This window comes from Triticum urartu, chromosome 2A, assembly GCF_056163025.1.
Source record: "Triticum urartu cultivar PI428250 chromosome 2A, HENAU_Tu73, whole genome shotgun sequence".
In the NCBI taxonomy this organism is placed as follows: domain Eukaryota; kingdom Viridiplantae; phylum Streptophyta; class Magnoliopsida; order Poales; family Poaceae; genus Triticum; species Triticum urartu.
Genome location: NC_141874.1, coordinates 588,847,750 through 588,919,838, shown reverse-complemented (window position 1 = coordinate 588,919,838; position 72,089 = coordinate 588,847,750). Strand labels below are relative to the sequence as shown.

Genomic DNA, 72,089 nt, shown 5'->3' with positions numbered 1-72,089 from the left:
TGTCCCTTCTCTCTTTTTCTCTCATTATTTTTTTATTTGGGCCTTTTCTATTTTTTGGCCTCTTTTTTTTATTTGGGCTTCTTTGGCCTCTTTTTTTATTTTTATTTTATTTTATTTTTCGTCCGGAGTCTCATCCCGACTTATGGGGGAATCATAGTCTCCATCATTCTTTCCACACTAGGACAATGCTCTAATAATGATGATCATCACACTTTTATTTTTCTTATAACTCAACAATTACAACTCGATACTTAGAACAAAATATGACTCCATGTGAATGCATCCGGCGGTGTATCGGGATATGCAATATGAAAATGATGGAGTGTGTCATGAACGGAATGGTGGAAAGTTGCATGGCAATATATCTCAGAATGGCTATGGAAATGCCATAATAGGTAGGTATGGTGGCTGTTTTGAGGAAGGTATATGGTAGGTGTATGATACCGGCGAAAGGTGCGCGGTATTAGAGAGGCTAGCAAAGGTGGAAGGGTGAGAGTGCGTATAATCCATGGACTCAACATTAGTCATAAAGAACTCATATACTTATTGCAAAAATATAGAAGTTATCAAAGCAAAGTATTATGCGCATGCTCCTAGGGGGATAGATTGGTAGGAAAAGACCATCGCTCATCCCCGACCGCCACTCATAAGGAAGACAATCAATAAATAAATCATGCTCCAACTTCATCACATAACGGTTCACCATACGTGCATGCTACGGGAATCACAAGTATTCTTTAAATTCACAACTACTCAACTAGCATGACTTTAATATTATCACCTCCATATCTCAAAACAATTATCATGCTTCAATCTTTTCTTAGTATTCAACACACTCAAAAGAAAGTTTCACAAATCTTGAATACCAAGCATATTATTATTAAGAAAATTACCATGCTATTAAGAGACTCTCAAAATAATTTAAGTGAAGCATGAGAGATCAATAGTTTATTTAAAACAAATCCACCACCGTGCTCTAAAAGATCTAAGTAAAGCACATAGAGAAAAATTATAACGCTCAAAAGACATAAGTGAAGCACACAGAGCAAAACTACTTAGCTCAAAAGATATAAGTGAAGCACATAGAGTATTCTATCAAATTTTAATTCATGTATGGCTCTCTCAAAAGGTGTGTACAGCAAGGATGATTGTGGCATACTAAGACACAAAGACACAAATAATACAAGACGCTCTGAGGGAGTCCTGGATTAGGGTGTCTCCAGATAGCCGGACTATCTCCATTGGCCGGACTGTTAGACTATGAAGATACAAGATTGAAGACTTCGTCTCGTGTCCGGATGGGACTCTACTTGGCGTGGAAGGCAAGCTAGGCAATACGGATATGGATATCTCCTCCTTTGTAACCGACCTTGTGTAACCCTAACCCTCTCCGGTGTCTATATAAACCGAAGGGTTTTAGTCCGTAGGACAACGATCACAACATACAATCATACCATAGGCTAGCTTCTAGGGTTTAGCCTCTCTGATCTCATGGTAGATCTACTCTTGTACTACACATATCTTCAATATTAATCAAGCAGGACATAGGGTTTTACCTCCATCAAGAGGGCCCGAACCTGGGTAAAACATCGTGTCCCCTGCCTCCTGTTACCATCCGGCCTAGACGCACAGTTCGGGACCCCCTACCCGAGATCCGCAGGTTTTGACACCGACATTGGTGCTTTCATTGAGAGTTCCACTGTGCTGTCGCCACCAGGAAGGATGTCTCGTCCCGTCTTTAAAGACGTCACTATCGCTAGGGGAGCTCTAGCTATCGGCCAAACTCTCCGGCTAGGTGGTTTTCTTATGATCGCATGTTTGGCCGCTGCGCCGATGATGACTTCTCGGGTCATCGAAAGCAATCTTCACATCAACTCGGAACTCGCCGAGCAGTTAGATCCAATGGAGCTCTCTTCCCTGAACGAGCTCTTGGATCGCATCGTCGCCCTGGGAGTCGCTACGGACTATGATCATATTGGGCCTAAACCCGATCTGGGAGAAATTAACTCTCCCCAGGTCACCCATCACGTTGCAGTGGTGGAAGAACAATGCGACAACCCTTCATCCATCTTAAGGACTAGCTACGTCCGGATTCCCAATACCTCCAAGCCCGATACCCGTGGAGGGGAGGATGTCACTCAAAGCCTGAACCCAGAATCAGGCAACGGGCTAGATTTACCGGAAAACATCCAAGAATCCAAACTTTCGAGTTCGGAAACTCCTTGGCCACTGAGCCTCAGATTGGGTGAGGATTCGGATTCAATTCCACCCACCCACCCAAACATACGCGATCTATCCCAAATTAGGCAAGAGCCCGAAGAAATAGTACACCATTACTGGGCCAGATTCCTCCTGGTCAAGAACAGGATAAAGGACCGCCACGAGGAAGACGCGATTTCATTCTTCTGCAATAATTGCACGGACAAGGGAATCCTCAACGTCATAAGTCGTCGCGAAATTACACGCTTTGCCGACTTGGTGTCCATAGTACGAAAGTACTGTGCGATGGAAAGCGCCTGGAAAACCGAAATAAAATTTTGGGATAATCCGGCCCTGAATACAAACCCAGTCCAAAATAAAAGGGTGCATTATCACAATACACCTGGGTTAACTACCAAAAAGCAAAAGCCCTCTACGGGGCAAGGAACCGTACTGGAGGGATGGCTCAATGGACCCTGCAAAATTCATAGTATAGCAGATATGGTACCAACGCACAGCCTTAGAGCATGCTGGATACTCCGGCAGGTGGCCAAAAGTGGTGAGGATCTACTCCTCCCAAAAACCATAGAGCACCACCCCGAGGACAACAATACGGTCTTAACGGTCTTTAAGACCTTCGCGTTAAATAATAGATGGAAGCAAACACTCCGCAGCATGTTTGAAATCTGCCACATAGCAGAAATAAATCCTTGCAGCGACAGGGCTGTTACCTTCAATGCCAGTGACGAACCTAAATTCCGAGCAGCCCGAGTACCAGCCGCACTGGTCCTCAGTCCAATCGTGGACGGCTTTCAACTCACCAAGGTACTCATGGACGGTGGCAGCGGATTAAACCTCATCTATGAGGAAACTCTTCAAAAGATGGAAATAGACTGGAGCCGCATTAAGCAAAGCAGCACAACCTTTAGAGGAATCATCCCTAGTCGGGAAGCACGCTGCGCTGGAAAAATCACACTAGACGTAGTATTCGGCACGCTGGATAATTACAGGTCCGAAGAAATTACATTCCAAGTGGCCCCGTTTAGCAGCGGATACCACACTCCATTAGGGCGGGAGGCGTTTACAATCTTCCAAGCCATACCCCATTACGGGTACATGAAGCTCAAAATGCCCGGGCCCAATGGAATCATCACTCTTGTTAGTGATCCGGACATAGCACTCCGCGCCGAAAATAAGACAGCTGCACTGGCCCTTGAGGCACTATCCGAAGCCCTAGCGGCCGAAGAACTAACTGCGCTATGCTCCATGGTGAACAGGGACGACGTGATACTCGATAAAAGATCCAAGTCCACCTCCTTTAAGCCGGCGGACAAAATAGTCAAATTCCAAGTCCATCCAACGGACCCTACAAAAACAGCTTCCATCGGGGCACAATTAAACCCTGATGTCGACGCCGCACTGCGAGAGTTCCTACGCGAGAATTGGGACATTTTTGCCTGGCACCCTTCAGACATGCCAGGAATCCCACGCAGGCTGGCAGAACACAGCCTAAATATCCTAAAAGGATTCAAGCCAGTCAAGCAGGCTCTTCGATGTTTCTCCGAGCCTAAAAGACAAGCCATGGGAGAGGAACTAGCCAAGCTATTGGAGGCCGGATTCATCAGAGACATAAAACATCCGGACTGGCTAGCAAACCTGGTGATGGTACCAAAGAAGGACAAATCATGGCGCTTGTGCGTCGATTTTAAGGACCTTAACAAGGCCTGCCCAAAGGATCCCTTCCCCCTCCCCCGCATCGATCCAATCATCGATGCTACCGCAGGACACGATTCATTGTTGTTCCTCGACACATACTCCGGCTACCATCAAATCAAAATGGCAGAGCCAGACCAAGCCGCAACGGCATTCATCACATCATACGGCCCATTCTGCTTCAACACAATGCCCTTCGGGCTAAAAAACGCTGGTGCAACATATCAGCACATGATTCAGACATGCCTGGCAAACCAGATCGGCAAAACAGTGGAGGCATACGTGGATGACGTGTTCGTTAAAACCAAGCATGTCGAAACTCTAGTAGACGACTTGAGGCTCACATTCGACAACCTCCGAACACATGACATCAAGCTCAATCCGGAAAAATGCGTTTTCGGCATACCAGCAGGAAAGCTCCTGGGATTCATTGTCTCCAGTAGAGGTATTGAAGCTAATCCGGCCAAAATCCGAGCGTTGTCACAGTTGGCTACCCCAACAGACCTCAAACAAATACAAAAATATAACTGGATGCGTGGCGGCTCTAAGCCACTTTATCTCCCGCTTGGGAGAAAAGGCATTACCCCTTTATCGCCTCGTCCGACGCACCGAACACTTCGAGTGGACGGATGTCGCCACGGCCGGACTCAACGAAATAAAAGCCATATTGGCAACAAACCCAGTCCTGGCCGCGCCAAACATTGGCGAACCAATGCTATTATACATTGCGGCAACTCATCAAGTAGTAAGCGCAGTGCTTGTCGTCGAGCGAGAAGTGGACGGACACAAATTTCCCCTTCAAAAGCCGGTTTACTACGTGTCCATTGTCCTTAATCCATGCAAATCACGGTACCCGCATTATCAAAAGATAGCATACGCGGTATTTATGGCATCCCGGAAGGTGCGACACTACTTTCAAGAGTGTTCAATAATGGTAGCCTCGGAAGTACCACTTAACGATATTATAAACAACCGCGACACGACGGGCCAGATTACCAAATGGGCCATTGAGCTCCTCCCGTTCGACATAACTTACAAGCCACGGCGAGCTATTAAATCGCAAGTTTTGGCTGACTTCGTCGCTGAATGGACGGAAGCCGAACTCCCTAAAGAGTACGGCACATATTCAAACTGGATCATGCACTTCGACGGCTCCAAAATGTTGGCTGGTCTGGGGGCTGGCGTCGTTTTGACATCCCCAACAGGAGACACTGTTCAATACGTACTGCAGATAAGGTATACAGACTCCAACAACGTAGCCGAATATGAGGCCCTTCTACATGGTCTCCGGATGGCAGTATCCATGTGCATTCAACGCCTAGAGGTGCGCGGGGATTCAAACCTCGCAATATCCCAAATAAATGGAGACTTTGATGCCAAGGATCCAAAAATGTCCGCTTATCGCAATGCCGTCCTAAAAATGTCAGCTCGGTTCGAGGGGCTCGAATTTCACCATGTGGCTCGAGAAAACAATCAGGCGGCGGTTGTCCTCGCCCGCATTGGCGCAAAACGCGACGCGGTCCCTCCCAACATTTTTCTGGAAAGGCTTTTCAAGCCATCCGTAGCATGGGAAGGGGATACCGGTAACAACAGTGCGGACCCAGCCAAAATACCCGATACCGAACTCTCTGACACAATCGGAGGCTCCGCCACCGAAATAACACAATCAGCCCACGAAATAATGGCCATTATTGCCCCGTGGACAGAACCATTCCTGGCCTACCTAATTAGACAGGAACTTCCGGAGGACCAAAATAAGGCACAAGGGAGAATTTTACAAAAAAAGCGCTACCGGAGTCCTTCAAAGGTGCATCTCCGAAGAGGAAGGGCGGAATCTTTTGGCAAAAATTCACGTCGGACTCGGCGGTCATCACGCCGCAGCCCGGGCTCTTGTGAGCAAGGCCTTCCGCACAGGATTTTATTGGCCAACGGCCCGGGCAGAAGCACAGGACTTGGTCCAACGTTGCACCAGTTGCCAGCTCTTTGCAAATCAAAGCCACATGTCACCCACCGCCCTCCAAACGATCCCCATTACATGGCCCTTCGCAGTCTGGGGGCTTGACATGGTCGGACCCCTTAAAGGGGGAACCCACAAGAAAAAATACTTATTGGTCATGGTGGATAAATTCACCAAATGGATAGAGGCTAAACCGGTAAAAACAGTCGAATCCGGACCGGTGATAGATTTCATATCCGGGGTTGTACACCGTTACGGCGTCCCCCACAGCATCATCACTGATAACGGCACGAACTTCACGGCCGACGAGGTAAAACTCTGGTGCAGCAAAATGGGCATCAAGCTCGATTACGCTTCAGTCTATCACCCACAAACCAATGGTCAAGTCGAACGAGCAAATGGTCTTATAATGAGCGGAATTAAACCCCGATTAGTGCGCTCCTTAACAGAGTCCGACACGCACTGGGTAGAGGAACTCGACTCTGTACTCTGGGGACTGCGGACCACGCCGAATCGTAGTACCGGATATACACCATTTTTTATGGTGTACGGCGCAGAGGCAGTCCTGCCCTGTGACATAATTCATGACTCACCTCGAGTGCGCATGTACGAAGAAAGAGAAGCCGAGCTCGATCGGCAGTACGGTCTGGACACATTGGAGGAAGAGCGCGATGTAGCCAAAGCCTGTTCCGCATTTTACCAGCAACAGGCTCGCAGATACCAAAGCAGAGAAGTATGGGCCAAAACTTATAACGTTGGCGAACTAGTTCTACGGCTGCCGGATAAGAAAAAGAACAAGCTCGAGCCCAAATGGGAAGGTCCCTTCATTATCGACCAAGTTCTGACCGGTGGAGCGTACCGACTGCGGGATGCACCGACCAGTCGACTCGAGTCGAACCCATGGAACGCAGCCAGGCTCCGAAGATTCTACGCCTAGCTCCGGACTTTATGTTAGTCCCCTCCCTTCGTCCATTTTCTGCATATGCATCATCTGTCTTGTTTCCCTTTCTTTATTTTTATTTCCCTAGGCCTTCAAGTGTCACCTTGTGCCTCACTCATACATCACAGATGCGCTAGCCGCACTCTTCATACCTGGGGGCTTCTCTCACAGAAGCTTAAATTATTTACCTGGGCCCCACGCCCAACACATGTGTTATACTTCCGCATGTACCTTTTTTCACCATTATATGCATCGATATGACTTAAGTTTTGGCCAAGCTGGGTTGCCTGGCTCTTGTATTTATGCCCTACGTTCCCGTTAATTCGGCTAGGGCATAAGGGGAGCACCTCTGCGATTGTTACCGCCGGGTCAGCCGGACGTGTACCTCAGACTGGGTGAAGCCGAAAGCTAGCGTTCTTAAAAGAATATTCGGTCAATGAACAAAAGATGAATTTTATTTATTATCCATATCTGTCCCCAGATGTTTTCACTGTGCTTCTTATCGCAGTCCGGACATGCACTTTAGGGCATGCCTACCTAGGGAAAGGAACCCTTAACGGAACTATTCTCTCTGGAAGATGTTTCTTACTACCCATGTAATATAACATAACTAGTTGGGCACTTGTCTGATAAAGCACTAATGACCCCTACACCTGGTCTCCACGCATGCCCCGGTTCTTATATAACTGAGAGGGTATTCGGATACACTTCGGACTGTCGGGTCCCGAGGTTGAAGCGAAAAGGTCCGCCACGACAAACGATCTACAATCCGGCTAGAAGGCATCATATATGTCACTTTAAAAATTACATAGTCAATTTGACTGGTTGAATTCCTCTTCAATGCCATCCAATAGGCTGTCTAGTCTACAGTCCGGTTGGGAATACTTTGCGGCCAATTCTACTTGGCCGTACACTAAATTCACAGGGATCTCCTTGCCATCAGGCCCCACAGGTCCGACTTCGGCCATGTGGTTCGGGTCAGCCTTCGTGTACCGTGTCTTCACCATTGCCCAAGCTTCCCTGGTGCCCTGACGGTAGGCTGATATCTTCCATAATCGGAAGCACCGCCGTGCTCCCTTCAGCTTTTCTGCAAGCTCTCCAAGGCCTTCGGGTATGGAGACGGACGGCCACAAGGCTTGGGCAACGCCTTGCATCACCTGCCGAACTCGTTCGTGCAACTATGCGAGCTCGGGAAGAAGATCACCCGTTGAACTAGGCATCTCCTCGGCAGGACGACCTGTTAGCATACCTACAGACATAACTCTGTCAGCCAGCTTCCTCGCCGAACTCTTTTTCAAAGTTCGTTCAAGCACTTACTAAATATGCCACGTCGAAGCCGCCGATTCTCCTTAACAGAGTCCGACAGTTGGGCACGAACATCTTTTAGTTCCACGCCCAGCTTGGTGTTGGCATCTTGGAGATCATTCTTCTCCTGCCTCATCCTTGTAAGCACGCTCTCACCGGCCTTTAGCTGGCGTATGAGCTGTTGCTTATCCGGATTCACTCCAGCGTCATCTGCAATTTTATCGTTAGATCTGCATATAAAGCCGCACTCTAATATGATACTTATCATTTGACGGATATGTTACCAGAGGGGGTCTCTTTGGGCTCCCCTGCTGCGGCCAGTGCGGCCTGAAGTTGGGCTTTGCACTCTTCCAGCTCCTGGGACAGTTGAGTATTCTTTTCTGTAAGAACCTACATAACAAATGATCCTTAAATCAGTTATCCTAACTGTTTCAAGTCTCAGGGGCTACTGATATATATAATCATCAAATTTTCTCACCCGTATGTCTTTTACATACTGCTCCGTGGCTCTGGCTAGACCATTTTGAGTGGCACAGAGGTGTGCGTCTCCCGAGTTGAAGGCATCCAATGCCTCTTGGGAGAAACAAGCGTCACGAAGAACAATCCGGCGACGCCTGTGGTTCATGGCACTTTCCACCTCGGAATGGGTGGCGGACAGTCTATCCGTATCCTCTGTCGGAGGAGCACCCGGTGCACGCCTTGTACTCGTTCCCACCTCTGAGTCCGGCCTTGGAGCCTGGCTTGTGGAGGCGCGATTGGTAGCCTCTCCGGGTATAGTCCGGCGAGCGCACTTTTTCCTGAAAAGAAGGCATGGGCGTTAATATGCCTCTGTAAATAATGTCTTGCAATAAAGACGGCGCGCCATACCGCTGCGCTGGTGCCTCAATCCGGACTACGGATCTTTTCAGCCTGCCTGGCCTAGCGGCCCCTTGTTGGCTAGTTGCCATAGGCTCGGCCTTCTACCCCGAGGACCTCCCCTGCAAAACACGGCTGTCATATGGCAATAAAAAAAGAGCACCAGGACGGATCCCTTTTTAAGTGCTGGGACTTCAGTCTCAGTCATCTGTGAGGCTGGAACTAGCCCAGGGTAATCGGCTGTAATGGTCACCAAGGTATTGTCATTACTCCCTTGGTAAAATACCCCGTCGATCAGCTCCATGGATATGTCCGGATCCTCCTGGGAGGCCGGGTCAAGGGACCATCCAGGGTCCTCGGGCTGTGGAGGAGGGTTGTTTATCTCCTTTTCTGCCTGGCGCAGCTCCTGCGATGAAATCGCTAGAATGAATACTTAAACTACGGGAATACGAAACGGATGTGCGAGAAAAAGTCTCCGCTTACCCAGCTCGGAGGATTGTACATAGAGAATCCGCCCTGCGGGTTGACACGGAGGAATTCCTCCTCTTCTCCCTTGTACAAAGTGGACAAGATCTTTATTAGATCAGCAGCCAATCTCGGCCCTTTGCGGCCGTGGCGGGTGGCGTCATCCTCCCTGTTGAAATCCCACATGGGGTGGCCTCTATACTGGAGCGCCTGCACCCCCCGCATAATGCATATAGCCATGACCTCGATCATGGTCAATCCGGATCGAGCTAAAGAACTTGTCCGGCTCATCAGATAAAGAATGTCCCTGTCATCTTCCTCCAGGGAGCTCCGTGGACGCCAGCTCTGGTGCTTCTTCAAAGGGGCGTTGTCGAACTCAGGAAGGCCGATCCGAATAGGGTCTGGAAGGGGGACATCTTCTATATAAAACCATTCTGAAGGCCAGTCTTCGGACGTCTTCTTCAGGGTCCCGGACAGGTATCCGGTCCCGGCAATACGCCACACTTCGGCTCTGCCCACTTGATATATTGATCCCTTCTTAGAACGGGGCACAAGGCAGAACAGCTTCTTCCATAGAGCGAAATGAGCCTCATAGCCCAAAAATAACTCGCAAAGGGCTACGAATCCCGCGATATGCAGCAGGGAGGCAGGCGTAAGGTTGTGCAGCTGGAGGCCATAGAACTCCAGAAGCCCCCGGAGAAACGAATGAATTGGGAATCCGAGCCCTCTTACCAGATAAGGGACAAGGCATACCCTCTCTCCCTTGGAGGGATTGGGATGGCTCTCCGCTTGCTCTCCGCCATTGTAGGTGGCAAGCCCGGCTTGAACCAGGACCAGGTACACTGGGGGAAGAAATCCGTTGGACTGAAGCATCACCAATTTGTTGTGCGGGATGGAACATCTCTCCTGATCTCCAGGCTTGGAACTAGGGGTGCGAGAGGAGGAGCTGCGTCGACCGGCCATGGTGGAATGGATCTCTGTCGGGTATGCTCCGATGAAGACTCGGCAAGGGAGGATGATGTGATTTGGATCTGAATCCTCGTCTTTTTAAATAGGCGGCTCATTTACATAGTTAGGGGGTAAATGTGAAAACACCCTGGCTCTTCACATTCGCTCGACACGTGGAAAGTGGCCATTATTGGGCGTAGAAGCCAAGGAGTACAAACTGTCACAAAGAACCGGACATTATTTCGACAGGTACATGGAATTTGGAGAGGAACCCGCCTTGCAATGCCGAAGATAATACTGCGCGCCGAACTCGTCGTCATTGAAGCCTGGTTCGGGGGCTACTGAGAGAGTCCTGGATTAGGGGGTCTCCGGATAGCCGCACTATCTCCATTGGCCGGACTGTTAGACTATGAAGATACAAGATTGAAGACTTCGTCTCGTGTCCGGATGGGACTCTACTTGGCGTGGAAGGCAAGCTAGGCAATACGGATATGGATATCTCCTCCTTTGTAACCGACCTTGTGTAACCCTAACCCTCTCCGGTGTCTATATAAACCGAAGGGTTTTAGTCCGTAGGACAACGATCACAACATACAATCATACCATAGGCTAGCTTCTAGGGTTTAGCCTCTCTGATCTCATGGTAGATCTACTCTTGTACTACACATATCTTCAATATTAATCAAGCAGGACGTAGGGTTTTACCTCCATCAAGAGGGCCCGAACCTGGGTAAAACATCATGTCCCCTGCCTCCTGTTACCATCTGGCCTAGACGCACAGTTCGGGACCCCCTACCCGAGATCCGCTGGTTTTGACACCGACATTGGTGCTTTCATTGAGAGTTCCAATATGCCGTCGCCACCAGGAAGGATGTCTCGTCCCGTCTTTAAAGACGGCACTATCGCTAGGGGAGCTCTAGCTATCGGCCAAACTCTCCGGCTAGGTGGTTTTCTTATGATCGCAAGTTCGGCCGCTGCGCCGATGATGACTTCTCGGGTCATCGAAAGCAATCTTCACATCAACTCGGAACTCGCCGAGCAGTTAGATCCAATGGAGCTCTCTTCCCTGAACGAGCTCTTGGATCGCATCGTCACCCTGGGAGTCGCTACGGACTACGATCAGATTGGGCCTAAACCCGATCTGAGAGAAATTAACTCTCCCCAGGTCACCCATCACGTTGCAGTGGTGGAAGAACAATGCGACAACCCTTCATCCATCTTAAGGACTAGCTACGTCGGGATTCCCAATACCTCCAAGCCCGATACCCGTGGAGGGGAGGATGTCACTCAAAGCCTGAACCCAGAATCAGGCAACGGGCTAGATTTACCGGAAAACATCCAAGAATCCAAACTTTCGAGTTCGGAAACTCCTTGGCCACTGAGCCTCAGATTGGGTGAGGATTCGGATTCAATTCCACCCACCCACCCAAACATACGCGATCTATCCCAAATTAGGCAAGAGCCCGAAGAAACAGTACACCATTACTGGGCCAGATTCCTCCTGGTCAAGAACAGGATAAAGGACTGCCATGAGGAAGACGCGATTTCATTCTTCTGCAATAATTGCATGGACAAGGGAATCCTCAACATCATAAGTCGTCGCGAAATTACACGCTTTGCCGACTTGGTGTCCATAGTACGAAAGTACTGTGCGATGGAAAGCGCCTGGAAAACCGAAATAAAATTTTGGGATAATCCGGCCCTGAATACAAACCCAGTCCAAAATAAAAGGGTGCATTATCACAATACACCTGGGTTAACTACCAAAAAGCAAAAGCCCTCTACGGGGCAAGGAACCGTACTGGAGGGATGGCTCAATGGACCCTGCAAAATTCATAGTATAGCAGATATGATACCAACGCACAGCCTTAGAGCATGCTGGATACTCCGGCAGGTGGCCAAAAGTGGTGAGGATCTACTCCTCCCAAAAACCATAGAGCACCACCCCGAGGACAACAATACGGTCTTAACGGTCTTTGAGACCTTCTAGGGTTTAGTCCGTAGGACAATGATCACAACATACAATCATACCATAGGCTAGCTTCTAGGGTTTAGCCTCTTTGATCTCGTGGTAGATCTACTCTTGTACTACACATATCTTCAATATTAATCAAGCAGGACATAGGGTTTTACCTCCATCAAGAGGGCCCGAACCTGGGTAAAACATCGTGTCCCCTGCCTCCTGTTACCATCCGGCCTAGACGCACATTTCGGGACCCCCTACCCGAGATCCGCCGGTTTTGACACCGACACGCTCCAAGCAAAACACATATCATGTTGGTGAATAAAAATATAGTTCCAAGTAAATTACCGATGGAAGTGGCGAAAGAGGGGGTGCCTTCCGGGGCATCCCCAAGCTTTGACTTCTTGGTGTCCTTGGATTATCTTGAGGGTGCCATGGGCATCCCCAAGCTTAGGCTCTTGCCACTCCTTGTTCCATGATCCATCAAAAGAATTCACCCAAAACTTGAAAACTTCACAACACAAAACTCAAAATAGAAAACTCGTGAGCTCCGTTAGCGAAAGAAAACAAAAGACCACTTCAAGGTACTGTAATGAACTCATTCTTTATTTATATTGGTGTTAAACCTACTGTATTCAAACTTCTCTATGGATTATAAACTATTTTACTAGCCATAGATCCATCAAAATAAGCAACCAACACACGAAAAACAGAATCTGTCAAAAACAGAACAGTCTGTAGTAATATGTAGCTAGCGCAAGATCTGGAACTCCAAAATTTCTAAAATAAATTTCTGGACGTGAGTAATTTATCTATTAATCATCTGCAAAAAGAATTAACTAAATATAACTCCTCAAATAAAAATGACAGCAGTTCTCGTGAGCGCTAAAGTTTCTGTTTTTTACAGCAAGTTCAACAAGACTTTCCCCAAGTCTTCCCAACGGTTCTACTTGGCACAAACACTAATTAAACAAAAAAACACAAAAAAAAGAGGCTAAATAATTTATTTATTACTAAACAGGAGCAAAAGGCAAGGAATAAAAATAAAATTGGGTTGCCTCCCAACAAGCGCTATCGTTTAACGCCCCTAGCTAGACATAAAAGCGAGGATAGATCTAGGTATTGCCATCTTTGGTAGGAAATCCATAAGTGGCTCTCATGATAGTTTCATATGGTAATTTTATTTTCTTTCTTGGAAAGTGTTCCATGCCCTTTTTTAATGGAAAATGAAATCTAATATTCCCTTCCTTCATATCAATAATCGCACCAACCGTTCTAAGGAAAGGTCTACCAAGAATAATAGGGCAAGAAGGATTGCAATCTATATCAAGAACAATGAAATCTACGGGAACATAATTCCTATTTGCAACAATAAGAACATCATTAATCCCTCCCATAGGTTTCTTAATAGTGGAATCCGCAAGATGCAAGTTTAGAGAGCAATCATCAAAGTTACGGAAATCTAGTAGATCACACAAAGTCTTGGGAATAGTAGAGACACTAGCACCCAAATCACACAAAGCATAAAACTCATGATCTTTAATTTTAATTTTAATAGTTGGTTCCCACTCATCATAGAGTTTTCTGGGGATAGAAACTTTCAACTCAAGTTTTTCTTCATAAGATTGCATCAAGGCATCAACAATATGTTCGGTGAAGGCTTTATTTTGACTATAAGCATGTGGAGAATTTAGCACGGATTGCAACAAGGAAATACAATCAATTAAAGAGCAACTTTCATAATTAAATTCCTTGAAATCCAATATAGTGGGTTTAGCAACATCTAGATTTTTATTTCTTTCAATCCCACTTTCATCAATTTCATCATTAAGATCTAAACACTCCGAATTTTTAGAACGCCTTCTAGGTAAAGGAAGATCATATTCAGTTTCATCAAGATTCATATTGCAAAATAAAGATTTAATAGTAGACACATCAATAACTTTTAGATCTTCATCTTGATTTTCATAGGTATTAGAAGAACACGCTTTAATAAAGGCATCTTTGGAAGCACGCATCCTAGCGGCTCTTTCCTTACACTCATAAATTGAAATTCTCATGGCTTTTAGAGACTCATTGATATCATGCTTATGTGGAATATATCTAAGTTTCAAAGAATCAACATCAAGAGCAATTCTATCAACATTCCTAGCCAAATCATCAATCTTAAGCAATTTTTCTTCAATCATAGCATTAAAATTCTTTTGTGAAGAAATAAATTCTTTAATATTAGATTCAAAATCACAGGGTATCTTATTATAATTTCCATAAGAGTTATTGTAGGAATTCCCATAATTATTAGAAGGATTACTAGGATATGGCCTAGGATTAAAATTCCCTCTATAAGCGTTGTTACCAAAATTATTCCTACCAACAAAATTCACATCCATAGATTCATTGTTATTCTCAATCAAAGTAGACAAAGGCATATCATTAGGATCAGAAGAAACACTTTTAGTAGCAAATAATTTCATAAGTTCATCCATCTTTCCACTCAACACATTAATTTCTTCTATCGCATGCACTTTTTTATTAGAAGATCTTTCAGTATGCCATTGAGAATAATTAACCATAATATTATCTAGGAGTTTAGTAGCATCTCCTAATGTGATTTCCATAAAAGTGCCTCCTGCGTCCGAATCTAAAAGATTTCTAGAAGCAAAATTCAATCCGGCATAAAATTTTGTATAATCATCCACAAATTCAAACCATGAGTAGGCCAATTACGTATCATTAATTTCATTCTCTCCCAAGCTTGTGCAACATGTTCATGATCAAGTTGTTTAAACTTCATAATATCGTTTCTAAGAGAGATGATCTTAGCGGGAGGAAAATACTTAAAGATAAAAGCATCTTTGCACTTGTTCCATGAATCAATACTATTCTTAGGCAAAGACGAAAACCAAGATTTAGCACGATCTCTAAGCGAAAAAGGAAATAGCTTCAATTTAACGACATCATTATTGACATCTTTTTTCTTTTGCATATCACATAAATCAACGAAGCTATTCGGATGAGTAGCGGCATCTTCACTAGGAAGGCCAGCAAATTGATCTTTCATAACAAGATTCAACAAAGCAGTATTAATTTCACAAGATTCAGCATTGGTAAGAGGAGCAATCGGAGTGCTAAGGAAACAATTATTGTTGGTATTGGTGAAGTCACACAATTTAGTAGTATCTTGAGCCATCGTGACAAACAAGCAAACTAACACACAAGCAAACAAAAAGCAAACGGGAAAAAAGAGGCAAATAGAGAGGGAGGATAGGGAGAGAGAGGGAAAATAAAACGGCAAGGGTGAATTGGGGGAGAGGAAAACGAGAGGCAAATGGCAAATAATGTAATGCGAGAGATAGGGATTGTGATGGGTACTTGGTATGTTGACTTTTTGCGTAGACTCCCCGGCAACGGTGCCAGAAATCCTTCTTGCTACGTCTTGAGCTTGCGTTGGTTTTCCCCGAAGAGGAAGGGATGATGCAGCAGAGTAGCGTAAGTATTTCCCTCAGTTTTTGAGAACCAAGGTATCAATCCAGTAGGAGCCTACGCTCAAGTCCCTCATACCTGCACAAAGCGATAGCTACTCGCAACCAACGCGATTAGGGGTTATCAAGCCCTTCACGGTCACTTACGAGAGTGAGATCTGATAGATATAATATTTTTGGTATTTTTGGTATAAAGATGCAAAGTAAAAAGTAAAAGCAAAGTAAAAAAGCAAAGCAAGATTAAAGTAATGGAGATTGATATGATGAGAATAGACACGAGGGCCATAGGTTTCACTAGTGGCTTCTCTCAAGAGCATAAGTATTCTATGGTGGGTGAACAAATTACTGTTGAGCAATTGACAGAATTGAGCATAGTTATGAGAATATCTAGGCATGATCATGTATATAGGCATCACGTCCGCAACAAGTAGATCGAAACGATTCTGCATCTACTACTATTACTCCACTCATCGACCGATATCCAGCATGCATCTAGAGTATTAAGTTAAAAATAGAGTAACGCCTTAAGCAAGATGACATGATGTAGAGAGATAAATCCATGCAATATGAAATAAACCCCATCTTGTTATCCTCGATGGCAATGATACAATACGTGCCTTGTTGCCCCTTCTGTCACTGGGTAAGGACACCGCAAGATCGAACCCAAAGCTAAGCACTTCTCCCATGGCAAGAACTACCAATCTAGTTGGCCAAACCAAACGGATAATTCGAAGGGACTTGCAAAGATAACCAATCATACATAAAAGAATTCAGAGAAGATTCAAATATTATTCATAGATAGACTTGATCATAAACCCACAGTTCATCGATCTCAACAAACACACCGCAAAAAGAAGATTACATCGAATAGATCTCCACAAGAGAGGGGGAGAACTTTGTATTGAGATTCAAAGAGAGAGAAGAAGCCATCTAGCTACTAACTATGGACCCGAAGGTTTGAGGTAAACTACTCACACTTCATCGGAGAGGCTAGGATGATGTAGAAGCCCTCCGTGATGACGGCCCTCTTCCGGCGCAGCTCCAAAACAGGCCCCAAGATGGGATCTCATGGATACAGAAAGTTGCGGCGGTGGAATTAGGTTTTTGGCTCATGTTCTGATCGTTTGGGGGTATCTGTGTATATATAGGAGGAAGAAGTACGCCGGAGGAGCAACGAGGGGCCCACGAGGCAGGGGGCACGCCCTAGGGGGGCGCGCCCCTCACCCTCATGACCGCCTCTTTTGTTCCTTGAAGCAGGGTCCAAATCTCCTGGATCACGTTCGGTGAGAAAATCACGTTCCCGAAGATTTTATTCCGTTTGGACTCCGTTTCATATTCCGTTTATCCGAAACACTGAAATAGGAAAAAAAACAGCAATTCTGGGCTGGGCTCGGTTAATAGGTTAGTCCCAAAAATAATATAAAAGTGGAAAATAAAGCCCAATATAGTCCAAAATAGTAGATAATATAGCATGGAGCAATCAAAAATTATAGATACGTTGGAGACGTATCAACGTCGCACCAATCAATGAGTTCCTCCACCACGTCATCTTTCAGATCGGGGCAAAAATAACAGGGTCGTTTCCGACCTGTTCCCTCCATGGAGAAGACGATCGAATAATGGCAGAAGAAAGGGTGAAGGGCTGAAGGAAAATGGAGGAGGGAGAGGAAGAGTGTGCGATAGCAGTTCCAAATCGAGAGGGAAAGGCGAAGAGTCTGTGGACGGTTGCGAGTTTGCCACGGTTCATGAAGAGGCGCCCCGGCCTACACGTCCGTTTGGAAATACTCCTACTACTCACCGTCATCTCACTGATATGTTGGAACGGGACCACATGTCAACGAAACATGGTGTGTAATTTCTCGTGCAAAATGCGATCTGGCCATGTTGGCCCGAGGTGCCGCATTAGTTATTGACCTTTATTTTCTTAACGGTGTGCCAATCAGTTTTGAAGCACGACTAACTGGTACTGTACGCAGAGAAAATATAAACTACTCTACCACTATTCCACCTCCAGTACTAGTAGTATAAAAAAGATATATAGGCTGGAGCTTGAGCGCTTTCTTGCTAAGGGCTGCCCACTTGCTTCTCACACTCCCACCCTCTCTCCAGATCTAAAAAAGATGGCCCCTCTCCTCCTCCTCACCAGTGGTCACAGATCCACTGGGGAAGAAAATGACGTGCAACGTTAACGCACTCGTCGTCGGCGAGCGAGGTCACGCACTAACGACAAGGCCGTCCTCTCAGACCTAGCGCCCGCGTGGGATGGCCTCCGTCCCCAAGCTCGCTGCCATAGTGTGTGCGGAGGACGACGACCACGAGCGAAGCCACTTCCCGCCGACCCTCAGGTATGCTACCTCTTTTCAAACCATAACCTTGTTATATTGCCCCATCTGCCACGTCGTTGCATGTGGATCTTTTTCCACTCCACCATCTTCCCAATTTGCTATCCTCTGCTCTGCTGGCCATGCAGACGAAAACCATAATTTGCACTATTAAAGGAAACCCTACTTCATGCAGACTAATCCATGTCTGGGTTGAATAAGGAAAGGAAGGGAGACTGTACTGTCCAAGAGAGTAGGCATCGAACCCGCATCTAGGTTGAAAAGGGTAAAATCAGTAGCTAAGGAACGAGTCTCGTGTCTCTTCGTTGAAGAAGGGTAGAAAGGCATGACAACGCAATAGGGAATGACCAGGTCGATCGGTTTGTTGTCCTCGCATAGGAAAAAGGTGGCTAAAGAGAGCAAAAATGGGACGTAATCCACATATGCTGCATGGATATTTGTTGCTCTATGCAACCATACCTCCCTCACCACTCTGCATCCATGGAGGTACATCATACTGGTGCGCCCATTGTCCGGATGGGCCTCCCATGCTCTTATTGCCACTTTTTTTGCTGTTAGTATAATGCCAGTAGTCAAGTCAAGCAATGCTACTGCTAAAGTGATGCCACATTTAACTAATGCTGCTCTCAGTCTAATGCCACCGATAAATTTAAGCAATGCCATTTAATGTCACTGGATTATTTCAGGGTTAGCTGTTGATTGTGGATGTATTAAAGATTTTTCAGCTAAGGCATTCTAATGCTGTTGCACAGCCAGTATACCAACGATGAAACTTGTTACGACCTTCAGATTTTTGCACTGTTAATGCTTATAGATTACATACCTCACTTTCATGAGATAAGTTAATTTTTTTGTACAGTGTCACCAAAATGTCAAGGCACTGATGTCATTTTATTTTGGTTAAACTGCACAGACAATTATGAAGACAAGAGGAAAGGTCAAGAGTGGGCACCTCCTCCTCCGGCTGTTCTCTTGATTCATTCGATCAAGTTTTTATGTTTGATCAATTATCAAGATTGGGATAGCAATTTTTAAGGTCCACCCGAGTTCGAAATGATATTTACCTTGGAGGTACATGGTTTGCAATTTTTTATACTGTCATTAGTTAATAATGCTAGTTACCTTCAGACTTTTGTATTTGGTTTAATGCTCATGCAAAGCTAGTATACCAATGTTGAAACTTGTTACCTTTACATTTTGTATTGTTAATTCTTATACAAACCTTCCAGTGCTAGAGTTTACTGAAATCTGTTCAGTAAAACCATTGTACTGTACCCTGTAATAAACTAACTACTCTATTGTTGCACTAGCCACTGGATTAGTGTATATTTGTAGTATTCGAATGGTGTTGCATTAGCGTATGGACATAAATAAAGTGTGGCAAGATTTCCCAGATATGTTCTCAAGAAAACTACTACCTGTTTTTCTAAATACTAGACGTTTGGGTACTTTAAATTGAACCGCAAAAACGTCTTATATTAAGGAACAAAGGGTGTAGAGTTCACTCAAATTATCCCGGTAAAGCTAGTCACACCTTTGTTAAAATTAATGTTCATTATGTTATCGGAGGAGGTCTGTATGTTTGTCTCTAATGCCTGTCGACTACATACCTGACATCATGATGTAATGTTAAGTCATTTCCTTTTGTACAGTGTCACTGAATTGTCAAGGCGGTGATGGCATTTTATTTTAGTAGAACTGCACAAAATTTTCTTAAAAGAAGAGGAAAGGTCAGGAATGGCTCAGTTTTTCAGAAAAAACCATGTATGCCTTCCTGCCATCAGCCGTTGTTGCTTTATTTATTGCTTCAAACAGGTGGTTAGAAATAGTCTTGCTACCTTTTCCCATTATGAAATTGGAATGCTTATATTTGTGAGTCTACGCTTCAACTAGTGCCACTTTTAGAGTAATCACACTTTCAATATCTATGCAAACAGGGATGCTCGATTTTAGTGGAACTGCACAAAAAGTCCAACTGGTTCAACATTAGGAGCATGTTTTTTTCCAAACCTTTATATCCAATTGGTGGCACTATGAGTTGTTCATTACGAAGGTACATGGTTTGCTACTATCTTGCTACTCTTTTTGTACTGTCATTAGATAGTAATACTAGTGGTTTGCATGTGAATTTGTTGTCAGGGTGGACCTACATTGGAGGTGCAGGACAGGATTCAATGATTGGATGCTCAATTTTGGTTGTATTGATTTCACCTCTTCCATCACTGCGAACATGGATATCCTTGGTCTGATGAAGAATAGGTGCTATACTTCTGCTCTGAACCAACAAATCAATTCAGTATGAAATTGTCTAGGGCAAAACATAACTGTATCAGATTGTCCAGTGCAGAACATGACAGATGCTAAGCGGAAGAGACATGTTTAAACCGAAAATACAAGGTGTGGTATATGTTTACTAGCAGCTTGATATTTGTGGAGACATAGATGTATGCCCGTTGCTATTTGGCAAACAAACAAAGTGTCCGCAATTTTGGTTGAACTGCACAAGAGAATAGTATAGTCACTGCATGCAGTGCCATTTGAAAATAGACACAGAAAGATTGGATAGTCACTTCATGGACTGCAGAAAAGTAGTATTGTACTATTTATTGGCCAACACTAGGTGCTTCATTGCTTTGGTCTGATTATACAATGGGCATCATTTTTCCTAAGTTAAAGTTTGTATTCCGAAAATAGTCTCGTCGTGTGATCGAGAGAAGACCAAATCATATTGCAGTGGTGTAGCGACCCGACCCAAATGGATCAAGTCTCTGTGCTTAAGTGTCATCCCTGGATCGGTATGCTGACACACATAGTACTCGAGGATTTATAACAGAGGTAAATCACATGTATAATTAACGTAAAGTACTATTACCTCAATCCAAAATAGCGGAAGTAACAAGGTTGTGGATTCCCATCAACACCAACGGCAAAGTTGAGTGTAGAAATCGTAACCCTAACGTATCACTTACTCGTCGTAAGATAAACCTGCAACATGAGACGTTGCAGCCACAAAGGGTCAGTACATTGAATGTACTGGCAAATTCACACCATAGAGAGAAATGATGAACAATGGCTATCACTACATGCATATATGGCTGGTGGAAAAGCTCTATGGTTATAAGGTTTTTGCGAAAAGCCAATTTTTCCCTACTGCAAAGGAATAAATTTTATTTAACTATCATGGTGGTTGTTAATCATTGAGAATGGTTGGCAGCATTCTCAATCCCAATTAAGTAACATCATTAAACCCAACAAACTTAATTTAAAGTAAAATGATGAGATCAACAGGATAATCCAAGTACCAGAGACTCAAATTGTCCATAACCGGGGACACGGCTAACCATGATTAGTTTATTACACTCTGCAGAGGTTTGCGCACTTTTTCCCACAAGACTCGATCGCCTCCGTTTGGTTTCTCGCACTACATGGTGTTTGAGAAGACGGATGACCGAGACATAGTCTTTCAGAAGCTCTAGCACCTTACGATCGGGTAGACCGTACCACCTACATCCCCTACATCTGCTAGTCTACCACTGTAAGAGTCCGCACGACTTAGTCAACTATGCTAGAGCCCATAATAGCTTGTGGCTGCACACGGAAGTTTCTAGTATGAATAGTCTCATGATCCCTTTGAGCCTGGGTGGCGAACCATAGGATGATCACACGGTAACCCCGGGATCTCCTAGGACAACACTGGTATATCCCCAGGTGTCCGGGCAAGTCCACTGGTATATCCCCAGGGTGCCCCAACCAATCCACCCAGATGTGTATTATAGTAGCCACCTTAAGTTAAACCTTAGTTAACAATAATCTCTCACATCTTTCATGAATACTCTCAAAACCCAATCCACGTCTACGAGCATAGCATGGCAATGTAAGCATAACGTAATAGTAACTCCCAAGGGCTTGATAATAAACAGGTAATAGGTTCCTACCTCATTGAGGGAGTCCTGGATTAGGGGGTGTTCGGGTAGCCGGACTATACCTTCAGTCAGACTCCAGGACTATGAAGATACAAGATTGAAGACTCCGTCCCGTGTCCGGATGGGACTTTCCTTGGCATGGAAGGCAAGCTTGGCAATGCGGATATTCAAGATCTCCTACCATTGTAACCGACTTTGTGTAACCCTAACCCTCTCCGGTGTCTATATAAACCGGAGGGTTTTAGTCCGTAGGCCAACTTCATCATACAACAATCATACCATAGGCTAGCTTTTAGGGTTTAGCCTCCTTGATCTTGTGGTAGATCTACTCTTGTACTACCCATATCATCAATATTAATCAAGCAGGACGTAGGGTTTTACCTCCATCAAGAGGGCCCGAACCTGGGTAAAACATTGTGTCCCTTGTCTCTTGTTACCATCCGACCTAGACGCACAGTTCGGGACCCCCTACCCGAGATCCGCCGGTTTTGACACCGACATTGGTGCTTTCATTGAGAGTTCCTCTGTGTCGTCGCTTTCAGGCCCGATGGCTCCTTCGATCATCAACAACGATGTAGTCCAGGGTGAGACTTTTCTCCTCGGACAGATCTTCATCTTCGGCGGCTTCGCACTACAGGCCAACTCGCTTGGCCACCTTGAGCAAATCGAAAGCTACGCCCCTGGCCATCAGGTCAGGTTTAGAAGCCTAAACTACACGGTTGACATCCGCGGGGACTTGATCTTCGACGGATTCGAGCCACAGCCAAGCACGCCGCACTGTCTCGATGGGCATGATATAGCACTGTCGCCGAGCAGCGTTTTGGAGGCCGCACACGCACCGGTTCTGACCATTGATTCGGAGCCTACTGCGTCGATCGAGGATCAGCGGTTAGACGTTGCCTCAGAGGCTGCGATCTTAGAGGCGATCGAGTCGAACTCCAGCCCCGCACTCCGCATGGCCCGTGACTCCGAAGAGCCGGATTCCTCTCCGAACTCCATGCCCCCCGCGCCCCCGCTGATCGAATCCGATTGGGCGCCGATAATGGAGTTCACCACCGTGGACATCTTTCAGCACTCGCCCTTCGGCGACATCCTAAATTCCCTAAAGTCTCTCTCTTTATCAGGAGAGCCCTGGCCGGACTACGGTCAGCAAGGTTGGGATACGGACGATGAAGAAATTCAAAACCCACCCACCACCCACCTCGTAGCCACTGTCGATGACTTAACCGACATGCTCGACTTTGACTCCGAAGACATCGACGGTATGGACGACGATGCAGGAGACAACCAAGAACCAATGCCTATAGGGCATTGGACAGCCACCTCATCTTACGATGTGTACATGGTGGATACCCCTAAAGGAAGCAACAACGAGGAAAACGGGGAGGGGGGTCGATCTCTCAAAAAACAATCAAAGCGTCGGCGTAAATGCTGACCTAAGCCCCGCCTCGATAAAGACCCAGCCATAGAGCAGGATGAGCCGGTAAACGACGAGCATGCCTCAGAGCAACCGTCCCAACAAGACAACCCGGATAGAGAAACCGAACATTCCTCCCCCGGCGAAAATGGCATTCCGGACGACCCTACGCCGGACAAGCCCACGAAGCAGAAGAACCTCCACAAACGGCTCGTTGCAACCGCACGCAGCCTGAAAAAGCAGAAGTGGAAGCTAAAGACTGCGAAAGAGGCACTCAGGATCAGATGGAGTAAAGTAATCAATACCGCAGACAAATATGGCGGCAGTCGCCGCATTAAAAGCTATCCGAGGAGAAAACTACTGCCTGAATTCGACGAGGAGGCCTTAGAGACCTCGCATTCAAAAAGTAAAAAATCCACACGGTCGGATAGACGACCCCAGGGCCAGCTTAAAGCGGCAAGCAGCACCGCACTTAAGCCGGTATGCGACCCACTTAAGGATCCGCATCATGGCCCAGCCAGGTCCATTTATGGGCCAAGAAAGCAAGCTCTCGTAAGCAATTCAATAAAGCCATTATCAGAATACGGCACCCCCAAATACAGGGGTGCCGCACACCCCCTATGTTTCACTGATGAGGTCCTGGATTATGAATTTCCAGCAGGATTCAAACTCGTAAACATAGAGGCATATGATGGAACAACAGACCCTGGGGTCTGGATCGAGGATTATATCCTCCACATACATATGGCTCGAGGAGATGACCTCCATGCCATAAAATACTTACCCCTCAAGCTTAAAGGGCCAGCCCGGCATTGGCTTAAAAGCCTTCTTGAAAACACAATCGGAAGTTGGGAAGAGCTTGAGGACGCTTTCCGAGCAAATTTTCAAGGGACCTATGTCCGCCCTCCGGATGCAGACGATCTTAGTCACATAACTCAACAGCCCGAAGAGTCAGCTCGGCAATTCTGGAATAGATTTCTTACTAAAAAGAATCAGATAGTCAACTGTCCGGACGCTGAAGCCTTAGCAGCTTTCAGGCATAATGTCTGAGACGAATGGCTCGCCAGACACCTCGGCCAAGAAAAGCCAAGAACAATGGCCGCATTAACAAGCATCATGACCCGCTTTTACGCAGGAGAGGATAGCTGGTTGGCAAGATGCAGCACCAGCGACCCAAGTACATTCGAAACTAGGGATGGAAACGGAAAACCGCGACGCAATAAGGACCGTCGCCGGACTAAGGAAAAAAGTCCGAAGAGCATGGCAGTTAACGCCGGATTCAAAAGCTCACGACAGAATCAGAAAAAGCCGCCCCTCCAAGATAACAGGGACGACCTATCCAACCTAAATAAAATCCTGGATAGGATATGTCAAATACACAGTACTCCCGGAAAGCCTGCTAACCATACCCACAGAGACTGTTGGGTTTTCAAACAATCCGGCAGACTCAACGCCGAACACAAGGGGCTCGATACACCAAGCGAAGACGAGGACGAACCCCAAAAGCAAAGTACCAGGAAACAAAAGAATTTCCCACAAGAAGTAAAAATAGTAAACTTACTCCACATAACAAAACATGCGGCGCCCATAAAGGTACGCGCCCCACGGTCTATCCCAAAGGAATCCCGCCACTGGTTGTCAAAACCAATCATCTTCGATCATCTAGATTATTCTAGAAGTACCAGGAACCCAGGCTGGACTGCCCTGGTACTCGATCCAATAATTGGCGGACTCCAGTTTTCAAATGTCCTTATGGACGGTGGCAGCGGACTCAACCTGATATATCAGGACTCAATCCGCCACATGGGGATCGACCCAAAAATAATTCGCCACAGCAAAACCTCCTTTCAAGGAGTAACGCCGGGTCCGGACACCCATTGCATGGGTTTTCTCCAGCTCGAGGTTATTTTCGGCTCTGCCGATAACCTCCGTCACGAAAAGCTGACTTTCCACATCGTCCCATTCTCAAGTCGCTATCAAGCACTGCTGGGACGCGAAGCTTTCGCCCGCTTTAACGCAATACCGCATTATGCATCTCTTACACTTAAGATGCCCGGTCCACGCAGCATCATCTCCTTAACGGGGAAGCAGTAAGGGCGCCTCCCCCAAGCGGAGGATTGTGCGGCCGCTTTAACAGCCCCACATTACAATGGCTTCACCAGCCAGAACATCGGAACAGGTCATTAAGACCACGAACACGGATAGACGAGTCCGGCACAAAAGTATCGTTAATAAAGGCTTACTGGCCATATACCCCTGCACTAGGGGCTTCACACGTATAAAATAAGAGACAATAAAGCTCAATTTTCCATATTTTACTTTACACTTTGTTTATTTCATATAAATTTTGTTCTGCATGCCCCTTTTTCAACTTAGTTGCTCTCTTTTTTATAGATGAACGTCGTGATGCGCCTGTCCAGGATACGGCACAACGGAGACACAGGCGCAGACGTGCAGTAGGGACCCGTTCCATGGATTCTTTTCAGATTAAGACCCTGCGTAAACCTTTTTTACTGTCTCTTGTTGATACACATCCCCTGGTTCTATGACCAAGGAGGAGGCTGGCGTCTTGGCATGTGGCCACGTCAGAATTCTTGCGCATACCTAGACACTAGGGGCTTATACCTTAGAGCGTCACTTAGCCCGCTCTCATAAAGACCGAATACCTTAGGGAGTGTTCGGCGTCGCGAGTTTGGCCTTATATGCATCAGCTCCGAGTCATGATTTTGGTCAAATGTTGGGTTGCCCAGCTTCTGTGTTCGGCCCCCTTACGTTCCGCTCTATCGGCTAAGGAGGCACCAGGAGAACTACTGCGATTGTGCCCTGGTTCGGCTAGGCAAGCACCTTAGTAGAGAAAGCCGAAAACCGACTGCCATGATATGGCGTGAGACTGGTCAACCATTCGATGACTCTCCGGAATCTATAGGATTCCCCCACATTAACGAAGGGCCGTTTCCCGGCCAGGCACATATGCGCCCCGAATTCGGGCGAGCGCAGTCGCCACCAGGGGCTACCTAAATAGTCCCATTGTCAAGCTCCTATGGCTAAGTGAAAGTGTTAAAGCATTATAGTCCGGTTGCCTAGCTCGCTGCGCTATCACCTCCTTTGTAGGACCAAGACGTTGGATTAAGTGTGAAAATGCGCCTTCTGCGAGCACCCCCGCACTATGTGCGTGGGGGCTGAAGCCAACGACTGCCATCTTTCAGATTTTGTATGTATATCTTAAAACGGCCGCACAGGAGGTGTTCCACATACTTGCAGGCACAAGTATAAAAGGCTACTAAAATTCATCAAAATATTGCTTCATAATTACATATGCTATCAGAACATAGCATCCTTCGAGCACTGCGTCTCTATTACACGAGCGCCTTCAAGGACTTCCTGAAAATAGTGCTCGGAGGGTACTCGGCTTTGGTCCGAATCTCGGGATGCAACAACGGTGGTCTCCATCTCTGCCCAGTATGTCTTGACACAGGCAAGAGCCATCCGTGCGCCCTCTATGCATGCTGACCTCTTCATCGCAACGATACGTGGCACCGCGTCAAGGAACTGCTGCACCAAGCCGAAATAACTCTTCAGCTCCGATCTCCCCGGCCACAGATGACCCATGACGTACTTCATGGTGAGTCCGGACAATCTATTCAGTTCGGCCCATTGAGACAGACGATCGTCCACTGCCAGTGGACGCTCTGGATTGTGGAACTGCGACCAGAAAAGCCTTTCCACCTCGCGATCTTCTTGATCTCGAAAGTGTTCGGCCGCATCAGCAGCACTCGCTGCCAAATCCAGATAGGTGTCCTTCGCACTCCACATCCAGTCCAACGGAGCAAACTTCGGATCGCCAAACTTCCTACGCAGCATAAAGGGCTTTCCAGCCGCAATCTGTCCGGCCTGACGCAGCTCCTCCTTCGCAGCTCTCATCGCAGAGCGAGCATCCTTGGCATCAACAATGGCCTTCTCTAAGTCCGTTTGTCTCGCCCAGTCTTCTTTCTCAAGAGACTTGCAATGGTCAGCAGCGCTTTTTAACTTCACGGCCATCTCGGCCATCTCCTTCTTGCTTCGGCAGTGAGCAGCCTGTTCGGCTCTCAGCTCTTCAAGTGCCTTCTCGGCAGCCGCATCACTTGTCCTGGCTTGTTCCTTAGCTCGGGCAAGTTCTGCCCGGAGACTCTCCACGGCGGCCGTACCATCTGCGTAAAGCACACACATTGTAAGATACTGGCATAAAAGCTCCTCTTACCAGATGCCGCCCGAGGAATTGCATACCTTGAGCATCGTCAAGTCGCTCATTGACGAGCGCGATGTCGGCATCTGCCACGTCAAGTTGCCGCTTTAGTTCAGCAAAATCATCAGTTCGGCTCGATTCCGGACACTTCGCCACCTATATACAAAGGTGAAAATTAGACTTGGGATTATGATCCTCTGCGCGCTGTCAATTTTGACAACGCACAGAGTCTCAGGGGCTACTATCTACACAGGGCGCATCTTGTTTATGCGCAACTGACAAAGAAGTACATTATCAAACGTACCTGAAAACCCGTCAGCAAACTTCTGACGGCCTCGTGCAATCCGCTTTCCGCAGACGAAATCCTTCCAATCACCGTACCCATCAATGCACGGTGCTCCTCTGAGATAGAAGCTCGCCCCAGCAGAATCATCAGCTCCTCCGACCGCGCACCAGACGGTGCCGGACTCGTCCTATGACCTCCATCGAAGGCAGAACGCGGAGAACCTTGGGGGGCCATATGGCTACCTTCCACCCCTGCCGGATTCGGAGAAACCCTCCGCGACGACACCTCAGGGTCGCCCACCTCGCTAGGCGGTACGGCAGGGGGAGGCGTTCCACTCTCCATCATCTCCGGAAGAAGATCCCCCGAAGACGAGCTCTGCTGAGAAGGGCTGAGGTCCGAGCTACAAGGTAAAATTTCGGTTAATCTTCTTAGATAAAAAGTAAGGATCTCTCTCATCCCTCTAAAGGAAAATCTTTCTCTACTGACGGCTCGCTGGAGGGCTGATCCCTTTGAGGGCGTAGTTCGGCCGAGGATCTCCCCGGCGCCGGACCCTCTGACGAGGACTTCTTCCCCCGCTTTGAGGCCATGGTCTCTGGGTCGTCAGAGGCGGCCCTCTTCTTCCCCCTAGGAGAGGAATTGTCGGTTCCTCCCTTCGGAGCAGCCTCCTTCGAGGAGGCCATAGTTTCCTTGTCCTCCCCCTCACTTCCCTCCAAAGGCACGATCTTCAACATCCTGACTAGCACGGGATCTGACCTGGTCTCATGAAGGGGAGCCGGACACCGGATCAGCTTCGCCTTCGCTACCCACTCCTGTTTAAAAGGACAGCTCTTTTAGAGGCGAGTTTATGACAATTTTACGGATAGCGAGTCCCGGCACAAGGTTACTTACTTGAGCATCCGGGCGATTGCAGCTTAAACCTGCGTCCTCGGTCAAATTCGGACACATTGCTTGTGATCCGAAGAACATTTTATACATCTCCACGGGCGTTGCGCCCATGAAATGCTGGAGAGCTCGTGGTCCCTCCGGATTAAACTCCCACAGACGAAGGGAGTGACGTTTGCCGGGCAATGTTCGGCGAATCAGCATGACCTGCGTCACCTTGACCAGGTTGAGGTCTCCTTCTAAGAGATCCCTAATGCGGCCCTGCAACAGGGGCACGTCTTTGGATAACCCCCAATCTAATCCTTTGTTGACCCATGACGCTAGCCGTGGTGGGGGACCCGTGCGAAAGGCAGGAGGTGCCACCCACTTGGCGCTCCTGGGAGCGGTGATAGAGAACCACTCTCGTTGCCACAAGCCGAGCTCCTCTTGAAAGGAGCACTCGAGCCATGGAGCATCGGCATTCTTACTTATGACAGCACCTCCGCACTCTGCGTGCTGTCCCTCGATCATCTTCAGCTCCACTCCAAAAGTCTTGAGCCATAATCCGAAGTGAGGAGTAACACGGAGGAACGCTTCGCACACAACGATGAATGAGGAAACGTGGAGGATGGACTTCGGAGCTAGGTCATGAAATTCCAGCCCATAATAGAACATCAGCCCCCTCACGAAGGGATCCATCGGGAAGCCTAAACCCGAAGGAAGTGAGACATGAACACTACGCTCTCACCAGGCTGGGGACTGGGAATAGCCTGCCTTTGAGCAGGCAACCTATGCAAAATTTCGGCGGTCAAAAACTTAGCCTCTCTCAACCTTAGCACGTCCTCCTCCGTGACGGAGGAGGGCATCCATCGGCCTTGAAGGTCGGAACCGGACATTGTCAAAGGTCCGAAGCGCCTGGAATCTGGAGCCTAGGGTGTTGGAACTCAAGGCGACAGGCGAACTTGTTTTGAGATTGGAGAAAAGGAGTAAGGCCTTGGTCTCTTTATAAGAGGTTGAATACCAGGAGCCCTCCCCGTAACCGTTTGGGACTCGCCTTTAATCGAGAAAACATGCTAACGGGCATGATTGGGTTACCCACGTCCGTATTGATGAGAATCCCGTAAATAAAGGGGACACGATCTCTACTTTGACAAGACGTGCCAAGGAAACCGCCTCGCAAAACACGCTGAGGTGGAGAAGTGAAAACAATTCGAATAAAGGCTTGGCCATAGTGTGATGTCACGCTGCGGAATACGTCAGCAGATTAGATTTGTGTTAATATTATTCTCTCTATGGCAATATGTGGAAGCTTATTTTGCAGAGCCGGACACTACTCTTAGTGTTTACAAACTTTTATGAAGAATTTGGAGGAGGAACCCGCCTTGCAATGCCGAAGACAATCTGCGTGCCGGACTCGTCGTCATTGAAGCCTGGTTCAGGGGCTACTGAGGGAGTCCTGGATTAGGGGGTGTTCGGGTAGCCGGACTATATCTTCAGCCGGACTCCAGGACTATGAAGATACAAGATTGAAGACTCCGTCCCGTGTCCGGATGGGACTTTCCTTGGCGTGGAAGGCAAGCTTGGCGATGCGGATATTCAAGATCTCCTACCATTGTAACCGACTTTGTGTAACCCTAACCCTCTCCGGTGTCTATATAAACCAGACGGTTTTAGTCCGTAGGCCAACTTCATCATACAACAATCATACCATAGGCTAGCTTTTAGGGTTTAGCCTCCTTGATCTCGTGGTAGATCTACTCTTGTACTACCCATATCATCAATATTAATCAAGCAGGATGTAGGGTTTTACCTCCATCAAGAGGGCCCGAACCTGGGTAAAACATTGTGTCCCTTGTCTCCTGTTACCATCCGGCCTAGACGCACAGTTCGGGACCCCCTACCCGAGATCCGCCGGTTTTGACACCGACACTCATCAACTAATTCCCAATACCCACATGTTATCAATTCCTAACCATGCAATGTTTGAGGGTTGAAACTAATGCATAAAACTGGGTGTTAAAGGGATATGATCAAAGTGTGAACTTGCCTGCAATGTTGATGAAGATGATTTGCACTCAAAAATCTTGATAGCTCTACTCGTCACACTCCGGTCAATATATCGTAATCAAGCAATAGTAACCACACATAAGCAATCACTCAAAGATCGGAAAGATCAAAGAAGACAACTCGGAAAACATCAAAACCAAGCAAATAACTCTTGCAACATAAAACAATTTCTAACAGTACCAAAATTATATGAATTTGGCCTTATCAGAAAGTTTAGGTCAAGAGCTTCGATTTGCAAAAAGAATCAACTCAAACGGAGTTACGAAACTCAAGTTATGATCAAACGAAGTTTGAATTTAAATCTGGTCTAATTCAAATTTTAAACTTTTCAAAAACATGTTTAAGTTGGATTATTGGATAGAGGGGATCATAATGAAGACGTGGGTGTTGGTTTCGTCGGATTTGGACTAACGAGCAAAAAGTTACGGTGTTTTGAAGATCAGGGGCTATTCTGCAAAAAAGTTATTCACAAACGGGTCCCTGGCCGAAAATAACTGAAAAAGAAAAGGACTAAAAAGCGAACGTTCGTTTATAAGTTCTAAACAGCGGACGTTCTCTATATAATCAAACCTAAACAAAACCGGTTTTAAACGAAAACTATACTAAAAGAAAACCGGTGAACCGGGCGGTTTTACTCGAGTTATACCGGTTCGGAGAAAAAAGTCCGGCGGCGGCGGCGGTTAACTCCGGCGGGCGGCGCGGCGAGACGGAGGCACTGGCGCGGGACAGCTGCGGCAGCGCGGCAGCGAGGCGAGTAGGCGGGGCGCGGCACGGTGGCGATGGACTGCGGCGGTGGCAGCAGGCGGGCGGCGCGGGCGGAGGAGAGCAGCGAGCAGCGGCGGCGGATCTAGCGAGGGGCGGCAGCGCGAGAGACGGGAGGAGGAGAGGGCCCGGGCGGCGCCCTTTATAGGAGGGGAGGGGTGGCATCAGGCGTGGAGGAGGGGCAAGGCGGCGGAGGACTCCGGGCGGCGTACGGCGGCGGCTGCGGGAGACCGTCCCAAGCTCGGGGACGAGCGGGGCGCGGCGCTGGGCTGGGCTGCTGCCTGGCTCGGGCGCTGGGCCGGCCCAGTCGGCGAAGAGTTTTTTTTATAAACATTTTTTTCAGAGAACTAAAATAATAAAAACAAAATAACTAAAAATATTATATAGGCATATAATATATCAAAATTTTCAGAAAAAGATTTTCTACAACATGGACATTTTTAATATGCCAAATAAAATCCTCACAAAACCAGATAAATCAAAGAGTGCTACTGGTCTATTAAAATCCAAATAAAAAAACATTTTTAAAATACCAAAATGATTTCAAATTAATTTTTCTCCAATTTTCTAATGTAGGGAATCATGTTACCCTATTTTCCATATTTTTTATTTTGGAGAAAAATAATTTGAATAAAACTCAAATATCTCCAAATTAAAAATAATTTCCAAAAGGACTTTGAATTTGATCCTTGAAACTCCCAACTCATATTTCATAATTTGAAGAAGTCATTTTATCTTCTCTCGTGAAAATCATTGAGTTGCATAAAGTTTCTGAATTGGAAAATATTTCCCAATGGAATTCAAATATTTTTCAAACACCCTTTTCATTTATTTAAATGGAAGAAGTCATGTCATCTTCTCTCTAGGGTTTTGTATTTGAAAAGAATTTGAATTCACGAAGATCAGAAAGCAAATATGAAAGTTTGGGAAAGTCCTTTTATTCCCTCTCATTTAACTTTCAAAAGTTTCGAATTCGCTCACTTTCAGGCAATCAATCAAACAATCAATCAAATCTATCTATTTATTATAACATTCCAAAATTTAGAATTTTGGGATGTTACAAACCTACCACCCTTAAAATGAATCTCGTGCTCGAGATTCGGAGAGGCTAGAAAGAAATAGGTTAGGTTCAGGGTCTTCTCAAAATCCATCGATCGTCACACGGGGTCTAGGGTGCTACCACCCTTAGAAGCATGGTTACTGTTCCATCAAAACTCATATACTCCATCCTTATTCTTTACAGTGTCAGTCTTCTCAGATTTTCAGGATAATTCCTTATCTGGGCTCTTTCGGTAGTGGCATAACCTTTCCTCAATTCTTCTACCTTTCATCTTGGTAAGGTTCTTCTGTGACTGGGTCTTCTTAGCTGACGGGTCTGGCGCTAGTACTAAACAACTAATCGATATCTCATGGTGGTCAACAATTTATGGTTTCTCCTGCAGGAAATGGGTTTGGGTTGATCCTCACCGTATAACCTACGGTTGGCAAAGCTGCCTTGTACAAGGAAAAAAATACCTATACCATTCTAAGGCTTAAACAAGGTTTAATATCGCTGTCTCTCTACTGTAGGTAAGTCACTCAGATTTACCATCCCATATAGCAAGGCGAATAATAAGAGTAAGTCGGTATGGTGATCAATCCATCCCGCACCCAAATCATTACCATGTATACAGTTTAGCGAATCTCGCATACTAACACTCAGTCATCCTCACAAGCATTGCAGAATTTCGATTGTCGACGAACTAAGTTCGGATAATTCCATTGATTCTGCAAACCAAACAAACATCTATCGTTCCTTCACAACTCTCAGGTTTTGCGTTACTCCTATAAAATTGTCTGCCGATAAACGTCGTATCTTCCTCCAGGGTTCTTCCTTCAGCAAGAATGTGCTTGCTTCTTGGCAGGTCTTGGGGCCTGTGGGTTATGGCCCATCTCATCACTTGTAGTCCTTGAACTTATCATTGGGGCAACGGATCTCTAATCCAACATCCAACTTCCAGTTTTCCTATTATACTAAAATCCATCCAATTGTACTGTCTTACTTCCTTCTATTGGCACCAAACTAGGACATGATTACTCAAACTCATCATGGAGTTTCCATTGATCCATATTTCCGACATCATACCTCCTTTATATCCAATAGTAATTTATCTCTTCATCCTCGTGGGATATCCCACATACCGAGATATAAACTTATACTTATGGAGTCCATACTCTACTTCGTGGAACATCATTATCCTTTCCAGGGTCAAGCATCCTTACAGGGAAATATTGGCCATCTCTGCATGGCACTCTTCAACTGAGAAACGTGAAACACATCATGAACTCCTGACAATCCTTCGGGTAACTCCAACTTGTAGGCCACTTCTCTCATACGCTCCAAAACTCGGTATGTCCTACAAATCTCGGGGCTAATTTTCCCTTAACTCCAAATCGTTTAATTCCTCGCAGAGGGAACACATGAAGACATGCTCTGTCTCCAATTTCATAGACTACGTCCTTGCATTTTTTTAGTCTGCATAACTCTTCTGCCTGGACTGAACTACCTTCAGTCTATCTCGTATCAACTTAACATTCTCTTCTGAATCCTTGATCACATTTGGTCCAACAACTGACGGTCTCCAACTTCATCCCACATACTCTTGGGGTATCACACATATCGAGACAAAACTCGTATTTATTTTGTCTGAAATCCACTCACTGGAGTATCCTTATCTTTTCCAGGGGTCAAGGGTTCTTACAGGGTACTACCACCCTTAAAATGCACAAATCTTCCATAGACCATATTTCTCATATCCTCAGAATGGCCAAAATTCTTCTCCATAGAGTAACAACTCATAAAATCCATATCAGTACCAACGATGCTAACTTTATTCATTCTCAAGTGATTACAATCTCTCGCTTTTCCATTACATGTCTCAACTCAACACCTCAATATAAAAGAAAATGTTCTCACTTCTACTACTCCATTTCTTTTGTTGCAACTCAACTATCTAGCACAAGTTTCCTTCTCCTTGGGGCATTCTCTGGCAAAGTGCCCTGCTCCATTACAACTAAAATAATTTACTTCTGACAAGTATCGAGGTTTCCTTTTTGGGCAACTGTTGAGGTAGTGCCCTGACTCCTTGCACCTGTAACAGGTGATATGACTCAGATCCTTCCTGGAATCCACTCTGCTTCTCTTCCTGGACCTTTCCATGCCAATCATGGCTTCTACTTCTTGTGGGTCATATTCTACTTCCTCTGTCGGGAATTCTACTAGATCCCCATTCATACAATTCTGGGAGATGTGTCCTTCTTCTCCACATGAATAGCAAGATTTAGTGCAGGGTTTACTCGGGTCTTCTTTGGGCGTGTCCTCCATCACAGCTTCTTCTAAAATTTCCATGAGGGCTCCTTTCATTACTTCTTTCTTCTGCTGGATGGTTCGTTGTACCATGGGGTAAATGTGACACTGAGCAGGATAGTGGTAAGTCCCTTCACACAAGAAACAAGTAATCTTCCTAGTTGGGCATTCTTCAACTGGGTGACTTCCTTCACAATTAGGGCATTCATCCTTGTTTTCTTTATGGGTGTGTCCTATTTCTCCACAAATCTTGCATGCACAAGGTTTCTTCATATCCTTTCCATACGGTTTCAACTTCTGGGACACAAGCCGAGACTTTGGCAGAGTCAACTTAAATTCTTTCCAAGTGGTTACTCCTTGCCATCCATTGATGGTTTGGTACATCCTCCACCAAGTAGCAGCACCTCTTTCAAAGCACTAAAGAGCATGTTGGGTCATATTCTTTCCGACTATAGGGTTATTCTTCATGTGATCCTCCATGTTCTGAATCCATTGGTCCGTCTCCAATTGACTCATCGGTCCATAAAATATAAGCTCATCTTCATTCATCCTCTATTGGGTCCATGGGTTTGGGGTGAGATAAGAGAGATAGAGAGGGATGCACACAATACAAACAAAAGTTTTGAAAAGATAGATTTTATTTGTGGCCGTCGGGAGAAACATCAAACAAATGACAGCTCACAAACGTCGCATCTAATGTAGGCATATAACAGGGGTTTGGTCTTCTAAAGGTCAATAAATATTCAACGTCTCCAGACTCTTCAAGCCTTGTTCATGCCTCCAATGGCTTCTTCCGATCATGCTTGTCTTTCTCAACTTCTTTTGCCAGATCAACTCTGTTGACGCGAAGTCTCTCGTGACGTCCTTTAATATTCTGGAGTTGCGTTCCAAACTTCTGGTTTCAACATCCTTCACATGAACCATGGTCATACTGTCCTTCAGTTCCTGACAATCTCCGGTATCTCGAGGTTGTAGCTCCTCCAGCTTGGCTACTTTCAGCTTTTGGTTCCTGAGTTCTTCACGAAATGCTTCCTTGTCTAATACGGCTTCATGGAGCTCCACCTTAAACTTCTTGATGTACTACTCCAGATCCTGGTGATACACTAGCTAAGGTTAACTTCACCTCTTGCTGATAGATGCTCCATCAGCCTTCTTCCATCAAATCCATTCTGAGGAAATGCATCCTTAACTCAGCACGGTGACAATAGCATCAGCGGGCGATGACATCACGGATAACCATGTTTCTGCTCTTATCATTTCCATGAGTTATCATTCCATAGTTGATATCTCCTGCCTTAGGGTTTTCAAAACTTTGAGTTCTCATGCTCCTTGTTTCAGTCTTTCTCCTATACACCTTGATCTCGGGCATTGACAACTTCCTTAATCTGTCAAGTTCCATAGGGGTAGCCTTCCTAGGTCATACAAATCTGAAAATTCTTCGGAGTCTCCAATTCTCTGAATCTTTAGAGTCTTCAACAGTTGTAGTTTCCATTATCATAATGTATGGTAAAATCCTCTTCATTCCGAATGGTCTTAGCTGTCCGATATCTTGTACGTCTTGGAGTGGTCTCATCAGTCGAATCTTCGAGTGGTCAAAAGGAAAAAAAGTGTATGGGCTCACTAAAAGGGAATATTTGAATAAGCTTAGAAGAGAATAGAGGTAAAAGATCTTTTGAAAGGGAAAGTTGTAGAGAAAAATCTTTGCTATGGGCTTGCCAGTTTCTAGGTTCACGTCCTACAGTCAACATGTGCTCTGATACCATCTTGTAGCGACCCGGCCTGAATGGATCAAGTCTCTGTGCTTAAGTGTCATCCCTGGATCGGTATGCTGACACACACAGTACTCGAGGATTTATAACAGAGGTAAATCACATGTATAAGTAACGTAAAGTACTATTACCTCAATCCAAAATAGCGGAAATAACAAGGTTGTGGATTCCCATCAACACCAACGGCAAAGTTGAGTGTAGAAATCGTAACCCTAATGTATCACTTACTCGTCATCAGATAAACCTGCAACATGAGACGTTGCAGCCACAAAGGGTCAGTACATTGAATGTACTGGAAAATTCACACCATAGAGAGAAATGATGAACAATGGCTATCACTACATGCATATATGGCTGGTGGAAAAGCTCTATGGTTATAAGGTTTTTGCGAAAAGCCAATTTTTCCCTACTACAAAGGAATAAATTTTATTTAACTATCATGGTGGTTGTTAATCATTGAGAATGGTTGACAGCATTCTCAATCCCAATTAAGTAACATCATTAAACCCAACAAACTTAATTTAAAGTAACGTGATGAGATCAACAGGATAATCCAAGTACCAGAGACTCAAATTGTCCATAACCGGGGACACGCTAACCATGATTAGTTTATTACACTCTGCAGAGGTTTGCGCACTTTTCCCCACAAGACTCGATCGCCTCCATTTGGTTTCTCGCACTACATGGTGTTTGAGAAGATGGATGACCGAGACATAGTCTTTCAGAAGCGCTAGCACCTTACGATTGGGTAGACCGTACCACCTACATCCCCTACATCTGCTAGTCTACCACTGTAAGAGTTCGCATGACTTAGTCAACTATGCTAGAGCCCATAATAGCTTGTGGCTGCACACGAAAGTTTCTAGTATGAATAGTCTCATGATCCCTTTGAGCCTGGGTGGCGAACCATAGGATGATCACATGGTAACCCCGGGATCTCCTAGGACAACACTGGTATATCCCCAGGTGTCCGGGCAAGTCCACTGGTATATCCCCAGGGTGCCCCAACCAATCCACCCAGATGTGTATCATAGTAGCCACCTTAAGTTAAACCTTAGTTAACAATAATCTCTCACATCTTTCATGAATACTCTCAAAACCCAATCCACGTCTACAAGCATAGCATGGCAATGTAAGCATAACGTAATAGTAACTCCCAAGGGCTTGATAATAAACAGGTAATAGGTTCCTACCTCATCAACTAATTCCCAATACCCACATGTTATCAATTCCTAACCATGCAATGTTTGAGGGTTGAAACTAATGCATAAAACTGGGTGTTAAAGGGATATGATCAAAGTGTGAACTTGCCTGCAATGTTGATGAAGATGATTCGCACTCAAAAATCTTGATAGCTCTACTCGTCACACTCCGGTCAATCTATCGTAATCAAGCAATAGTAACCACACATAAGCAAGCACTCAAAGATCGGAAAGATCGAAGAAGACAACTCAGAAAACATCAAAACCAAGCAAATAACTCTTGCAACATAAAACAATTTCTAATAGTACCAAAATTATACGAATTTGGCCTTATCAAAAATTTTAGGTCAAGAGCTTCGATTTGCAAAAAGAATCAACTCAAACGGAGTTATGAAACTCAAGTTATGATCAAACGAAGTTTGAATTTAAATCTGGTCTAATTCAATTTTTAAAATTTTCAAAAACATGTTTAAGTTGGATTATTGGATAGAGGGGATCATAACGAAGATGTGGGCGTTGGTTTCGTTGGATTTGGACTAACGAGCAAAAAGTTACGGTGTTTTGAAGATCAGGGGCTATTCTGCAAATAAGTTATTCACAAACGGGTCCCTGGCTGAAAATAACTGAAAAAGAAAAAGACTAAAAAGCGAACATTCGTTTATAAGTTCTAAACAGCGGATGTTCTCTATATAATTAAACCTAAACAAAACCGGTTTTAAATGAAAACTATACTAAAAGAAAACTGGTGAACCGGGCGGTTTTACTCGGGTTATACCGGTTCGGGGAAAAAAGTCTGGCGGCGGCGGCGGCGGTTAACTCCGGCAGGCGGCGCGGCGAGACGGCGGCTCCGACGCGGGACGGCTAGGGCAGCGCGGCAGCGAGGTGAGCAGGCGCGGCGCGGCGCGGTGGCGGTGGACTACGGCGGCGGCGGCAGCAGGCGGGCGGCGTGGGCGGAGGAGAGCAGCAAGCGGCGGCGATAACCAACGGCGGCGGCGGCGGATCTAGCGAGGGGCGGCGGCGCGAGAGACGGGAGGAGGAGAGGGCCCGGGCAGCGCCCTTTATAGGAGGGGAGGGGAGGCGTCAGGCATGGAGGAGGGGCAAGGCGGCGGAGGACTCCGGGCGGCGTACGGCGGCGGCTGCGTGCGGCTGCGGGAGACCGTCCCAAGCTTGGGGACGAGCGGGGTGCGGCACTGGGCTGGGCCGCGGCCTGGCTCGGGCGCTGGGCCGGCCCAGTCGGCAAAGAGTTTTTTTTATAAACATTTTTTTACAGAGAACTAAAATAATAAAAAAATAACTAAAAATATTATATAGGCATATAATATATCAAAATTTTCAGAAAAAGATTTTCTACAACATGGACATTTTTAATATGCCAAATAAAATCCTCACAAAACCAGATAAATCAAAGAGTGCTACTGGTCTATTAAAATCCAAATAAAAAACATTTTTAAAATACCAAAATGATTTCAAATTAATTTTTCTCCAATTTTCTAATGTAGGGAATCATGTTACCATATTTTCCATATATTTTTATTTTGGAGAAAAATAATTTGAATAAAATTCAAATATCTCCAAATTAAAAATAATTTCCAAAAGGACTTTGAATTTGATCCTTGAAACTCCCAACTCATATTTCATAATTTGAAGAAGTCATTTTATCTTCTCTCGTGAAAATCATTGAGTTGCATAAAGTTTCTGAATTGGAAAATATTTCCCAATGGAATTCAAATATTTTTCAAACACCCTTTTCATTTATTTAAATGGAAGAAGTCATGTCATCTTCTCTCTAGGGTTTTGTATTTGAAAAGAATTTGAATTCACGAAGATCAGAAAGCAAATATGAAAGTTTGGGAAAGTCCTTTTATTCCCTCTCATTTAACTTTCAAAAGTTTCGAATTCACTCACTTTCAGACAATCAATCAAACAATCAATCAAATCTATCTATTTATTATAACATTCCAAAATTTAGGCCCAGTTCTTTTGCCAGAATCTGGAAATTCTCCCAGAATCCGACCCCTACCCAGCTTCTCCCAGAATCTTTGAGCCCCATTTGTTTTACAATCCTATCTAATTAGACCCTAACTAGATAGGATTGTAAAACAAACGAGGCCCAAAGATTCTGGGAGAAGCTAAGTAGGGGTCGGATTCTGGGAGAATCCCCAGATTATGGCAAAAGAACTGGGCCTTATAATTTTGGGATGTTACAAGTGGATGTTCCTCCATCATGTGTGGCTCATTCTCATGGTTCCAGCTGTCGGTGAAACCACTTACGCTTGCAAGAGGAATTGTAGACTTCACAAACAAATTTGTCTTTCAGTTTGTACTGAATGTTAGCCAAGAGAAGCATCAATGTTAGTAGGAAGAACAGATGTTTTTTCTAGATCTCTACTTTTGGAGCTACATATTTGTATATGATCTGTGAATCATTCAGATGCATTAACATGTTGATCTTATGTATGGGAATCGTACTAGTTAGTTTTAGTTGCGACGCGAGATCCGAAGTGGCTGATCTTTGCTTTTGGAGCTACATATTTGTATATGATCTGTGAATCATTGAGATGCATTAATAGTTACTTATTTCTGTTCGCTCAGTGTTTACAAGTTACTGATTGATCACTAGCTAGCCTACAAATGCGCTCCTGGTAGTTTTATTTGCAACGCAAGACGCAGTTTTTTGAATAAAAATGCCTACCTCTGAAGAAACTGACAGGCTACACTATCAATCCTACACGGATAAAAATGCCTACCTCTGAAGAAACTTACAAGCTACACTATCGATCCTACATGGATAAATAGCGGATCACGCACGTACTACCTCCTTTCCGGTTTGCAGGGCTCAATTCAAGAAATGACCTACTCAATCCTACATGAATAAATAGCAGATCACGCACGTACTAGTACCTCCTTTCTTGTTTGCAGGGCTTAATTCAAACCTCTCACCAACCAAGGTACTCCCTCCGTCTGGGATTTATTAGTCCTGTGAGCAAAGCAACAAGACCAAGGCATGGCAATAATTAACGGCATGCATAAGTTTAAGCCTAATTAATTCCAGCGATTTAAGTGGCTGCATGCATGCCCTCGGCTGTGACTCGTTGCATGCTGCTTCGTGTACTGGCTGCGAGCGATTCTGAGTGCCTGCATGTTGCCGGCCGTAATTAAGGCAGCCAACTGATGCGAAAAAAGATACACTTTGAATCCGTGGAATCATTATTGACAAGGAGGGAGATGATTCGAGTGCACTTGTTTGACCGCCATGTCGGCGTGCAACCCAGACGGGACGGGACGGCACAGTCATAATTTCAGTTTCTCTAGTTTTCCATGGCAAGCTGGCGCGCTAAGCCATTATGCATTGAATTCCGATGACCGTCGCGCTACTTTCTGCCTATAAGTACTGTTTCCCAGCCTTCTCAGGTGCCACCATGACCCAACTCGCCATATCCTCATAAGCCCCCACCGGCCCGACGTCGCTCGCCACGTCTGCCATGCCCCCGCCCGTCCGCGGTAGGCGACGCCAGAGGCGGTCACCGTTGAAGGCGGTCACCGCCGGAACTAGTGTTCGGGTTTTCACCGGAAGGCAGACGGAGGGAGGAGGCATTCTATCTGTCTTTAGATGGCAATGCGGGGATCGAGGAGTTGTTGGAGCGCGATCGCATGGCAGAGGAGCAGGAGTTGTTGGAGCGCGACCGCCTGGCGGAGGAGCAGCGTATCGCCGATTTGCGCCGCCAGCGGGACATGGAGCAACAGCGCACCGACGCTCTGAGTCGCGAGCAGAGCACCCGCAACTGGGCCGACTACGTGGAGGCCGGCGCCCGGCAAATAGCCCTGGAGGCTGTCGGGCACGCACGCGTTCACGACGCCGATTTTTACTACCAACTCGTCAAGTGGGTTTCCCGCTTGGAAGCTGAAGCTTCGGTGGACCACGCTGGCATGCAAAGGGCCAACGCGCGCGAGCAACACGCCCTATCGCACCTCTGGCAAGTCCGAGGCGAGGCGGAGGACGCCGGTGTCGGCGTTTAGCATGGACAGCAGATGGCGGCCGGCATCATCTAGTTAGCTAAGAGTAAGTTAGTACTTGTACGCTACTAGAGTGTTAGTGGGAGTAGATAGTTAACTTGGCTATGATGGTTGTCAATGTGGAAGTTCAGTACTCTATATGTGGATCAGACCTGTTACTTTGCTCTGAATGTTGAACTTTCCGTTTGAAATTATGGAATGGGCTGTTATTTTTTAAAATGGGTTGTATTTGTCCTCCACGGTTTAGAGGCTGACTTGTGGGCCTAGCAAGTTGACGTGTACACAATCAGGAGATGATTGTACGTGGAGAGGATGACAGCAGTGACCCGCCCAGGTCATGGAAGTACGCAAGCAAGTGCCTCCTTATTTCAAGCCAATAAAAAAATGGCTCCTCCTAGTGGATTTCTGATATCTGGGTTCCATGCCATTGTCAATGTAGTCAATAAACGACAGAATTGCACAACGAGCGGCTGACACCAGGGACCCAGCAGCTCGCCCAGTTATTTTTTGTTTTGGGTTAATTTGATAAATGCCACTCCAAATCTGGTGTATCCGAGAAATGCCAGTGCAATTTCCAAACTTTGAAAAATGCCATTTCATGCCATTTCTAGTGGCATTTTTCGAAGTCTGGAGTGGCGTTTTTCAAAGTTTGCAAACTGCAGTGGCGTTTTTCAAAGTTTGAAAAAATTGCAGTGGCATTTTTCAAAGTTTGGAAATTGCAGTGGCATTTTTATGAATCGTCATAATTGGAGTGGCATTTATCTAATTTGTTTTTGAGACGGAAGCAGGGTGTCAACTGGGCTGTGCGAGACACTCTGGCCTGTCTAGACAACCTTTTCTTTTATATTTACCACAAACCAGCCCAGTAGTTTTTTTTCTTTCGGAAAATGGCTAGCCCAGTTCTTTTGTGATTTGTCAAGTAAGTCGCTTTATCATGCCTGTTGGGCTGCAAATATTTCAAGACGAGGAGAGCTTCATTCGGCTAGCCGAGAAAATGGCCTATCAGTAATGAGAAATGTGTTGTACATTTTTAAAACACATCAAACCGGCAATTATTTTCAAATATCTTTTTTTCATTTCGAGATTTTAAATTGCATTGATTTTTATGCGTGGACAATTTATTGGATTTTATATTGATATACATTTATCTTTAAAATCAGTCTGCATGTGACTCAAAATTTCGGGATTAAAAACAGTTCAGACCGCACCGACATATGCAAAATTTCGTATAATTTTTTAACCGTGGCCACAATATGGGCTGTAATGCTAACATAAAGAATATGGGCTCCAAAAAACCCGTAAGAATTAGCAAATGGGTTGTAAATTATTTGAAATAATGGCGGATGGGATGTATGCTGTTTTCCACAGATTTGAGGCTTTCCACAGATGGCCTGTATACTGTTGGATGTCCATCCAACGGCCGTCATGCTTCTTCAATCTCTGCTCTTCCTGCTCCAGCCGCTCAAACAAGCGCTAGCGGGACTGCCTGCTCCCTCCTCCCCACGGCCGACTGTGCTGCCGCGCAGGCCTCATCGCCCCACCGTACTCCCATCGCTGGCCTAGCCATCCCTCTAATCACCCACACCTGCTGTTATTCTCCGGCGACGGCAGACGAACCAGTAAACCCTCATACAGTCGTACTCCCCTCCGCGTGGGAAACAAAAACAACGGCCGAGTCTTCCCTGCCTCCGTGTCGTTCCCTTCCTAGTCCTCGCCGTCGTCCATCGCCTGGTGCTCTCAGCGTGGCGTGGTCAGCGTGGTCAACGACCGACATGCATCTGAAGTGGACTGTACGTGGAGAGGTTGACAGCTGGGTCCACGGCCGCACGCAAGGAAATGCCTCCTTATTATGCGCAAAATAATGATTTCCTCCACTGACATCTGGGACCCACCGAAACGGCTTCTGTATTTCACGAAAAAAATGTTACCGCCGCTGACAGCTTAGACCCACCAGCTATATCTTCGCACGCAAGGAAGTGCCTCCTTATTATGCACAAAAAAATGAATACTCCCCCTGCTAGCTGGGACCCAGTATAGTGGGCCTACTAAGTTGACGGGGACGAAGGGCTTTGTCAACTTAGTCAATATGCACGATTCTAGCTCGACTGACCATACGATGTCCATCCAACGGCCGTAATGCTTCTTCAACCTCTGGTCTTCTTGCTCCAGCCGCCCAAAGTAGCGTCGGTCGTGCCGCCTGCTCCTGCCTCCCGTGGTCGGCTGTGCTGCCGCGGAGGCCTCACCGCCCCCATACTACTCCCACCGCTGGCCAGGCCATCCCTCTACTCCACTCACCCACACCCCCTGTTATTCTACGGCGACGGCAGCGCAGCCGAACCATTGAACCCTCGTACTCCTCTCCGCGTGGGCATCCACTGCCGCGTCTTCCCCGGCTCCACGTCGTCCCCTTTCTAGGCCTCGCCGTCGTCCACCGCCGTGGTGCTGTTGGCGCGGCGTGGTCAATGTGGTCAATGACCGAATTCCATCGGAAGAATACTATACATGGAGAGGCTGGCAGCTGGGTCCACGGCTACCACAAGGAAGTGCCTCCTTATTATGCGAAAAATAATTATTCCTCCACCTGATAGCAGGGACCCACCGGACGCCTACCAGTATATCGCGAAAAAAACGTTTGCCCTGACTGCTGGGACCCACCCGACGGGCCACCGTATTTCGCCAAAAAAACGTTCCCCCTGCTGTCAGCTCGAACCCACCGGAAGTGCCTCCTTATTACACACAAAAAAATGAATACCCCCTGCTAGCTGGGACCCACCTTGGTGGGAGGCTGACTTGTGGGCCTACTAAGTTGACGGGGACGGAGGGCTTTGTCAACTTAGTCAAATATGCACGATTCTAGCTCCAGTGACCGTACGATGTCCATCCAACGACCGTAGTGCTTCTTCAACCTCTGGTCTTCTTGCTCTAGCCGCCCAAACCAGCGCCGGTCGTGCCTCGTGCTCCTGCCTCCCATGGCCGGCTGCGATGCGGCGAAGGCCTCACCGCCCCCTACTACTCCCACCGCTGGCCAGGCCATCCCTCTACTCACCCACACCCCCTGTTATTATGCGGCGACGGCAGCCTCCCACCACAGCGAACCAGTGAACCCTCGTACTCCTCTACGCGTGGGCATCCACTGCCGCGTCTTCCCCGGCTCCGCGTCGTCCCCTTCCTAGGCCTCACCGTCGTCCACCGCCCTGGTGCTCTCGGCACGGCGTGGTCAATGTGGTCAAGGAACGGCTTCCATCAGACGTGGACTGTACGTGGAGAGGCTGACAGTTGGGTCCACGACCGCAGCAAGGAAGTGCCTCCTTATTACATGCAAAATAATTATTCCTCCACCTGACAGCGGGGACCCACCGGACGGGCCATCGTATTTCGTGAAAAAACGTTTGCCCCTGACTACTGGGACCCACCAGCTACATCTTCGCACGCAAGGAAGTGCCTGACAGTCGGGACCCATCTGGTCGAAGCGTACGTAGCGTTGTCATTCTGGTCGCGAACGTGTACGTACATATATACTGGTGGATGTAGAGGCGTGCATGTGTCGTAGTAGAGGCGCGCACGTAGCATGTACACGTACGTACAGCGGCCAGGGTGCAAGAAAGAAAATACGACCATGTATGTGTACATATGGGCGGGGTCTCGAACGCCTACTCGCGCATACGTACGGCCAGGGCTCGTGTACATGGCTGGGTCGGAACGGAGAAACAACGTCGTCGTCGTGTTCATGGGGAGGCAATGGAATGCATCGTGTTCATGAGGAGGCAATGAAATGCGTCGTGTTCATCGGGAGGGCTTGGACGGAACAGGCAATGGAAACGAGGCCTGGCATACCGCAAAACGGAGGAAACGGCCTTGTGTTCGACCGGCCACGTTCGAAATGGGATCCTGTTGATCGGGAGGGGTCTGGCGTACCGCAAAACAGAGGAAACGGATCTCCTACGGTCGAAACGGGGGTCCTGTTCATCGGGAGGGGTGTGGCGTACCGCAAAACGGAGAAAACGGACTTGTGTTGGAGCGCTACGGTCGAAACGGGGGTCCTGTTCATCGGGAGGGGTGTGGTGTACCGCAAAACGGGACTCCACGGGATACTGTTCATCTCCACCGTCGACCCCCTCCAGCCTCCACGAGCTACTGTTCATCCACCATCGACCTCCTCCAGCCTCCACCTGCGACTGTTCATCCACGGGCTCATGTTCATCTAGCCTCCACCGCGCGCTACTCCACCGGCTACTGTTCAACCATCCCTCTCCACGGGCTCCTGTTCAACCATCCCTCCACGGGCTACTGTTCATCCTACCCTCCACCGTCTACTGTTCATCCTGCCCTCCACGGGGTGGTCCTGTTCATCCAGCCCTCCACGGGGTCCTGTTCATCCAGCCCCAACCGGCTCGATCGATCGGGGTTTTGTTCATCCAGAGGCAACACCACGGGGTCCTGTTCATCCACCCCCACCGGGAACTGTTCATCCACCCCCCCCCCCCTGCAATGCTCACTGTTCATCCAGAGGCAGCATCGATCGGCTTCAGTTAGCAGCAGTAGCGAAGGAATCGCTCGATCGGGTTCAGTTAACAGCCATCGATCGATCGCTCGGGTTCAGTAACGCGTAGCCTGCAGTGCAATCGCTCGGGTTCAGTTAGAGCCCAACGCCTCGCTCGGGTTCAGTTAGAGCCAACGCCTCGCACACACACGCGTACGTGTACGAGAGAAGCGCTCATCGCTCAGCCCCCGACCTCCCATCGTAACCAGGAACTCCCCGAAATTTTCCTCCCCCTCGCTTCTACCACGGTTTTTTCCGTCATGGATGGCCCAAAGAATGTCATGCAGCTGCGTCTCCTGCCCGCCCAGGACGAAAAGCCCATTTTCTGTCATGATTTTTTGTCATAGAAGTAGGAGCCCACCACATTTATGATGATACCGGGTTTTGTCACAATTATCGTCATAGAAGTGTCGTGTGTATGATAGAAAAAAATTCGTTCGGCCCAAAATGTCACGGATGTGTCTTTTTTTTGTAGTGCACAGATGATATTCTTGGCAGTGGAATCCAGTTGAACGAACTTCTTGACATCAACAGCGGTGACACCTTCACCAGCCTTGGGGACGCCATTCTTGACGACATACCAGAGGTCGACATCAATGGCTTCAAGATGCATGCGCATCTTATTCTTCCAGTAGGGATATTCAATTCCATCGAAGACTGGGCACGCAACGGAGACTTTGATTATCCCTGTAGTCGACATAGCTAAAACTCCAGGTGGTTAAACCGAATCACACAAAATAAGGGAGTACCTTGCTCTAATACCAATTGAAAGTGCTAGTGATCGACTAGAGGGGGGTGAATAGGTGATTTTTATGAAAGTCTTCAAAACATGGAAGTTTCGAAGACAAACGATAGAAACAAACCTATTACCATGAAGCGGAAGGTAGACTACACTAGGCAAGCCATAGTCAAGTATTCAATGAAGTGAAAGCACAAAGACTAATAGCAGCTAGGCAGTATAGATCAGGACGGAAGATAGTATGAAGCCAATCAGAACAAGCAGTCACACAGTGAAGACAAAAGGATAATGCAAACAGGCAATGACTTCAGAAGGACCAACTGCAAATAAAGAGATGGGAAGGATAGAATCAGTGGCTCGTTGAAGACAATGATTTGTTGGACCAGTTCCAGTTGTTGTGACAACTGTACGTCTGGTTAGGGAGGCTGAGATTCAACTCAGAAGACCGCGTCTTCACCTTATTCCCCTTGAGCTAAGGACACCCAGTCCTCGCCCAATCACTCTGGTAAGTCTTCAAGGTAGACTACCAAACCTTCACAGACTTCGTTCACCGGCGATCCACAATGACTCTTGGATGCTCAGAACGCGACGCCTAACCGGCTAGAGGATTCACAGTCCTCAGGTGTAATAAGTCTTCAGATCACACAGACAAGAAGACTTAAGTGATGCCTAACACTCTTTGGCTCTGGGTGTTTAGGGCTTTGTCCTCGCAAGGATTTCTCTCTCAAAGGCTTCGAGTGGGTTTCTCTCAAATGACAAAAGCCGTGCACTAACTCTGAGCAGCCAACCAATTTATGGTGTAGGGGGTGGGCTATTTATAGCCACTAGGCAACCCGACCTGATTTGTCTGAAATGACCCTGGGTCACTAAGGAACTGACACGTGTTCCAACGGTCAGATTTCAAACACACACGGTAACTTTACTTGAGCTACAAGCAAAGCTGACTTATCCAGCTCTGGATAAGATTTACTCTCATTGTCTTCGCTCGAAGACATAGGATTTTGGTTAAGCATCACTTCAGTCATTCTGACTGGTTCACTTGGACCCCACTTAACAGTACAGTGGTTCCTATGACTCAACAAAGAAGAAAAAGAACGACGAAACAACTAAGTCTTCGCGCTCCATAGTCTTCACGCGATGTCTTCTCTTGTCATAGTCTTCAATGTGAATGTCTTCACATACCACCTTTGACTTCAATGTCTTCATACATTTTTAGGGGTCATCTCCGGTAGGAAAACCGAATCAATGAGTATCCTGCAATTCTCATAAACACATTAGTCCCTCAACCAGGTTTGTCGTCAATACTCCAAAACCAACTAGGGGTGGCACTAGATGCACTTACAGTATCACCCTTGGTTGGAAGACGGTGGGCGATTTCCTTCGCCAGATACCCGACCGCCCGAAGCTTGGTAATGTCCTTCTCCTTGACGGAGGAGGCCATCCACTTGCCTTGACCTCCGGATCCGGACATGGTTGAGTGCTCACTCGAGTGGGGAAAGATGAGAACTTGGGCGCTGGAGATCAAGAATGGAAGGGCAGAGGAAGAGGGAAGGCGTGGGTGAAGAAAGGGAGTCCTTATCTCCTTATAAAAGGCAGTGAATATCGAACGCCTTCCCACTCGCCTTAAAACTCACCTATTGCCAAGGGCTGTGCGAACGGCACGGTTAGATTACCCACGCCCGTATTGATGAGAATCCCGCAATAAGGGGACACGATCTCTGCTTTGACAAGACGTGCCAATGGAAACCGCATCTCGAAACACGGAACGGCAGACAAAAACAGTTCGATATAATGACCGGACATACGTGATGTCATCTTGCAAAAAGTTGTCAGCAGATGGGACTCGTGAAATATTATACTCTCTACAGCTGTGTGTGTGGTACTTGTGTTGCAGATCCAGACACGTTTGTTTCATTCGAAGACTATCTTGGAGTATTCTGAAAGGGGAACCCGCCTTGCAATGCCGAAGAAAATCTGCGCGCCGGACACCTCGTCATTGAAGCCTGGTTCAGGGGCTACTGAGGGAGTCCTGGACTAAGGGGTCCTCGGGCGTCCGACCTATTGGACATGGGCCAGACTGATGGGCTGTGAAGATACGAAGACCGAAGACTATACTCGTGTTCGGATGGGACTCTCCTTGGCGTGGAAGGAAAGCTTGGCGACCGAATATGAAGATTCCTTTCCCTGTAACCGACCTTATGTAACCCTAGACCCCCTGGTGTTTATATAAAACGGAGGGCTAGGTCCATAGGGAGAGATCCTCATAATCATAGTCAAGCTAGACTTTTAGGGTTTAGCCATTACGATCTCGTAGTAGATCAACTCTTGTAATACTCACATTCATCAAGATCAATCAAGCAGGAAGTAGGGTATTACCTCCGTAGAGAGGGCCCGAACCTGGGTAAACATTGTGTCCCCTGTCTCCTGTTACCATCGATCTTATACGCATAGTTCGGGACCCCCTACCCGAGATCCGCCAGTTTTGACACCGACGACGAGCTTTTCACATATTGATCTTTGCTTAGTTACTTTTCCGTTGCTACTATTACCATCACTACAAAACCAATATTGTTACTTTTTCCACCATTACCGTTACTTCCATATTACTTGGCTACTAAATACTTTGCTGCAGATATTAAGTCTTTCAGGTGCGGTTGAATTGACAACTCAACTGTTAATACTTGAGAATATTCTTTGGCTCCCCTTGTGTCGAATCAATAAATTTGGGTTGAATACTCTACCCTCGAAAACTGTTGCGATCCCTTATACTTGTGGGTTATCAGTTCCTACATTTTCTACGAAGATCTTTATCGGTCGTACTGCAATGACAACATACATTATTCCCTTTGCCATCAGTTATAGGATCTAGAAGTAGATGTGTCTAGAGGGGGGGGATTAGACACTTAGTGCTAAAGTTGCAATTTTTAAGCTTTTTCGGTTTAAGTGAAGTTTAGGCACAATTTCAACACACACAATACATATCAAGCAAGCATGCAAAGAGTATATGAGCAGCGGAATGTAAAGCATGCAACTTGCAAGAATGTAAAGGGAAGGGTTTGGAAATTTCAAACGCAATTGGAGACACGGATGTTTTTCCCATGGTTCGGATAGGTGGTGCTATCCTACATCCACGTTGATGCAGACTTCAACCCACGAAGGGTAACGGTTGCGCGAGTCCACACAGGGCTCCACCCAAGGGCAACGGTTGCGCGAGTCCACACAGGGCTCCACCCACGAAGGGTCCACGAAGAAGCAACCACCCACAAAGGGTCCACGAAGAAGCAACCTTGTCTATCCCACCATGGCCATCGCCCACGAAGGACTTGCCTCACTAGCGGTAGATCTTCACGAAGTAGGCGATCTCCTTGCCCTTACAAACTCCTTGGTTCAACTCCACAATCTTGTCGGAGGCTCCCAAGTGACACCTAGCCAATCTAGGAGACACCACTCTCCAAGAAGTAACAAATGGTGTGTAGGTAATGAACTCCTTGCTCTTGTGCTTCAAATGATAGTCTCCCCAACACTCAACTCTCTCTCATAGGATTTGGATTTGGTGGAAAGAAGATTTGAGTGGAAAGCAACTTGGGAAGGCTGGAGATCAAGATTCATATGGTAGGAATGGAATGTCTTGATCTCAACACATGAGTAGGTGGTTTTCTCTCAGAACATATGAGTAGGAATGGTGTGTGTGTTCTGATGGCTCTCTCATCGAATGAGAAGGAGGTGGAGGGGTATATATAGCCTCCACACAAAATCCAACCGTTACACAGTTTTCCAATCTCGGTGGGACCGAATCAGAAAACTCGGTCTGACCGAAGTAGTAAACCTAGTGACCGTTAGGAATTTCGGTGGGACTGACATGCAACTCGGTAGGACCGATTCGGTTAGGGTTTGGGCATAACGTAATCTCGGTGAGAACGATTACACAAACTCGGTGAGACCGAATTTGGTAATTAGCTAACCAGAGAGTTGGTCAGGCAAACTCGGTGGGACCGATTTGCTCTTTCGGTGAGACCGAGTGGAACTCGGTGAGACCGAAAAGTTACAAAGGGGAAACACTGAGTTTACATTGCAATCTCGGTGGGACCGATTGCATATCTCGGTGGGACCGAGAATATTGCAATAGGTAACAGAGAGTTTGCAATCCCATCTCGGTGAGACCGAGATCCTTATCGGTAGAACCGAATTGCTAGGGTTTGGCAGTGGCTAATGACAAGTGAAACTCGGTGGCGCCGGATAGGAAGAATCGGTAGGACCGAGTTTGGCTTAGAGTTTAGGTCATATGTGGATATGGGAAAGTAGTTGAGGGTTTTGGAGCATATCATTAAGCACATGAAGCAAGAGGCTCATTAAGCAACACCTCATCCCTCCTTGATAGTATTGGCTTTTCCTATGGACTCAATGTGATCTTGGATCACTAAAATATAAAATGAAGAGTCTTGAGCTTTTGAGCTTTAGCCAATCCTTTGTCCTTAGCATCTAAGGAGTTCCCACAACCTTTAGTCCATGCCACTCCATTGTTGAACTTATCTGAAACATGCTAGATAGAAGTGTCAGTCCAACAAGATATATGTTGTCATCAATTATCAAAACCACCTAGGGAGCACTTGTGCTTTCAATCTCCCCCTTTTTGGTAATTGATGGCAATATACATCAAAGCTTTAGATAAAGATATAAAGAACAGCAAGTGAAGCTTTGGAAGAACATGTAGCAAGCATAGGCTCCCCCTACATGTATGCACTCATGTAAATATGAAATATAGAGGCATGTGAGAGCATAAACATGACAGAGTAGGCAATGTGTTACATGTATCTTGGCCATATGCATCAGAGCAAAAGATTATTAAGAAAAATACATTCATGCTCATGAGTCCTTCTTGCAAACAGTATGTACATAAGCAAGAACTCCTCATACTCATGATTTTGATGCATATACTTACCTTGTGGTCTCGAGTTGGCTTAGGATGGAATGAACCTGCACAAACAAGGTTAGATAACACAGGTACGTCCACTAGCCAGAGCAAACAAAAGAAACCACAAGAATACCAAGATTGGGATGACATGTAGAGACTGAGTACAAGGTACCATATGAATTCAACATGCCCCCAAGAATAAAGATATGCAATGAATTTGACTGATTTCTTTTCCTTTAGGTGTCTTGCTCCCCCTGAATCTTACATGGGATATTGGGAGAAGATAGGAAACAGAAAATCAGAGCTGAATAGAACTAAATTCAAATGAGTTCATATGAACATGTCTTTCCCCCAAAAAGACATGTGGCATCTCTCCTCTTGAACATCTAGCATCTGGGATCCTTGAGTATTTTTCTCTCCCTGGAGATCTCTCTCTCCCCCTTAACAACATCTGGGATCCTTGAGACTTTCTCTCCCCCTTAATACTTTTTCTCTCTTGGTGTGATCTCTCTTTACTACAAGCTTTGATGTGATCTCTCTCTCCCCCTTTGACATCAATTTCCAAGAAGGTTGTTCCTGGAATCCGTCGAATAGGTTTGGTCCTTGAGATTCAGCACAAAGCAGAGGATAAAATCGTGATGCTGGTAGAGGACAAGATTCATTGAGTGGAGCTAGATCCAAAGAAATGTAGAACCAGTGGCAAACTGTTTTTCTGATTGTAAAGTCGGTGGCACCGAGTGGCATATTTCGGTGGTACCGAAAAGATTCGGTCGGCCCGAAATTTGCAAGTCGGTGAAACCGAGTTTACACAGAGAAAAACATTTGTCACCTCAGCTCACTAGTCACCTCAGCTCACTTGTAGGATCTCACAAAGATTTGCAATGAATTACCTGAAGGATTTGCAAGGAATTAAATGCAGAAAATGCAGAACAAAAACAAAGAGAAAAGAGAAGAAACTGAAGAATCTAGATGAAGTTTTTTTTGTTTTTTTTTAAAGAAAGAAACTAAACATGCATGAGACAAATGCAATAACACAGAAAAGAACACAAGAGAACTTCATCTAGAGTTGGGCGGTGACATAGTCACCTATGTTAGAGTATATTGACTTAGGAGTCAAGTGAGAACACTTGATCATAGGTCATACTCATCGTTTAAGCTCAAAATGGGGTTACCATTTTTCGTTTAAGCATATTGATGTATTCACATCTTGTTGAGTTGCTTTGACTCATGTCTTGGAGTAAAGCTTCTCTAAGATGGAGTAACATACCTTGGGTGGTGGTGTGGTTCTTGCTCATGTAGTTGAACTTATGTGGGTGCTTAAGGTTGATGTAGCTCATCAAGAGTTGGGAGCACCACTTGGAGTTTGAGTTCATCTGCCTACATGGGTTAGTTCTTGCAAGGAAGAGCACTTGTGTATCCAAAAGTGACAATCATGAAGCTCAACATAGAATTTGTCAAAGGATATGTTTGAATGGTTTTGTGCTTCCTTGTCTTCAACCACCATTGTGTAGATTCTTGGTGATATAGAGATTGCTCAAGATGTGAGTAAGTCGCAATCTCATGGAATTAGATTCAACCAAGCACCTACATGGGTTAGACAACATGCAAGGTACAAATATATCCAAGACATAAGATAGTTATCATAAGAGATATATCATGGATTAGTCATAAGCTCATGTCTTGCATGTATCCAATGGAGTTTCTACTCCAAATTCGAAGCATCAATGATGTTCAATTCTCCTCTCAACCTGCAAAACACTTTCTCATCAAGCGGTTTAGTGAATATATCCGCTAATTGCTTATCGGTGCGAACATGCTTAAGATTGATGTCACCCTTAGCAACATGATCTCGAATGAAATGATGACGAACTTCAATATGCTTAGTTCGAGAATGTTGTACAGGATTATGACCAATTTTGATAGCACTTTCATTGTCACAAAGCAGTGGAACATGTTTCACATAAATCCCATAATCTTTAAGAGTTTGGGTCATCCAAAGTAATTGAGCACAACATGAACCAGCGGCAATGTATTCCGCTTCGGCGGTGGATAAGGATACCGAGTTTTGTTTCTTGGAAGACCAAGACACAAGAGATCTACCAAGAAATTGACAAGTACCCGAAGTGGACTTTCTATCAACCTTGTCTCCGGCATAATCTGAGTCGGAATAGCCAACAAGATCAAAAGAAGACCTCTTAGGATACCAAATGCCAAAATTTGGTGTATGGATTAAATATCTCACTATCCTTTTCACAGCCTTAAGATGACAATCTTTAGGAGCAGCTTGATATCGTGCACACATGCACACACTTAGCATAATATCGGGACGTGAAGCACATAGATATAACAATGAACCAATCATAGAGCGATAAACCTTTTGATCAACAGGTTCACCATCTTTGGTCAAATCATTATGTCCACTAGTAGGCATGGGTGTAGACATACCTTTGCATTCTTGCATATTGAACTTCTTGAATAAGTCCTTGGTGTACTTTGTTTGAGAGACAAATGTACCTTCCTTAGTTTGCTTGATTTGCAATCCAAGAAAGAATTTGAGTTCACTCATCATAGACATCTCAAACTTCTCTGACATTAGCTTTCCAAACTTTTCACTAAAGAGAGGGTTAGTTGAACCAAATATGATGTCATCAACATAAATTTGGCATACAAAAAGTTCTCCATTAACCTTTTTAGTGAAAAGAGTAGAGTCAATTTTACCAATTTCAAACCACTTGTAGTAAGGAACTTGGTCAAGCATTTATACCATGCTCTAGGAGCTTGTTTAAGACCATAAAGAGCTTTGTGAAGTTTGTAAACATGATTTGGTTTCTTAGGATTGACAAAGCCGGGAGGTTGTTTGACATAAACCTCCTCCTCTATTTCTCCATTTAGAAAAGAACTCTTAATGTCCATTTGGTACAAGGTGATATTATGGTGATTAGCATAGGCAAGTAAGATGCGAATGGACTCAAGTCTAGCAACGGGAGCATACGTCTCACCATAGTCCATACCTTCGACTTGTGTGTATCCTTGGGCGACGAGACGTGCTTTGTTGCGGACCACTTGTCCATCTTCATCTTGCTTGTTGCGAAACACCCATTTGGTACCAATGATGTTGTGGTTGTTGTCGGGCTTCTCAACCAATGTCCAAACTTGGTTTCTCTCAAAATTATGTAGCTCTTCATGCATAGCGTTTATCCAATCCGGATCTTCCAATGCTTCTTCAACCTTCATTGGTTCAATGCTAGAGATGAATGAATAGTTTTCACAAAAGTTAGCTAAACGAGTTTTTGAGCGAGTGATTCTCCCGGTTTGTATATCATTGAGGATTTGCTCGACGGGATGATCTTTGGCAATTCTTGCTCGAACTCGTGAGAGCTTTTGCTTGGGTCTTTGTTGAACATCTTCTTCATCTTGTTCTTCTTCTTGGCCTTCTTCATTGTTGACGTCGTCGTTCTCTTGTCGTGGTGGAGAAGGAGGTTGTTGATGCTCGTCTTGACGTATTTCCTCGTTTTCTTCATCTTGATGTGTCCCACTTGTGGATGCTTCCGTGTCGATTCTTGGTTCACCTTGACGTGAAGTAGAAGCTTCCACTTGGACGGATGAAGTACTCTCCTTCACCTCTGTTGGACGAATTTTGCCAGTGGACAAGTCTCGAATTGCTTCTGAAGGATCTTTGTCTCCTACATCAATTGGCAATTGCTCTACTTGTGAGCCATTAGATTCATCAAACTTCACATCTACCGTCTCTTCAACCTTTCGGGTGAAATTGTTGTAGACACGGTAAGTGTGAGAGTTTGATCCATAACCAAGTAGAAAACCTTCATGAGATTTAGGAGCAAACTTTGAACGACGATGCTTATCAAGGATGTAGCACTTTGAGCCGAATACTCGAAGTATCCAACTTGGGGTTTGTTACCGGTGAGAAGATCGTATGCCGTCTTGCCGAGTAGCTTGTGAAGATATAAGCGATTTGTTGCGTGACAAGCTGTCTCGACCGCTTCTGCCCAAAAGTGCTTTGGCGTCTTGTATTCATCAAGCATCGTTCTTGCCATTTTGATGAGCGTCGGTTCTTCCTTTCAACAACTCCATTTTGTTGAGGTGTGTACGTAGCCGAGAACTCATGTGAAATCCCTTCTTCGTCAAGAAAGGTGTCCACATTTGCATTCTTGAACTCCGTTCCGTTGTCACTCCGAACCTTCTTGATCTTCACATCAAACTGATTTTGGGCCTTCCTAGTGAAGTTTCTGAAGATCTTCTGGACCTGCGACTTGTCATTAAGAAAGAACACCCACGTAAATCTTGAAAAATCATCAACTATAACTAGACCAAAAGAATTTCCACCGAGACTCTTGTAGGCGTTGGGACCAAAAAGATTCATGTGAAGTAGCTCGAGTGGCCTTCTTGTGGTCATGATGTTCTTCACGGATGTCTTCCTCCAACCTGTTTACCTGCTTGACAAGCACTGCAAAGTCTATCCTTATCAAATATGACATCATTAATTCCAAGGATATGATTTCCTTTAATAAGCTTATCAAGGTTTCTCATGCCAACGTGACCTAGTCGTCTATGCCACAACCAACCTTTTGAGGATTTAGCAACAAAGCAAGTTTTAGGTTGCGCCTTTTTAGAGAAATCGACAATGTAAAGATCACCTCTACGCATACCAGTAAAGACCATTTTATGATTGTCTCGACGAAATACTTGGCAATCTACCTCAGTAAATAGGACATTCAACCTGAAATCAGCAAGTCTAGATACTGAAAGTAAGTTGTAGCCAAGAGATTCAACGAGCATGACATTTTGAATGGAACTATCATGTGAGATGGCCACCTTACCAAGGCCAACCACTTTACCCTTTGAATTATCACCAAAGGTGACATATTTTCGAGGGCCGTTGTTTTCAGCAAGCTCACGAAACATCTCTTCATCTCCGGTCATATGATCAGTACATCCACTATCAAGAACCCATTCCTTTCCTCCTGATTCATATCCCCGAAGATTTGCCATAAGACCAAAATGTCTCATTGCATCGTCGAGATCGAAGTCACTATCATCATCATCATCATAATATTCATGTTCATCATGATCTTGTGATTCATCATTTCCTAGAGAGGGCAATTCATTAGATAAATGATCAAAGTGGTTACTTTTATGAATTCTCATAGCTTTGAATATGATATCATTAATGATTCCAACATCTCCTTTAGCATGCTTAAGATTGGCAGGTTCAAGAAGACATTTACCAAAACTAGGATCACTAGAGTTCATCTTACTCAAGGCAATGGATTTATGGAGAATTTCATCCAAAGTTTTAAAGGAATGATTGGGAAATCGTTCCTCAAGAAATTTCCATATAGTATAGGCACAATCTTGAGTAGGCAAACTAGCAATCAGATTTTTGGGCAATCCTCTAATGATGAGCTCAATAGTTCTAAGATTGCGAATCATGTCAATATCTTCATCTAGGGTAGGATGCAAGGGATCAATATGGGGTGCACAAGGGCTAGCAATATACTTGTTCAAATGATATTGATTGAAGATTACAAGCATCTCATTTTTCCACTCATGAAAATACTTCCCATCAAGAATAGGCACTCTATGTCTAAGACTCCCTAGAGTAGACACATCCATCTTCCTCCAATGGTGATTAAACCAAGGCAATGGAGACCAAAGCTCTGATACCACTTATAGGATCTAGAAGTAGATGTGTCTAGAGGGGGGATTAGACACTTAGTGCTAAAGTTGCAATTTTTAAGCTTTTTTGGTTTAAGTGAAGTTTAGGCACAATTTCAACACACACAATACATATCAAGCAAGCATGCAAAGAGTATATGAGCAGCGGAATGTAAAGCATGCAACTTGCAAGAATGTAAAGGGAAGGGTTTGGAGATTTCAAACGCAATTGGAGACACGGATGTTTTTCCCGTGGTTCGGATAGGTGGTGCTATCCTACATCCACGTTGATGGAGACTTCAACCCACGAAGGGTAACGGTTGCGCGAGTCCACACAGGGCTCCACCCAAGGGCAACGGTTGCGCGAGTCCACACAGGGCTCCACCCACGAAGGTTCCACGAAGAAGCAACCTTGTCTATCCTACCATGGCCATCGCCCACGAAGGACTTGCCTCACTAGCGGTAGATCTTCACGAAGTAGGCGATCTCCTTGCCCTTACAAACTCCTTGGTTCAACTCCACAATCTTGTCGGAGGCTCCCAAGTGACACCTAGCCAATCTAGGAGACACCACTCTCCAAGAAGTAACAAATGGTGTGTAGGTAATGAACTCCTTGCTCTTGTGCTTCAAATGATAGTCTCCCCAACACTCAACTCTCTCTCATAGGATTTGGATTTGGTGGAAAGAAGATTTGAGTGGAAAGCAACTTGGGAAGGCTGGAGATCAAGATTCATATGGTAGGAATGGAATGTCTTGATCTCAACACATGAGTAGGTGGTTTTCTCTCAGAACATATGAGTAGGAATGGTGTGTGTGTTCTGATGGCTCTCTCATCGAATGAGAAGGAGGTGGAGGGGTATATATAGCCTCCACACAAAATCCAACCGTTACACAGTTTTCCAATCTCGGTGGGACCGAATCAGAAAACTCGGTCTGACCGAAGTAGTAAACCTAGTGACCGTTAGGAATTTCGGTGGGACTGACATGCAACTCGGTAGGACCGATTCGGTTAGGGTTTGGGCATAACGTAATCTCGGTGAGACCGATTACACAAACTCGGTGAGACCGAATTTGGTAATTAGCTAACCAGAGAGTTGGTCAGGCAAACTCGGTGGGACCGATTTGCTCTTTCGGTGAGACCGAGTGGAACTCGGTGAGACCGAAAAGTTACAAAGGGGAAACACTGAATTTAGATTGCAATCTCGGTGGGACCGATTGCATATCTCGGTGGGACCGAGAATATTGCAATAGGTAACAGAGAGTTTGCAATCCCATCTCGGTGAGACCGAGATCCTTATCGGTAGAACCGAATTGCTAGGGTTTGGCAGTGGCTAATGACAAGTGAAACTCGGTGGCGCCGGATAGGAAGAATCGGTAGGACCGAGTTTGGCTTAGAGTTTAGGTCATATGTGGATATGGGAAAGTAGTTGAGGGTTTTGGAGCATATCATTAAGCACATGAAGCAAGAGGCTCATTAAGCAACACCTCATCCCTCCTTGATAGTATTGGCTTTTCCTATGGACTCAATGTGATCTTGGATCACTAAAATATAAAATGAAGAGTCTTGAGCTTTTGAGCTTTAGCCAATCCTTTGTCCTTAGCATCTAAGGAGTTCCCACAACCTTTAGTCCATGCCACTCCATTGTTGAACTTATCTGAAACATGCTAGATAGAAGTGTCAGTCCAACAAGAGATATGTTGTCATCAATTATCAAAACCACCTAGGGAGCACTTGTGCTTTCATCAGTATATTACTTGCCCGAGATTCGATCGTCGGTATCTCCATACCTAGTTCAACCTCATTACCGGCAAGTCTCTTTACTCGTTCAGTAATACATCATTCCACAACTAACTCATTAGTCACATTGCTTGCAAGGCTTATTATGATGTGCATTACGGAGAGGGCCCAGAGATACCTCTCTGATACTCAGAGTGACAAATTCTAATCTCGATCTATGCCAATCCAACAAACACATTTGGATATACCTGTAGAGCATCTTTATAATCACCCATTTACGTTGTGACATTTGATAGCACACAAGGTATTCCTCCGGTATTCGGGAGTTGCATAATCTCACAGTCAAAGAAATATGTATATGCCATGAAGAAAGCAATAGCAATAAAACTTAACGATCATTATGCTCAGCTAACGGATGGGTCTTCTCCATCACATCATTCTCTTGATGATGTGATCCCGTTCATCAAATGACAACACGTGTGTCTATGGTTAGGAAACTTAACCATCTTTGATTAACGAGCTAGTCTAGTAGAGGCTTACTAGGGACACTGTGTTTTGTCTAACACATGTATCAAGTTTCCGGTTAATACAATTCTAGCATTAATAATAAACATTTATCATGATATAATGAAATATAAATAACAACTTTATTATTGCCTCTATGGCATATTTCCTTCAACTGCCGCCTGACATGATTTGCTTGATTGTATTGCCCTCCACAAGCCTGATGTAGAAGCAGGCCCTGATCACGTTCAGTGGCGTTTGGAGCCGTCGGGCCAATTCTCCACCAAGCCCCTCTACCGGGCCATTGCCGTCTCCATCGCCCCCTTCCTCTTACAACGGTGTGGTCCATTCGCCTACCTCTGAAGATTAGGATCTTCATGTGGCAATGGATTCGCGGCCGGACCCCATCCGGTGTGGAGGTCCGAAAGCGCAATGGTCCTCGTAACGGTCTTTGTCCACTCTGTGGCGTCTCAGAAGACTCGAATCACATTTTCTTCTCCTGTGTGTCCGTCCAATTTATTTGGAGCTGCTTTAGAGGGGTGGTTGGCAGCCATTGGTGCCACACCAATTTCCCTGACCTGTTCGCAGAACTCCAGGCCTCCCCCTGCGTACTCGCCACATTAGGTGGTTGGAGGTTGGGTTCCTTGCCTGAACCCTCTGGACGATCCGCAATAGACTTGTGATTCAGCGCATTCTGCTTCGACGTGCTACTGACGCTCTCTTCAAACTATGTGGTTACTTGCAGTTTTGGCGGCCGCTTAGCTGCCCCAGGACCGTGATGCCATCTTTGACTTCATCACCGACCTTCGCTCGATGGCAGTCCGCTTATCGCCGCCGCTTTCTCCACCGCCCCCCGAGCCGGATTAGGAGCCGTGCCGTGCTCCTCCCCCCTCTTTGTGTTCTTCTTTTTTGAGCTTGTTGAGCTATGCCCTCAGTAGAACCTCAGTACTTGTTGTCACTCTTTTATGTTAGTCTCTCTGTGTGTGTTGCGTGAACATTTGTATCCTGTGCGGTTCTGACAGTTGACTTTATCTATAAAGCGGGGCGAAAATCTTTTTCAGTAAAAAGACAATAAGATTAGATGTCCAACTCTTTCATCACCGTCCGTGGACTCGTCTCGACCGATCATGGTCGGATACCGTGTCCATTTCGAAGGCAGTGTTGGAGATGCCCTTAATAATTCAAAAGGTTGAAACAACACCTTCCACAAACAGAAATGCAGGTAGTACAGCAGGCACGGCGAATAAATGCGCTCGTACTACATCTACGGCACGACGATTGCAACGTACCACCATGGTGGCCGGGGATACAAGAAACGATAATAAATTTCTACGCACGGCACATTCGGATCACGTCCCGGAATCCATGCCACGCTCCGTATGTTCCTTGTCATTCGCAGCCACTCCACTCCACTCCACGTCCACTCCACGATCCGCGTCCCTCCCTCGCCCATCATCACCGCCTTTTCTCCATTCCACGCGACGCACGCACGCACGCACGCAACCCACCCCACGTCCACGACACGAGCGGCGGGTAGGAGTAGGATATCCGAGAGACGCGAAAGCGAGAGGAGAGGAGCAAGAACACAACAAAGCAACAGTTCACGGGGCAGAAGGGTGGGAGCTGGGTGAATTCCGCCAACCTCCCGTCCCATTCGCCGCTCCCACTGCACACTGCGCAGCAGTGGCACCAGCTCGCTGTTCCGCCCCCCGCCGCCGGCCAATGCTCGCCGCCGCTCCCCCGTAGGTGCGCCCTCCCCGATCCCCGCCCTCCCTCCTCCCCCGCCCCCTTCCCCGGAACGCGCGACATGGGTGGGATTCTATCCTTTTCGCCGAGGATTTCTCGCCTTTCCGTTGGTGGCGCATTTTTTCTTGTTCCGTATCTGGTTTTTTTAGGTTCATCTTCCTCCGCGGCGGAATCCGGCCATGGGGCGCCGGATGCGCGGCGGCATTCGATTCAGGTCGCCGTGTTCTTCTCAGGCGAGGAGTTCGTTTGCGGCTTTATTAGGTTTCGTCAGGGAATTTCGGGCCCGGGCGTGCGCAGGAGGGAGGGAGGGAATGTGGAGATCCGAGCTCGATTTATGATCCCCGGGACCAGAAATTGGCCATCGATGCTGGCGTAAAGGCGCCCGCTTTTGCCCCCAGTTCCTCCCGTCCCTTTCCGCTCCCGCGCCCGAGAATTTATTGCTCCGACGCGCGCCTGTCTCTGCCAGATTCCCTGGCCACCGGAGCTGTTGCCGTTCGCTGGCTCCTCTCGATTCCCGGATTAAACCGGGGAACTCGGCCGCATTCCGCGTGGAAAGCTCCGAGTTCTTGGTGTTTCTCCTCCTCTCCCCTGCGGAGCAGACTGCAGGGTGCGGACGCTCCTCGGACAGCTCCCCTTTTTCTTTTGCTTTGTGCCTCAGGCTTCGTTCGTTTGGTCCTCAGTTTTCAACGTCTCGTTCATCCATCACATTTTGTAGTATTAGAAACATTTGAACTCAGCAGCTCGAGTTTTGAACTTCTCATCATACCATGAAGCGTACAAGCAAAGCCGATCTCCTTTCCAGTTTCCACCTTCTCTCTCTCTCATGTGAGCTGTGATTCCCGTGCCCGCTAAACCATCTCTCATCTGACGACGGCAAAAGCGCAGCCTTAAAAAGCCTCTCCCGCCGCCTGCAAAGATTCCTTTGGATGGTAATCATGGCCATGAGTTGCTAAACCCGATCCAATGCACTCTGCATCATGTTACCCCCTGTTCGCTGCTGCTAACATTTTCCACTTTTCCAACTTGCCCCCTCCTGTCGCCAGGCACAGTCGTTTATCGCTTCGTTCCACGCGCCATTTTGCCATCTTCTCTCGGTTTTGAACAAGAACAGGGCCATCGACTGTGCTCGTGTGGCCTACCAACGCCTGCGAAAAACCCAGCCTTAGCCATGTGTGTGTCCAAGTTTTCCTGTGAGGACGGCATCGCGCTACAGTAATACCACCAGGCCTCCTTTTAAGTCTTTATCTCTCATAGGTTCAAATTTTAAGGCTTCAAATGCTACTTAAGAGCCTCCCAAGACACTTCACTTCACTCTGTGCTATTGCTGCCCTGCTGGCTGTTTGTACCGGCGGTGGCTTATAAACGCTCTTGTTATTTAGTTAGCTTGATTGGCTGGCCTTGTGGATCTCAGGTACAATCATGTGGGCATGTGGCTGGTGATGTTTCATGTCCTCTGCGTCGTTTCGCTTAACTTCTTTGCCGTGACACTGTTTTTTCAGGAATCCTATATCTTCGCTGATGTTGTAATGCTTGGAGGAAGTATTTTTAGTGAGAACAAGGCGATGATCAACTTGTTCGACCTGAGTACGGGGATGGCCAACACCAAGGCACTCTCTGACAGAGCTCAGAGAGAAGGTACGTAAATTGCTCTTTATGTTTATTTTTGCAATGTTGTTGATCTGCAAGGTTTTTTTACTCGGTAATGCGTATTCAGTTGCCAGCTGCTTTCATTTTACTTGAGATAAATGCTGCTTTTCTACAATATATATGTGGTACTACTTGGTGGTGGGTGGGGTGTAGCATTTTGTACATTTCTGCCCTAGGCTCTAATATTTTGGACATTTGCTGGCACAAATGTTGCCAATCTCCTCTCTCGTGTGGGGGACTAGATGGTGTTGGCATTGTATGGGAAATGATTCCTTTCCACAATGTAGACATTTTCCCTTTGGATGATGACATGTTTGCTTGTCTTTTCCTTTGGATGTTTTTCGCTCCATGGATTTGAAATAGCAAAGAGCAACACGCTGGTCTAAATATTGAAGTTGACTGTGTTCCTTTTGTGTTAGCTTGTTTTGTCTGGCATGTAGGCTGTTTTTGTGTCATTGTCAAACTATTTATTTGGTTTAGCTTGACCTTTCAGATTCTCCAGTTCGTAGAGGCCGGACAGATATCAAGAGAACCGTTGATCCTGCTAAAGTTTGTATAGAGGATAAACTGGTGAGTGCCATGTCATGTTTCAGTTTGTCATAGGTGCACCGCCTAACTTATCCTGGTCAAAATTTCTTGTAAATATACGGCAGCAAAGAAACTACTATTTTTTTTGGCAAGTGAGAATTTTCTGTCTTCTTTGTTCTAATACAAACTCCCTACAGGAGACAAGCACTAGGAGTTCTTTAAGCAGCAAATCAGATGCATCACCCATGAAGAAGCTACTAGCAAATGAGATAGCCAAAGAAATGGAATCAAAGAGGAAACCGCCGAGTGTTGTTGCCAGGTTGATGGGGCTTGAAGATGATCTACCTGCTCAAGAACAGGCATTACATTCTCCCAAAAGAAATTTGAGGAGAAGTCATTCACATGATAATTATGCAGCAACAAAGAAGGCCCTGCAGCAGCAAGAGCTGCGCCTCTACAACAAAACAACACGGGGCAAACACACAGGCCCCAAGGAAACAGTAGAATTTAAGGATGTGTATGCAGTCTGTGAAGAACCTTTAAGAACACATCATCTTCAGGATCAAACTTCTTCAGGAGTGAGGTCTTCACAAAACAAGAGAGACGAAAGAATAGAAGTTGTTCGACAAAAATTCATACAAGCAAAACGCCTTGCCACAGATGAAAATTTCCTTCATTCAAAGGAGTTTCACGAAGCCCTGGAGGTTCTAAGTTCAAATAAGGATCTGTTTCTAAAGTTCCTTGAAGAACCAAGCTCTGTTTTCTCGAACCCGCTCTATGGACAACACACAATGCCTGCATCACCTCAGACAAAGCACATTACTGTCTTGAAACCATTTAAATCTCCTGAGAATAAAGGGGCAAGAGAAAGCAGAACACACGGAGTTGATGAAGAAAATGACTTTGTAATGGGAAAGTCTCACAAGAGATCTCATTCAGCAGAAGATGCCTTCTCAAAGCCAAACAGGATAGTGGTCCTAAAGCCAAGTCCTGGGAAATCTAACAGAGCACATGCCAGGCTAACTCCCAGATCATCTCCATTTGAACTGATTCAGCGGACAGCCTTTCTTGGTGATTTACAGGATGGTACATCCACCCTAGGATGTACAGAAGTATCGGGTGCTTCGGCTCAATACCTGCCAGAAGATCGACGGCGGCGGGATGAGTCTCTACTGTCTTCTGTATACTCAAATGGGTATAATGGAGATGAGAGCTCTTTAAGCAGGTCAGAAGGTGATAACATTGATGAAGATGGTGGTAGCCTAAGTGACTCGGAGGTAGTCAGTCCAGTGTCGCGGCATTCATGGGATTATATCAAAAGATATAGCAGTACTTACTCATCTTCAACTCATAGCAGGGCATCTCATTCACATTCAGCTGAGTCATCTGTGATCAAAGAAGCCAAAAGGCGACTTTCCGAGAGATGGACAACGGTAGCATGTGATGAGATCAGTCAAGAAGTAAAGTTGCCAAGGACCTCAAGAACTCTGGGTGACATGCTCTCCATCAAAGAAACTGAGAAAGAGGAAACTGTTGCTGTAATAAACTCTGCTTCAAGTAGCCGGTCGTGTGGCACAAAAAATGAGTTGGCCATGCAAACTAGTTCCGTATCTACATTAAGAGAGGATGAAACCGGGGAGAGCTCTCCAAGAAATTTAGCGAGATCAAAATCTCTCCCGGTGTCATCAGCAATGTTTGATAACATGGTGGTGTCTGCAAATTCTGAAGGCTGTGAAACACCGAAGGTGGATACAAGGCAAGGTAAAGGAAAATTATCATTCAAGGGGAAAGTATCAAGTTTTTTCTTCCCTAGAAGTAAAAGGCTGGCAGAGGAGAAAACTACCCTTCCTTCTGATAGCGGTGAGAAGGTTCAAGTCACTTTTCTTGACGACAAGCGATCAGAGACCAATAGTGACCTTCAATTTGATGAGCAAATAGCATTTTGCAAGGACAAAGCTGACAATTCCACCATACAAACAAATTGTTCTTTAAATGTACGCATTAATCTCAAATTATTTCGTTTATGCCTTACTATTTGCTTGTTGTCTATGGCTTTTGATGCAAAAGATTATTGTTGTGCTTACTAACTTGTTGACATGTAGCAGGAGGATGTTGGTTCCATGGAAGCACCTGTGTCTTCTGACTGCCCTAGTGGATATACTGATGAACCCGTATCAAACGGTGGCCTAAAATGCATGCATGATCAGCCTAGTCCTACTTCAGTTCTGGATGCATCATTTGAAGCTAGCAACACTAATGAACCTGAATCATCAAGTAGTACCAGTGCCTGCAATGAGAGTAAGTTTGTCCTTTTTTTTCTAATTGTTGAGCCTGTCGTCTCCCTGTTGGTATACATACTAAGTATTTGTTCTTATTACGTTACAGGAGTTGCCTTACGATCTCGTGCAATTGAGTCTGTTCCCCGCTCGTTATCATGCGAGGACACATACTCACATTCGCCATCACACATGCATCATCTGAATTCCTCAAATGCAGAGGATAATGAATCAGAATGTTATGCCCTTGTACAGAAGATACTATCATCTGCTGGATTAGACAACCTACAAGTGAGTATGGTTTTCACAGGTTGGCATTCAGCTGATTGCCCTCTTGATCCCGCACTGTGTGACAAGTTCTTGGACCGCAAGGAGGAGGCCGCTAAATCGAGGGAGCGTAGGTCAAACCAAAAGCTTCTCTTCGATTGTGTAAACATGGCATTGGTTGAGACTGGCCAGGACGCCTTGCTAAGAACCTACCCATGGGGTAAAGCATGCTTCGGAGCACGGAGCGAGGCATTGTCTCAAGATTTAGGGCAAGAAGTATGGAGCCATGTGAGGGATTGGCTGTACAGGGCGGAGAGGCTCGCGGCCAATGAGTGTGGTGATGCTGCAATGATGCTGGAAAGAATCGTGCATCAAGAGGTGGAAGGAGGAGGCTGGGTGAAATCAACAAGGTCGGAAGCGGATGAGATGACGAAACAGATTGCAGATGGCCTGTTGGTGGAGCTAGTCGGAGAAGCTGTGGCGGATCTCGCAGTTTGTTTTCCACAGCAAGATCTCGCAATGCCAATGCCAATGCCAATGCCAATGCCAAATCTGTAGGAAGCAACTGCTCTGTGTGTGATGCTGTTATCATAGGAGAAGTGGTCTTAAATTTGTTGTGCTGAGAGAAACCTTCAGCATCTTCATACTACTAGCTTGTAACCCAAGTCCACGTAGTTGCTTCTGCATATACCTGTAGCGCACCACAGATTGTACTACAACTCTTTTGGTCAAACCATGTCAACTGTGCAGCTCTGCACAAGCCATCTGGAGCAACTAGTTTTTCCTTTTAACTGTCACAATAGCATATTGTACTGTTACCAGCTCCAGCAGCATGTGGTTTCAGTATACTCTTTAACTCTCTGTTACAAAGAAAGGAAATTTTTTTGCAAGACCCATGCATGTGTGTTTGACTTAAGAAAGCACTGCTCCCTACGTATAATATATTAGCAGGTCAGGGCTTGCAATATAATACTCCTAGATGTATGTGTCAGTTAGCACCCTGTTGTGTTGTCTTGAGCGCTTTGTCAATCTGTACGGATTACGAGCAGGATTAATTAATGAAGCAACTTAACCTAGGATGAATCATTTTGGTGCGCAAGATGACAGCACGAGCCAAGACAAGGCCACGCACGACTAATGAGTCTTTTTGTCGGCCCTGCACATTCTTCACGCCTGCGATTTTCTACTCTGGATAGGATAGGATACTTTTGTTATATCAAGGTGTTAGGTGTAGCAGTATTTGTTTAAGCAAAGCGCCGGGGCAGATGTTTCTCTTGACTTTGTAGTGTAACCTGGTGCATGGTTTGGCGTCTATGTGTTTGACTGTAAGGTGCTGGGGCACTAATGTGGAACCAACTGTTCACCAGCTTTAGCTTGGCACGCACTCCTGGTAATGTTTTCAGAGGGCTGGTAGATCCTTGGGTTGTTTTTTCACATATGAACTCTGCATCTGCTTATCCTCTCTTGTGAGACTGTTTATTCATGCTGACCCAGCTCACGCCACCAAAAATCAAATCCACGCAGTGGCTGTGATCGGATGTGGTTTCGTGGATCTTCAGACCGCGATGCTCGCGGTGCATCCCTTGCGGTAAAAAAGCCGCAAGAATATTTGGGCTGGAGGGGCCGCGCGGTAGGCCTCCCGCGAGCGACATCTTCGTCCTGGCCTTGGCAGCTGCCATAACGACGCCAGCACAAAACAGTGCAAAACTGGCCCGCCCTCCGTTGATACCCTTTTGCCTGTGCTGGGCCTCTGGTGCCATCAGCAACCAACTGGCCACACGGACGCTGGCACGACCATTGTTCACTGTTGCACAAGGACCACCGTTCATTATTGCACAAGGACCACTGTTGCGGCGTCGCGAAAGCCAGTTGTTTGTTTCAGAGAGAGACGTCCATGCATGAGGAAGCACGCTCGTGCCGGTCATACGTGGCCATGGATGCTTGATGCTTCAGTCTGTTTTCACAGCTCATACCGGCACATCAACCACAGATGCTGTTCTCTTGGTTGCATATATCTTTTCATTTTTGTGCCAACTACGGCAGACGCAGCACGACATCTTTTTCAAGATACAGGATGCCTTACTCGAATCCAAGGGATTTTTTTAGCCATGCAAAGCCCGGGGATTTAAAATTCTAGTCAAGCGAATTTGGCCCCCAGAGTCTGTAAAAAGGTTGCAACCCAAGTCCACGTACGAGTAGTTGCTTCTGCATATACTCCTGTAGTGGTGCACTGCAGATTGTACTACAACTCTTGTGTCAAACCATGTCAAATGTGCAGCTATGTAGGAGTACAAGTCATGTGGAGCAACTAGTTTTTCCTTTTTATTAATTATTATTAATAAAAAATTCGGTTTTTACTTTCACAGTGTAGGATATTGGAATAAGGCCTAACGGATGGTCTAAAACATTAAGACCATGGACTCGTACCTACTCACAGAGTTCATGACTCATCTCATCGCACAACAAAAACTCACCCTTGAGGCAGATCAGAGGGGGGCCATCACCGGTGATACTTGTAACACAAGGGAGTTGATGACGTCAGAGAAGATAAATACCTGCTTCCTCCATGGAGATGGCAACAAGCTCCGAGCCACAGGGTTTGGCGACGTCCTTGATGCTAGGTAATGGTGACATCCTTCCTTGCTGGATTTGGATTCGTAGAGGAAGAAACTCCGACGGGCAGATTGGGAGAGGAAGAAGCTCAGGCGGGAAGAAATGGGGGTTTTGCACGCGAACAGGGATGGGTCGATGCAGGGCAAACGTATTTAAAGAGACTAAATGCGCCTATCAATCTGGCGAGGGAATAACCAGGTAGGTTGGAGGATCTGACGAGCGTGACACGCCAAACAACCAGACCACCTTAGTAAGAGCATCTCCAATAGACGGTTCATATGTAAAAATAACTAACTTTTGAAGCTTCGAGAGCAAAAAAACGCTGCTTCAAGAGACGGTTCATATGTAAAAAAACTTGGACCACCGCCTCCCGAATATATAAAATTGAAAACTTCGTGATGCAAATTTACATCACGAGATGCAACTGATGTAAAACCGCGACCACCCGCCAAACGCCTAACCGCCACTTCATTCACCTTCCGCCTCGCGATCACCCCCCCCCTCGGCCTTCCATCGCCGCCATGGCTGAAGCGGACGACCCGCCGCCTTCTCCGCCGCCGCTACAGCCGGTGGGCTGACCCACATCGCCGCCGCCGCTGCCGCCGCGGCGAGCTCGCCCTCCACCGTCGCGTCCATGCCGCCGCCCCCTCCCCCCCGCCCCCGCCCGCCGCCCCGGGTTCACACCGCCCCGGTCGGTCGCCACCGCGCTAGCGGTTCCTAAGAAGGCGACGAAGGCATGAAAACGGCCGGCGAATCGCGACCGGAACCTGGCCGAAACTGCGGCGCGGTGATGTCTACTACACAACCTTCTTATTGTAGACTCATGTTGGCCCCCCAAGCGCAGAATTTTGTAGGACAATAGCAATTTTCCTTCAAGTGGATGACTTAAGGTTTATCAATCCGTGGGAGGCGTAGGATGAAGGTGGTCTCTCAAACAACCCTGCAACCAAATAACAAAGAGTCTCATGTGTCCCCAACACACCCAATACAATGGTAAATTATATAGGTGCACTAGTTTGGCGAAGAGATGATGATACAAGTGTAATATGGATGGTAGATATAGGTTTTTGTAATCTGAAAATATAAAAACAGCAAGGTAACTAGTAACGAAAGTGAGCAAAAATGGTATTGCAATGCTTGAAAACAAGGCCTAGGGTTCATACTTTCACTAGTGAAAGTTCTCTCAACAATGATAATATAATTATATCATATGGCAATCCCTCAACATGCAACAAAGAATCACTCTAAAGTTTCTATCGAAGAACGTAGGACGAAAACGTGCATCAACCCCTATGCACAGATTACCCCAATGTCACCTCAGGAATCCGCGAGTTGAGTGACAAAACATACATTAAGTGAATCAATAGAACATCCCATTGTCACCACAAATATCCCATCGCAAGACATACATCAAGCATTCTCAAATCCAATACTCAATCCAACATAATGAAACCTCAAAGAGCAAGACTCAATTCATCACAAGAAGGTAGAGGGGGAAGAACACCATAAGATCCAACTATAGTAACAAAACTCGCGGTACATCAAGATCGTGCCAAATCAAGAACACGGGAGAGAGAGAGAGATCAAACACATAGCTACTGGTACATACCCTCAGCCCCGAGGGTGAACTACTCCCTCCTCGTCATGGAGAGCGTCGGGATGATGAAGATGGCCACCAGTGATGGTTTCCCCCTCCGGCAGGGTGCCAGAACGGGCTCCCGATTGGTTTTTCATGGCTACAGAGGCTTGCGGCGGCGGAACTCCCAATATAGATTTGTTTCTGGGGGTTTCTATATTTATAAGAATTTTTGGCGTCGAGAACAGGCCAGGAGGGTCCACGAAGCGACAACAAGACAGGGGGCGCGCCCTAGGGGGGCGCCCTCCACCCTTATGGATGCCTCGTGGTTCTTCTGGCCCAACTCTTTTGCTTCAGGTGCTTCTTCCGGTCCATAAAAAAACAACGTAAATTTTCAGCTCATTTGGACTCCGTTTGATATTCCTTTTCTGCGAAACTCAAAAACGAGGAAAAAACAAAAACTGACACTGGGCTCTAGGTTAATAGGTTAGTCCCAAAAATAATATAAAATAGCATATAAATGCATATAAAACATCCAAGATGGATAATATAATAGCGTGGAACAATAAAAAAATATCGATACGTACGTTGGAGACGTATCAAGCATCCCCAAGCTTAATTCTTGCTCGTCCTCGAGTAGGTAAATGATAAAGACGGAATTTTTGATGTGGAATGCTACTTAACATATTTATCAATGTAATCTTCTCTATTGTGGCAAGAATATTCGGACCATAAAATTCAAAACAAAAGTTTAATATTGACATAAAAACAGCAGTACTTCAAGCATACTAATAAAGTAATCATGTCTTCTCAAAATAACATGGCCAAAGAAAGTTATCCCTACAAAATCATATAGTCTGGATATGCTCCATATTCATCACACAAAATATTTAAATCATGCACAACCCCGATGACAAGCCAAGCAATTGTTTCATACTTTTGATGTTCTCAAACTTTTTCGACTTTCACGCAATACATGAGCGTGAGCCATGGACATAACACTATAGGTGGAATAGAATATGGTGGTTGTAGAGAAGACAAAAAGGAGGAGATAGTCTCACATCAACTAGGCGTATGATACGTCCATTTTGCATCATGTTTACCTACTGTTATTTATAATATTTTTATGCATAATAAGACATTTTGGAGTAAATCTAATGCCTTTTCTCTCATAATATGCAAGGTTCGCACAAAGAGGGAGAATTCCGGCAACTGGAAATCTGGACCTGAAAAAGTTACGTCGGGCTACCTATTCTGCACAACTCCAAATAAGCTGAAACTTTGTGAGG

The 72,089-nt window shown here is 46.0% G+C and overlaps 1 protein-coding gene across 5 annotated transcripts; it reads left to right on the top strand.

The window, feature by feature from the left end:
- The first annotated feature begins 61,584 nt into the window (after window positions 1-61,584).
- TRM20 (methyl-coenzyme M reductase II subunit gamma, putative (DUF3741)) lies at window positions 61,585-67,589 on the top strand. Of its 5 annotated transcripts, none has more exons than XM_048702292.2 (6): window positions 61,585-61,893; window positions 63,393-63,528; window positions 64,043-64,110; window positions 64,266-66,062; window positions 66,171-66,366; window positions 66,454-67,589. In XM_048702292.2, exons 2-6 carry the CDS (start codon window positions 63,420-63,422, stop codon window positions 67,167-67,169), a joined length of 2,886 nt encoding a protein of 961 aa, XP_048558249.1. In that variant the 5' UTR covers window positions 61,585-61,893; window positions 63,393-63,419; the 3' UTR covers window positions 67,170-67,589. The 5 variants fall into 5 exon arrangements, with proteins under 5 accessions (XP_048558249.1, XP_048558247.1, XP_048558245.1 ...); XM_048702290.2 differs by having other exon boundaries at window positions 61,586-61,889; window positions 64,034-64,110; XM_048702288.2 differs by having other exon boundaries at window positions 61,586-61,893; window positions 64,034-64,110.
- Window positions 67,590-72,089: the final 4,500 nt, after the last annotated feature.

Excerpts from the sequence above, each read along its gene's own strand:
- TRM20 (XM_048702291.2), top strand. The coding sequence starts at position 63,321 with ATGTGGCTGGTGATGTTTCATGTCCTCTGCGTCGTTTCGCTTAACTTC. Across the intron at positions 63,529-64,033 it reads TGACAGAGCTCAGAGAGAAG|ATTCTCCAGTTCGTAGAGGC; the intron begins GTACGTAAATTG and ends TTGACCTTTCAG. Across the intron at positions 64,111-64,265 it reads TTTGTATAGAGGATAAACTG|GAGACAAGCACTAGGAGTTC; the intron begins GTGAGTGCCATG and ends AACTCCCTACAG.